The sequence below is a fragment of the Podarcis liolepis genome (assembly GCF_965112155.1).
Source record: "Podarcis liolepis genome assembly, chromosome: 17".
In the NCBI taxonomy this organism is placed as follows: domain Eukaryota; kingdom Metazoa; phylum Chordata; class Lepidosauria; order Squamata; family Lacertidae; genus Podarcis; species Podarcis liolepis.
Window position 1 is genome coordinate 1,752,717 of NC_139571.1, and position 62,131 is coordinate 1,814,847.

Below are 62,131 nucleotides of genomic sequence, written 5' to 3' on the forward strand. Positions count from 1 at the left end.
AGTGCCTGGAGGCGGTTGGAGGATGGATGGCGGCTAATGGATTGAAGTTGAATCCTGACAAGACAGAAGTACTGTTTTTGGGGGACAGGGGGCGGGCTGGTGTGGAGGACTCCCTGGTCCTGAATGGGGTAACTGTGCCCCTGAAGGACCAGGTGCGTAGCCTGGGAGTCATTTTGGACTCACAGCTGTCCATGGAGGCACAGGTCAATTCTGTATCCAGGGCAGCTGTCTACCAACTCCACCTGGTACGCAGGCTGAGACCCTACCTGCCCGCTGACTGTCTGGCCAGAGTGGTGCATGCTCTAGTTATCTCCCGCTTGGACTACTGCAATGCGCTCTACGTGGGGCTACCTTTGAAGGTGACTCGGAAACTACAACTAATCCAGAATGCGGCAGCTAGACTGGTGACTGGGGGCGGCCGCCGAGACCACATAACACCGGTCTTGAAAGACCTACATTGGCTCCCAGTACGTTTCCGAGCACAATTCAAAGTGTTGGTGTTGACCTTTAAAGCCCTAAACGGCTTCGGCCCAGTATACCTGAAGGAGCGTCTCCACCCCCATCGTTCTGCCCGGACACTGAGGTCCAGCGCCGAGGGCCTTCTGGCGGTTCCCTCATTGCGAGAAGCGAAGCTACAGGGAACCAGGCAGAGGGCCTTTTCGGTGGTGGCGCCCGCCCTGTGGAATGCCCTCCCATCGGATGTCAAGGTGATGGACAACTACCTGACATTCAGAAAACATCTTAAGGCGGCCCTATTCAGGGAAGCTTTTAATGTATGATATTTTAGTGTTTTTTGGTTTCTGTGGAAGCCGCCCAGAGTGGCTGGGGAAACCCAGCCAGATGGGCGGGGTACAAATAATAAATTATTATTATTATTATTATTATTATTATTATTATCTAGATTGTAAAGTAGATTTGCCTATCCAAGTGTATGAAGATAGCCAATCGTGCATTGCATTAGCAGGCTCAGAAATAATGAAATCTGCATCAAAACATATTGCTATCCGTCATGCGAATGTGAGAGATTGTGTACAGAATGGGGTAATCAAACTGGAGTATTGTCAGTCACAAGATAATATTGCTGATTTGTTTACCAAGCCTTTGCCAGCAACATGCCATAATGAATTGATGACAAAACTGGGTTTATGTATATAATGTATTGTTGTATTGTTGTAATGTATGGTTTCTGTTGGGGTTTTTCGCATTTAAGAAACAGAAGGGGTGTCACGGCTAAAATGGCCGCTGTTTCTTTAATGTGAAGAAAGCTGGGTCAGCATGACTCAGCGGCTTGCAGCAGGCTGTATATATATGTGAGAGATGTTGGTTTGGGCTGTGGCTGGTGTTTGGGTTGGTTGGTGCTGGTGTGTATTCAGTTGTGTTTTGCACAAAGACTTTTAATAAAACTCTGCAAGGATATTCCCGTGGACTCTTTTTGTGCCGACAAGGAGACTGAGAAGATAAAGGGAGGTCAGAACCCTTTCCTTCTTTTTTTTGCTTTTCTACAAACACTGACAAGCACTCCTGACATATGGTTGTCAAGCCTCTGCTTAAAGACCTCCAAAAAAGGAGACTCCACCACACTCCTTGGCAGCAAATTCCACTGTCAAACAGCTCTTACTGTCAGGAAGTTCTTCCTAATGTTTAGGTGGAATCTTCTTTCTTGTAGTTTGGCTCCATTGCTCCGTGTCCGCTTCTCTGGAGCAGCAGAAAACAACCTTTCTCCCTCCTCTATATGACATCCTTTTATATATTTGAACATGGCTATCATATCACCCCTTAACCTCCTCTTCTCCAGGCTAAACATGCCCAGCTCCCTTAGCCGTTCCTCATAAGTCATCGTTTCCAGGCCTTTGACCATTTTGGTTGCCCTCCTCTGGACACGTTCCAGTTTGTCAGTGTCCTTCTTCTTATTAATGACCTGTTTTGTTTGCATTGTTTTACAATTTTGTTTTATCGCTTCACACTGCAGTTTAGCGTGCATTCCCCACTTTGAGAATTTCATACCAAATATGTAAGAAAGGTATATCAAATAGATGGTGGCTCTTGCACTGTGTTTTGTGGCTTCTGTGGTCATCTGTGCACACAGAGTCAAGCAAATCCATTGCAGATGCTGGTCTGCAAAAGAAAAACATGCTTCCCTCACCCCCCCAGGCCGCCTGTGGCCTGTGCAGCCGCAGAGGAGACACTGACCCCTCCAGCTTCCCTGGGAATGTTTCTCTTTCGGGTCTAAGCTCTCAGTAGCTCTTGGCCTCACTATGCTGAAGACGGAGGACCTTGTGTCCCCAGTGGGATGAGCTCAGTAAGACAGAGGAGGTGGAGGGCTTGAAAGGAAGACTGGGAAATCTGGCCTGTATTAATAACTCCCCTAACTTCTTTTCAGATCCTGCACCTTTTGATCAAATGGTTGTGCATCTAATTATTCATTACAGCAGAGCTTTCCAGACTTTTCATGTTGGTGACACACTTTTTAGATACGGTTTTAGATATCTAAAAGTTGATGAACTTTTTGGGGCAAAGTTGTTGAGCTATTTTTAGACATGCAAAAGTTTGTGACACAGTAATTCAGTTTTACTAGCAAACCAGGGGCTAAACTTAACCCCTTGAGCCCTAGGAGGAGCACTTTCATGCAATACACCTACACACTGCAGCTGATACACTAATGTGTCACAAGACAGAGTTTGGAAACCTCTGCATTACAGTATTGCTGCGTGGTATACTTTACCCTGCCTTCTGTGGCCAGAAAGTAGTGGGAACAAAGCTGAGGTGACACTGGATTACAAAAGCTCAAGCTCTAATATATTCAAAAGGTTAGGTGAAATTTGTTAATTAAAAAAAAACCAACAACTCTGGGTGCATATTTTGGATTCTGGGGTTTTTAAACCAAAAAACGTTCAGGAAAAAATGTAATCATAGGGTGTAACAAAAAAATTCTGAACATCTCAGATTTTGGCCTTAGAACTTAAGTGCTGTCAACATGTTTCAAAATTAATATTGTGAAGAAATATTAGTACTTCTGAACCTGATCTTACTCCTGGTGGGTCAGGTTGCTGCTGTGGCTGAGGTGCTTCTGGACAGGGTAGGTTGTTGTGTCAAGTATAGTTGTTCCTGAAAAATGCAGATCTGGCCACTGTCACATGTGGCGCTGTGGTCTAAACCACTGAGCCTCTTGGGCTTGCTGATCAGAAGGTCGGAGGTTCGAATCCCCACGATGGGATGAGCTCCTGTTGCTCTGTCCCAGCTCCTGCCAACATAGCAGTTCAAAAGTACGCCAGTGCAAGTAGATAAATAGGTACTGCTGTGATGGGAAGGTAAACGGTGTCTCCATGCGCCAGAAGCAGTTTAGACATGCTGGCCACGAACCAGAAAACTGCCTGCGGACAAACGCTGGCGCCTGAAGTGAGTTGAGTGCAGCACCCTATAGTCAAGTTTGACTGGACTTAACTGTCCAGGAGTCCTTTACCTTTACATGAGCTTCCTCACAGTCCAGACCATCGAACTAATGTAAAGTGGTCTACATGAGGCTACCACTGAAGGGAGTGCAGAAACTGTGACTGACTCACAGTGCTGTTGCCCAGCTCTTATTGGCGGCCAGCTACTTGGAGCATGTGATGTTAATATCTGAACTGGTTGTCGAAATGCTTCCAAGCCCAATTAGACGTGCCGGTGATCACATCCTTTCTAAAGTCCTTCATTGTTTGTGGGCCCATGTTACTTGAAGGACCACTTGCTCCTACATTATCCCACCCACCAATTTAATTGTTGAGAGGCTCTGGCTGTGTACACACAGCAGTTGTTTAAAATGGATTTGATGCATCCCATGTGGGCATGTGATTCACACAATGTTGGCCTCACCCAGGTGGCAGCCTGCATTTTCTGACCACTTAATTCAATTTGCCCGCTTTGCGGATAATGCAATAAGAAGGAAAAAAAGTGTAAAGTAATATGTTACTCAGCCATGGATGTGCTAAAGCGTATTGTGTGGACATAATTTTTTTTTCACATGAAAGATGATGCTTTGCTGGGGACCATCCATCACTACACCCCCGACTTCCGCTTGGTGAGGCACTCCTCAGGGGGCTGCTGGTGACACTTTTAAAAAAATTGAAATGCAACTCACTGTTTTGTGCAAATCTGGTATGTCAAAAAAAGTATATTTTTTTTTAAAAAAGCACCATGTTAGTGCACATGTGCACAATGTTGCAAAGCAACACAATTCTCTGTGTTATTTTCACTAATATATATACATTTTCATTTACACTTTACCATGCTATGTGAATTTTCATCCACTACATGGCTGGCAAACTGCATTGCAAAATGAGGAGAAGTATGAATTTCAAAGGGTAGCTTTGCTTTTGCCTGTGTATTGTTTCAGAAAGTGCAAATTAGGCAAGAGGGGAGACAGTGGGATGGATATGGGTAATAAGGTTAGATTTGCAATGTTGGAAAAATTAAGCATGTTCACCTTTGTGAACATTTCATTTCTTCCACATCCCTACTTAGCAACAACAGATGTGAAGGTTCTATGTTCAAAAACTCAGTTGTGTAGGTAACATCTTCTGGCAGTGTACCAGGGCACTTGTTGGACCCCAACCCACCCACTTCTAGGTTGGCTGATTTATTTTATTTATTTATTTATAGAATTTATATACTGCCGTATCCCTGGAGGTCTCAGGGCGGTTCACAGAACAAAATAAAAATATAAAACCACAAAATATATAATCAAAATAAAAACAACAACCCAATAACCCCCCCCAAAAAAACCCCACATTTTAAAAGGGCATAGGATGTCAACCAAATCAATCAAAGGCCTGGTTAAAAAAGAACATTTTTGCTTGGCACCTAAAATATTGAATTCTCTCTTGCTCTCTTCTTTACAACACAAAACACATTTGCCTCTTTATCAGCACTTTGATTCAAATTTGGCTGGGTTGTTAAGGCTGGGTGGGGGAAACTGTGGCCCTCCAGATGTTGGTTAACAACTCCCATCACCCCCGATCATTGGCCCTGTTGGCTAGGGATGGTGGGAGTTGGAGCCTAACAACATCTGAAGAGCCACAGATCCCAAATACCTGTATTATGGGCTAAAAACAATAGCTTTAGGGTCCAGACTCAGCCCTTGGGTCACTAGTCACCATCCTTGATGGTGGGGTGGAAGAAAGAACAGCTCTGAAGGATTCTGTGGATGTGAGAGTCAGGAAAAGGGCTTGTTTACGTCAGTTGTGTTGTTACTTTACACCCAAAGGAGCATGGCTTTCCTTTCAACACTACTGCACCATCATCCCCAAGGTTAAATAGGAGTGGCTGGGCTAAGCCTTTGGGAGCAAAGAAAAGTGCTGTTCTCAGCAGGATTCTTGCCTGGATCCCTCTAGGAGATGGGGGTGGGCAGGAGGCCTTTTAACAGTAAAAAAATACCAATCTTGTACAATCATTCTGTCCCCCTCGATGTGAAAGGGCTTGGCTCCCATAGCCCATCAGACAGTGTGTGTGTGCGCACAGGGCCAAAGTGGTGTGTGTGTGTGTGTGTCTCCCAGCTATTGCTGTATTTCAGCTGCAAATTGATACATGAATATTTCCTTCCCTTCCCTACCCCACAGAAGGATTGGAGGAAATCCAGGAGGCCAGGGGCTGGAACAAAGAAATACACACTGCCCTTTCCTCTTTGCTAGAATGGATTGGAGGAAAAGCAGCAGTAAGATTTGCTCCAGCAAGGCTGGGGAAAGCCTCATAATTTGGACTATGGTCCCATTCCATCCACAACCTAGTGTTAGATGAAATGCTTGGAAATAAAGCCTGGAGTCCCAGAAAGTGGGACAACCGTGAGCTGGAGATTCAAAGAAAACAGCCTTTTCACCACCAGGTCAACCTTTCTCAACCTGGTGCTGTCCAGATGTTTTGTTGGACTACAACTGCCATCAGCCATAGTCAGCACACCCTTAAGATGAGAGAGCTGCAAATTCCCTTATCTGCCCACTTGGGTACTCTTTGCAATGTGGAAATAGAGGCATTCTTAGGAGTGGGAGGCCCAATGTTGGGGCCCTGCCAAATGCCTGGACTTACCCCTCTTAAGGAGCCGTCCATGGGACTATTCACTAATTGTGACAACTCCTATAAGAAAAAGCAGGTAAGATGTACATAAGGGAAGAGATCTCATGCATTATGGATTTGACGGATCCTAGTGAGTGAAGAGTCCAAAGGTTAGACTGAGCATGAGGGATATCAGTGGCTCTTCTGATCCTGCAGACCTCCAAATCCCATCAGCCCTAGCCATGCAAGGAAAACCATGGGGATTATGGGAAGAGTTACACGTTCTCCATCCTTGATTTATGCATACTCTTCCTTCAAAGTACACTCTTAGCTACTAAGCTGAACCACTTCTTTCATATACAAATGCAAAATTTACATTGAATAGCTTCTGTAATCTGTCTCACATTAACATTCCCATAGTGGAAATGCCAAAAAGATGCATTTTAAACATACTATGTGAAAAAATCATTGTGCCTTCTTGCATAAGCCTTGGGAGGTCTGGAGCAGGGAAGAGGTGGTCAGAACCTGGATGCTTTTAGGATGCTATTTAGAGCAGAGACTCCTAATGATTATTTTTTCCCCACGGTAAAAAACCAAAGAGGGTCAGCCCTTAAGTGTTTTTGCAAATGTGCACATCCTCAGATAACATGGGCAAGGGAAAAATGAACAAAGGGCAACTGTAGAAGCAAGTATTTTAATACATACAGATCTCCATTAAAAGGGAGAATTATGTTTAAAAAACACCCCACCCCACCCCGTTAGTGTTTCCACAGGCAAGATTCTATTAGGGAAAGGATAGTAGGATTGAATAGTCAAGACCGTACCCTTTGGTGTGTGCAAGAGAGAAAGAGAGAGAGAGAGAGAGAGAGTGCAACAGTCCGCTTCTGCCTCTAGAATTCTTCCAGTGACTGACCCAGTGCTTTCCAACACTAAATTCACTTTGTACTACAAAATGTATTGCCAGCTTCGTATATTTTTAAGGTCATTTATTCCTCCACAGAAACCTTGCAATTGCAATTTAGTGAGGGTGCTGAAAATTCTATTGAAAGATCTCCAAGGCCTCACCTAGTGCTAAAATTCCCAGCTACAGCCTGTCCTGAAATTGTCACTACTCACAGCAGTGTCATGAAGTGATGGACATGGGGGAACGGGGAGGGGGGGCCATCAAGCATGGGCTTGATGCATTTGGATGTGGGAGCAGAGAGTGGATTGGCTGTTTCCAGAAGTGAGGACAAACAATAGTTCTTGGGAGAAATGAAAGGGTTCAGGTAGAGCCATTTTGTGTGTGCGTGTTGTACACAAACAACATGCCGTTCTTTTGCCCCAGTGTTGTCTCCAATTAAACAAGGTTTTTGAAGTTGGTCTGCCGAAGTCGAAACAAAATAAAAAAATTCCTTCCAGTAGCGCCTTAGAGACCAACTAAGTTTGTCATTGGTATGTGTATCTGAAGAAGTGTGCATGCACACAAAAGCTCATACCAATGACAAACTTAGTTGGTCTCTAAGGCGCTACTGGAAGGTTTTTGAAGTTCTACAAAATCCTGCAAAACCTCTGAACAGTGGGAAGAAGCTCACAGTAGAGGCAATAATCCTACGAAACATTGCAAGCCAAAACTCTTGGGGGGGGGGAGAGATAAAAATGTTCTGCTCTCTTTTCCCTGGGTGCACATCCATCCCCTTCATTTGCTTGCAGTAGCTTGGAATAAGTGCTTAAAGCAGGGGTGGGATCACCCTCACTCTCCAGAGGCAGAAGAATGCACTTAAGCACCATGGAGCAGTCTCCTCTTGAAAGCAGCCAAGGGCTCAAGAGAAGCAAGAGATATAAGCAAGTACAAGAAAACCAGGCACAGGGAACAGGGAGCCAGTGAGGTTCTCATGGCATCACAGAACGTGCACACAAGTGTTACAGTGGTACCATGCTACTGCTGGAGGAGAGCAGCACTCCAGGTCCATTCACACAAAACGAAAATGTTCATATGCACAAACAAGCATAGGCACCAGCCTAAATGCACACGTCACTGGCTTGGATTGCGTGGACACAGGCCACAGACCTGTGCCAATGCAGATTACAAAATTATAACTCAAGAAATACCTTGCAGCCAGGCAACTTCACACATCCACATCTACTGGCACTTGCACACAGAGGTTGTGTGCGCACACACATGCAATACTTCATTGCTACAAGAAGAAGAGCAAGCACACATATGCTTCACAGGCTCTACAGCTTTAAACGTCAAACCTACATACACTTGTCTGGGAGTAAGTCCTATTCAGTTCAACTTGCTGTGCACTGGCTCACTATATACATGCACATATTTGCAATTTCACCCATCTTCTGCATACTTTGCCATGTGCCTGGTATCTGTACCTTTCAGTGCTTAAATTTATAGCTGCAGAAGGGCCAGGGTAAAAATATCCTAAGGGCTCTGTTTGAGGTGGATGACTTAGCTGGCTAGCTACTATCCAACTAAAGAAATCCCAATTCACATATTCTGATGAAATAGACCTGACTCAGATATGTCCTGATTTGTGCATCAAGGTCTTTATAGGCAACATTTGACAGGGTTCATAACTGCCCATTAACAGACCCTTACACTGCAGTTCCCCACTCATAAGCAAGTCTTACATTTCTATGGGTTCTTGTTTAGAACCAGCAGCCATGTTAAACCAAGAAGCAACACTCTTTAAAGTTTTGCTTGCTTTTTAGCCAGGAAAAAGATTTTTAAAAAGAGTACCACACAGGCTTATTTTATTCCTACAAAATGCTGTTCTGAGGAGGTGAAGGCAGCGAAGAGGAGGGTGCATTATTTAAAGCAATCTCCCACCCCCTCCAGCCTCTGGGCTGCATCACCCATCACCGTGGGGACATGGTTCCCACGCCTGCATCTCATTCCCATTCATAAAAACACCCTCCTCATTCTCAATGGCATGTCCCCGCACATCATACCGGGTGAATCATGTTTCCACCTGCAGCAGCTGTAGGCAGGAGACCCACCCACACCTGGCTCTTTCCTTGAAGGAATAGCCCTCTTCCTTAGCAATGCCCCCAGCCTCACAAACCCACCTCCCCCAAACCCACACGTTTGTTCCCACACTACAGAAGAACTTTTGCAGAGGGGCTGGAAGTCCAGGGCCTTCTGTTGTCGACTGGTATTACAGGTTGGGGATGCATCCTGAGGGTGGTTGCATGTGTGTGCAAATCTAGCCTTCCAACACACACACACACACACACACACACACACACACACACACACACACTGCTGGAGGAAAGAGGGCTCTTGATTCTGATGACTCAACAGGATGAAGCCAAGTCTGTCTAACCAGCCATCAATCCTACACACACTTCCCTGGGAGTAATTTAAACTGAACTCAGCAGGACTTACGTCTGAGTAGACATGCACCACACTGTTACTAATAATCATAGAAGCAACTTTCCCCTCGATGCTGCCTTGGCACACCCCGTACACCTGCCTCCCTAGGCTGCAGTGTGTTTTAAATTCTTCTGAGCCGTCCTCCAGGTAACCCAGGGTGTGCTGAGGATGGGGGCTGGGAGCTCAGCTGGTGATGGGCTTGTTCTAGCTCAGGGGTAGGCAACCTAAGGCCTGGGGGCCGGATGCAGCCCAATAGCCTTCTCAATCCAGCCCGTGGACGGTCCGGGAATCAGCGTTTTTTACATGAGTAGAATGTGTGCTTTTATTTAAAATGCATCTCTGGGTTATTTGTGGGGCATAGGAATTCATTCATTTTTCTTTTCAAAATGCAGTCCAGCCCCCCACATGGTCTGAGGGACGGCTGGAAAAGGTTGCTGACCCCTGTTCCAGCTCAACACAAGACATTTAAGGGCCTGGAGAGGGAAATCCAGGTGGCAGCCTCTCCTGCTAATTGTCATGGGATACAATCCAGTGGGAAACTGCTCTGCATTTTAAATACAGAACCTGAGCCATCAAAAGACTTATCCACATGTTGGCATGGGTTGCCCTTCAAACAAGGTACAAAATTTGAAACACCCTGTTCTCTAGCTTTTGCTCAGCCCCCTGTCCCGGCCCCCCTTCTCTGCCAACAACCAAGGGGACTGTTGATGCGCCTCCCATCCAGGCTGGACACAGGAAACTGCCTTATTTGGAACCAGGCCACTCCTGCTCCTGCTCCTGCTCCTGCCTGGAAGTGGCTCTCAGGGTCACGGTATTTATTTCCAGCACGATTCCTCCCTTATAACTAACTGCCCCTGTGACTCTCTCCTCAATCTTAAGTCAGCAAGGCAAGGCTGCAATGATTTCTTGCTACTTCTTTGCAAAAAAACACTTTAAGAATGGGAGAGACTGAATGCACTGTTTAATAAGCCATGCTAAAAATAATATATATTGGTGTGTGTGTGTGTGTACACACACACACACACACACACACGTTAAGTGTGAGCATAGGGCAGGACAGTTTCATACGACTCCCCCCACCCAAGAGCTCTATATTCATTTATGCACATCCTTCACCTCACCAAGGGGGGTGGCGGTGCGGTAACCAGATATCTTTAGAACAGTTGCCAAAGTGATAATCAGTGATGGAGAGAGCACATAGATTGGCTTTACTGAAAAAACAAACTCTAGCCAACATGCACTCATGCCAGCCACACATGCATCTCTGGATTTGCCTAAATGACCTTTGGGGTCCCTTTCAACGCTACAGTTCTATGATTCTGTGATTCCATGACGGGAAGAATTTGCCTTTTCCTGGCTCAACTTGAAATGCACAGAAAACCTGCAAAACCAGTTTGAGCAGAGCCCAGAGCAGGAGACACACACACACATTTGCACTGCAGGCAGCAACAGAACTATCAAAGTGCCCTTGTTGTTCCAAAAATGTTTTGCATCTGTTTTCACTTCCAGCCACTCAAGGAAGCTCCTTGGCTGCTCTATGGCCACATTAGGACCAAGGCAAAGAGAACCAAGCAGATTTGAGTGACTGGTTGCTACTTCCTTGGAAAGGAGTGAATGCTTTGGGAAGGAGGGAAGGCATGAAAGCATGCTCTGAGGTGCAGGACAGAAGGAACTCTGGGCGCACAAAACAGGCAGGGCACCTTTTAGAGTAAAGGAGCAGAACTGTACCAAAGCAAAGTGTCAGCATCTGAGCAGGCTGCTCACTCACTTCAAGTCATTCAGTCTCTCTCTCTCTCTCTCTCTCTCTCTCTCTCTCTCTCACACACACACACACACACACACACACACACACACACACTCACACTCTAACAGAACGTTCTAATACTGTGCAGGTCTAGTGAACAAACGGACACCTCCAGCTATGTCAAAGGCAGGTTGATTTGGCCACGAGGAGGTTAGCATCCCATGTACCACATCACCTTTGTACCGCTCACTTAGGTCCAACCCACTCCCCTTTCTTTCATCATCCACCCCATAGTTCCCTTCCTTGTGTTTTTTCACACAAAAGTGGAATGTTCCTTCTTCATGAAAGGCGCAGTAGGATTGTCCTGCTTTTGGGTGCAGCGTTCCAAGGAACTGGAACTGCGGAGGGGAATCATGCAACGCTCTGACGGCTTCCCCTGCCCCATCATACCCCAGCAGCAGAGGACTCGCAGGAACTCCTTCCTCATGTCCTTGCTGCGGAGGGTGTAGATGAGAGGGTTGATGGCTGAATTGAGGGTAGCAAAGGCAAAGAAATATTTCGACTGGAAAAGGATGGGGCAAGACTTCCTTGCACATGAAGCATCTATTGAGAGGATGATGAAGGCAGGGAGCCAGCAGATGATGAAGGCCCCCAGGACAAAAGTGACTGTCCTGAGCAAGGCTATAGTCTGGGAGCCAGCCATCTCAGCATGGCTGGAGCGGACGATGCGATAGATCCGGACATAGAGGACCACAATGGAGAAGAGAATGGCGGTGAAGATGGTGACCACAAAGACAACGTAGTGTTTGGAGTAAAACGGTAGGACAGTGGAGCACTTGTCAAGGTCATGTATGCAGTTCCAGCCAAGGATGGGCAGCCCCCCAATGGCTGCCGAAATCACCCAGCAAGCGCCAATCAGAAGCACCATACGGCAGTTCTTGTCGCTACTGTAGACCTTCACCTTTGTGATGGCCACATGCCGCTCTATGGCAATGGCCAGCAGGCTGAAGACGGAGGCTGCCAAAGTAGCAAAGGCTGTGCCCTCTCGCACGAACCACAGCAGCGGGGTGAGGTGGAAAGTGGCTGGGCCCGAGAGGACAACGTTGGCTATGAAGGCTGAGCCAGCCAGTAGGTCTGAAAAGGCTAGGTTGCCGATGAAGATGAACATGGCCGAGTGGAACTTCTTGTTCCTCCAGACGGACATGAGCACCAGCAGGTTCTCCAGGATTATAAAGCAGCAAAGCACAATGATAGCAACAGAGCCGCTTGAGAGTGAAGGGTCATCATCTTTCTCCAGCCTATCCTTGGTGTAGTTGTAGTGCTCCACAATCTTGTGCTTGTTGAAGTAGGAATCGAAGGTGTTCCCCATGGCTTTCCAACAACAGGTTACACTTGTGCCCACTCACGGACGTCTGTATTAGAAGGCATCAAGGCAAGACCACAGTGAGAATGTGGTCATTCAGAAGAGAGGGGTGAGGGGTCAACTTGCAGAAGCCTGGGGTTGATGAAAACACATAAAATTAACAGGGTTAGGAGCTTAGAACAAAGAACAAGGAGTGTGGTGTTGGGAATGCAAGGCAAAATATAGCCTTACCCTGTTAGAGAGGCATGTGCATCAGAAGTGCTAGTCTTCAAAGTCTTAGCCTTCCATTTACAGGGTCATGGCCTGCAGGGTGTGTGTGGGTGTGAGTTGACTGCAAGAGAGCAGCTTTCTTTTCTTTTTTCTTTTTCTTCCTCCCTTCTAAAATGAATGCACAAGTCTTTAGCCCAGAGACAAAAGCCCTCCAGGTATTGCTGGATTCTAACCCCCACCAGCCCAAGCCAGCATGGCCAATGGTCAGGGATGATAGGAGTTGTAGTCCAGCAACATCCAGAGGACTGCAGATGCCCCCCTCCTGCTTCAGATAGAAAAAAAGTGTCCTGGTTGCTAACATTCCTTTTGCCTGTTGCATTATGGAACTGTGGTGTTTTGTTTTTTTTATCAACATGCTGCCATGTTGCACTAAATTTCATTTGCACTAGTGGGCATGGTGCCACACAACAGGGGAGGCCATTGGACATGTCACCATCCTTTACGCATGGACATGCTTCTGTTTCCCCATTAAAGTGGCAGTAAAGAACTGTATGCCAGGATACCACTCCAAATTTAATCACATGGTATGACCTATGAAAACATTGGGAAAATTACAGCACAAAACCGTTGTGACAACCAAATACCAACCGGACATGTGTGCAATGCTGCAGTCAGGCAATTGCAAATTTGTTTGTGCTATTTTCTGATTTTGCACAAATTGGAAGTATGAAAAAGAAATGAAAGCTATTGTAAGTAGATATGGGAAGCCCTGGGAAAAACTGGAAAAATGTGGGGGGGGGGGAATCCAGGTTTCCCCCCCATTTTTTCCCAAAGCCATTTTTCCTTATTTGAAAAAAACAAAAACAAAAACGGGGGAGGGGGGAACTGTTGTTGTTTTTCAATTTTTTCAGTTTTTTCCCAGGCCTCCCCATTTCTGATTGTAAGTTCTCAGCACACACGGCTGTTCAATATATTCACCATGGAAATTTTATGTAAGTTTGGTTGTACAGTTTTGTGTTTGTGTTAATCTGGGGATTCAAAATAAAAGGAAACATTCCCATATTCAGGAGTGCCCCAAAAAGAGTTACGAGCCCAGATGGGGGGAAACGAAAGCACAGAAGAAACAGCAGTTATGGGAGCAGCAGAAAACGACAATCAATCCGCTCCTCCCTGAGCTGGCTCAGTCTGTAGAGCAGGACACTCTGAATCTCAGGGTTGTGGGTTATGAGCCTCATGTTGGGCACTGCATTGCAGGGCTTGGACTAGATCAGTGTTTCCCAACCTTGGGCCTCCAGCTGTTTTTGAACTACAATTCCCATCATCCCTGACCACTGGTCTTGCTAGCTAGGGATGATGGGAGTTGTAGTCCAAAAACAGCTGGAGGCCCAAGGTTGGGAAACACTGGACTAGATGACCCTCGTAGTCCTTTCTGACTCTACAATTCGATGATGCTAAAACAAATAATCTCTGGCAATGCGTAGAGCTGTTTGGAGCCCAATTTCCCCTAACTTATCAGATTAGCCCTGTGTCAAGTAAACCCAACTTTAGAAGTGGAAAGTATCAAGACCAGTGTTGTTTGAGAATAATGTCAGGTGAACTACGCAAATTAAATGGGAATGCAAACAGCTGCAGGCAGACGGTAAACTGATGTAGACTTGATCAGGCCTACATAGTGTAGCCCACTGGCCATGTATAGAGTTCCAATCAGGGTGTGGAGGAGCCTCTTATTCGGCTACCTGTCAGCAACTGCAAAAATAAAAACAAAGGATGGTCAAGCCCCTGACCTCCATGTGTGGTTGGGGGGCCACATTTGGCTGGTAGGTCAGGCCTTGGCCAGCTGTAAGGGAAGGAGGAGAAAGAAGGAGCAATTGGCAGGCCAGCCAAGGAACCGTGGCCAACACGGCTTCTGTTAAAGTCTCAGCTTTCATAACTCATTGCTTTGATCTTTTCAACTTGCTTTGGTAGAATACACAGTACAGTGGTAATGAGATCCTTACATTTAATGAAACATCCATATAACAATTAAGGTGTGCTTCCACTTACTTAACAATGTAGCATTACTGTCAGAGCAACAAGACAGGTATTCAAGTAACAGTGTTTTTCTTCTTAATTAAATAGATATCACACTTCAACTTTCACTTTAATACTAGCTTGAGTGCTCCACCTTCCCTCTCCAACACAAGTCTCTGGGAGTTGCGAGGTCTGGCCCGAGGGCAAGGCGGGAAGGGCAGGCGACGGTCGCGCCCACGGAAAGGCAGGAGGTGGGGGTGGGATGGAAATGGCTTCCCTCAGTCACGCTGCCTTGTCTCTATCCCAAATCATTAATGATTTACCTTCTTAAGAACCAGGCATGAGAGCAGGCACCAGCCCCAAAGAAAAGACTGCCTGTTAGAATGGGAGGGGATTATGCTGGGACATTGCAGCGCTGCTGTGTTGTCATGTACACATTAAGGCACAGGGAATTTAAAGGAGAAGTACAGGGGCTGGGGTGGGGGGTGGGGAGAGAAAGTTCATAGTTGACCAGGGATTGTTGAAGGATAGAAAACAACCTTACTGATGGCTTGCCAAGCATATTCCACCCTCCTCCAAGTGCCCCCACCTCCACTGGAGAGACACAGTGGGAAGCCACCAACTTTTAAAATGCAGGCAACAACCATTTTACGCCACACGTCTAAGTGAAATAGTGCATATTGAGAAGATTCTTGAAAGAGCCTGCAAACACCCTCCAAACCTCTGGGAACCCTTGGAAACCCCTTTTAAAAACCAGCAGCACTTGACAGACTCTCTCCAAACCTCCTTGCTCAAACTCCAACTCTCCACAGGCCTCAGTGGCTGATCATAGAATCATAGAGTTGGAAGAGACCACAAGAGCCATCGAGTCCAAGCCCCTGCCAAGCAGGAAACACCATCAGAGCACTCCTGACATATGGTTGTCAAGCCTCTGCTTAAAGACCTCCAAAGGAGGAGACTCCACCACACTCCTTGGCAGCAAATTCCGCTGTCGAACAGCTCTTACTGTCAGGATGTTCTTCCTAATGTTTAGGTGGAATCTTCTTTTTTGTAGTTGATTGCACTTGTAAGGCTCGTGGGACTTGTAAACATAGGTGCTGTTTTTGCGACATTTTTGCCCTTTCAGTGTTCTTTTTAGGGCTGTTTTTGACATTCTTCTAGTCACTTCTGGGTTCGGGGCAATGCACATGCGCACAGTTGCACACATATTCAACACATGTACAATGGTTGTTGCTTGTATTAAAATGGTGATGGCATTGGAGATGAAGGGACCGGGGATAAGAGAAAAAGTGTTGCACTTTGCCAGTGGTACTATGGGCAAGAGGAGCAATAAAACAGCACAAGCAACACTGCAAATTCTAGCACTTCTCCAGCAAGCAAATGCAGTTGGCGATCTGTTTAGGTGTATCCAGTTGATGCGTGACTCCCGACATGTGGGTCCTTTTGGACCCAGAAGTGGGATGAAGGGGGGAGTAACGGGGGCAGGGTGTAACAGGGCAAGCTTATGCAGACTCCATCCCCGTGCAAAATGGTCGTGCCTGTACTACAAAAATGTCATTCCATGCAAAGATGTGCGGTTGGGGTGAATGAAAAGAGTGCACTTTTGATCCTATGGAGCCAATAACTACATATTTATTATGCATTAGAAGAGAAAGCTCTCCAGACACACCTCATTTCTAGTATTGAAAATCAGGCAAGTCCTCTATGGTAACATCTCCAATAATTGTGGGAAATCCCCCCCCCCCCAAAACCCCCACACAGATAACGCAGCAGTTTAAGCACAAGGGAAATGCAAGTTACCTGAGGAAGCAGAGCCTTCGGTAAGGCACAGAAAAGGCCTGCTGGCCGATGCAGAATATCCCTGCTTCACTTACACTTCAGAATCCCAGCTTCCAGCAGCAGCCAGCACTGCAATCTTCTGAGGAAGAATACAAAACGCAGAGCCGTTAGTGGGTGGACCATCCACAGGTCCTTTTCTCCAGGCTTCTCATAGCTGCAAGTTATGCTGCGTTTCTGGTATGCATACTGTTAGCTGCCTTAGGTGCCCACCTGTGAAAAGGCAAGGTATAAATTAAAATAAGTTTAGGGAAACGCCATGCATAAAGTTGCAAAAGCCAGAGCTGTAGCTGGAGGGGGGCTAGCCAGGATTTTTGCTCTGGGTGAAGCCTCCAGGGTGGGGTGCCATTGAGCTCCCAGCCTGTGTGTGTGTGTGTGTGTGTGTGTGTGTGTGTGTGTGTGTGCACGCGCACACACACGCAAATGTGCATGGGAGGGTGTGCCAAACTGGGTCTTTGACCCGGGTGAAATAATGCCTAGTTTTGCCTTTGCATAATCTAAGCACCTTGGATTGCTGCTAACAGTGCAGGACTCTGTGGAGACAGAGCACTAGATCACCAAATGACTCAGTGACAAGGAAGGTGGTTTGGATGGCCAAAGGGGGCTGCAGGCGCAACCCTCTCACTCCCACCTTCTCTTTCCTGAGTAGTTTGCTCCCAGCTGGGGGAAAGTGCCTGGAGGCAGAGTCTGTGGGCAGGGATGTTGCCAAGAACTTCAGAGAACTTGGGAAGGGAGCTGCCAGCAGAGCCTCTCACACCTTTTCCTTGCTCAACTGCCGCACAACAACCCTGCAGTGCTGCCAGGGTTGCTCTCTGGCAACTGCTGCCACCACCACCCTTTTTGGTCACCTACAGCCCCAGAAGGAAGGAAGGAAATGGGGGGATATTTAAAGTGCAGTCAAACCAACAATTCATGTTTTGCTAGATAGGCACTGGATCAGAGCTGAAACTCAGTTTTCCTGTAAACTTGCCAGAGAGAACTCTGTGAGAGATGCTCCCACTGTGCCGACATGGGGAGGGCAGAGGTATAGATATTCTCCCACCTGCCTCTTTTCACCATGCCAGCAATGTGAGAACATCAATTTTAAGCTAGACTTAAGTATGTATTTGTAACTGAATTACCATGTTAAGCCTGCCTAAACACAGCTTCTGTATCTGTTACTCTTCAACAAGTATTCTGAGTGAGTAAATGTTATCTTTACCTTTTACAAGACTGTTTGTGTGATTATTGTTTTAAGGGAGAGAAAGGGGTGAAATACCAGGAGAATCTGGTCTGCCTTAAAGCTTCCTTAGACTAAAAGGCTAAAACTAGCCTATCTAGGGCACTCTGCTGATCTCACAAATGTGAGGAAGGAAGGATAATACGTAAAATATATATCATCTTCTAGCACCTTTTCACATCCCAATATAAACTGGGAATGTACGGTTAGTTCTTCAGATCCTGGGATCTTGGACCAGTGCCCTCATGCCTCCAGCCAATCCCTTGCCAAGTGGCAGAGCGAAAAGGCAGCTCCCCAGCCCTCGGCTTCTCTCCCAGAGCAGGGCAAAGGTCTGGCTTTACCCAGCCTGGCCTCAGGCTTCCAACAGTGCGGAGCCCAAAGGGATCTGGGCACATGGGGATTTCTGAAACAGAGGTTGCCAAATGCACACACCTCAGTGGTCACATGGTTAAACTTTATTAGAAATAAGGGGGGGGGGCAACAGGCCAAACAGAACACAGAATGCTGTGGCTCTGGAACTAGACTAACCTCTGCCTCTTTCCAGTCCCTAACACAAATCTGTATACAGTGGTACCTCTGGTTACATACTTAATTCGTTCCGGAGGTCTGTTCTTAACCTGAAACTGTTCTTAAGCTGAAGCACCACTTTAGCTAATGGGGCCTCCTGCTGCCGCTGCGCCGTTGCTGCACGATATCTGTTCTCATCCTGAAGCAAAGTTCTTAACCCGAGGTAAAGCAAAAGGTAAGCAAAGTTCTTAACCCGAGTCGATCAGGTATATGAAGATGAGCAGCAAAGTCAGTCCTCAGGGAATGTGCAGGCGACCTTGGAACGGACAGCTCACGGAAGAACCCCGACCAAACCTAAGAGGAGGCGTGTAGTGGTGATAGGGGATTCCCTAATGTGGGGAACAGAAGCAGTGATCTGTGGGCCTGACAAGATGTCTCGGGAAGTGTGCTGTCTCCCCGGGGCTAAGATCCAAGATGTAACTGAACGACTGCAAGGAATCATAAAACCCACTGACAAATACCCCTTCCTCTTGGTTCATGTGGGAACCAATGACACTGCAAGCAATAGCCTCCAGAAGATCAAAAGAGACTACGAGGCTCTGGGCAGGAAATTAAAGCAACTAAATGCACAAATTGTCATCTCATCTGTCCTCCCAGTTGAACGACGTGGTCCAGGGAGAGAGGGAAAAATAGTGGAATTGAACAGCTGGCTTCGCAAATGGTGTAAACAGGAACGGTTTGGATTCTGAGATCACGGACTGCAGTTTCTTGAAGATGGACTTCTGGCAAGTGATGGGCTGCACCTCACAACGGTTGGGAGAAATGTTTTTGCCAAAAATCTCAGAAACCTCATCAGGAGGGCTTTAAACTGACTAATGTGGGGGAGGGAGACAGTGCTCCTGAAGGTAGGAGTCTATCAATTGATGAAGATGATCATCCAAATGTCATAGACCAAATGGAGCAAACAGCACGCAGACCTAGTGGTGGGAGGAAAAAATCCTTAAATAAGAGACACGGGGGAATGATTAATGGACTTCAATGTCTGTACACTAATGCGCAAAGCATGGGAAATAAACAAGATGAGCTTGAGCTCTTGGTACAGCAAACTAAATATGACATAATAGGCATCACTGAAACCTGGTGGGATAAGTCCCACGATTGGAATGTAATAATGGGGGGATACAATCTATTTCAGAGAAACAGACCAGACAAGAAAGGAGGAGGAGTGGCGTTATATGTCAGGGATGTGTATACCTGTGAAGAGACCCAAGATTCAGAACCTCAAAGCCAAAGTGAGAGCATTTGGGTCAAAATTAAGGGAGAGAAGAATAACAGAGATCTCATTGTGGGAGTTTACTATAGATCCCCAAGCCAAACGGAGGACATAGATGATGCCTTCCTGGAACAGATGGCCAAGCATGCAAAAGGAAGGGAGATAGTAGTAATGGGGGACTTCAATTACCCGGATATTTGTTGGATGTCAAACTCAGCCAAGAGCATAAGGTCAAACAGATTCCTCACTGGCCTTGCAGACAACTTCATTGTCCAGAAAGTGGGAGAAGCAACAAGAGGAACAGCCATTTTAGATCTGGTCCTAACCAATGTTGATGATCTGGTTAGTGGGGTAGAAGTGGAAGGATCATTAGGCGCGAGTGATCATGCTCTTCTGAGGTTTACTATACAGCGGAAAGGAGCAGCCAGGCGTACTAGGACTCAATTTCTTGACTTTAAGAAAGCCGACTTCATAAAACTTAGGGAAGTGCTGGGTGAGATCCCATGGACAGTAATACTAAAAGGAAAGGGAGTTCATGATGGATGGGAGTTTGTTAAGAGGGAGATAGTAAAAGCACAACGTCAGGCAATACCAGTGAGACAGAAACATGGAAGGTGCCTAAAGAAGCCAGGGTGGCTATCTAAAGAACTTTCAACTGAGTTAAGATTAAAAAAGGATGTGTACAAAAAATGAAAAAGGGGGGAAACCACCAAAGAGGAATTCAAACAAATAGCCAGCACGTGTAGACACAAAGTCAGAAAAGCTAAAGCACAGCATGAACTCAGGCTTGCTAGAGAGGTTAAAAGCAACAAAAAAGGCTTTTATGGGTATGTTCGTAGCAAAAGGAAGAACAAAGAAACAGTGGGGTCACTCAGAGGAGAAGATGGTGAAATGCAAACAGGGGACACAGAAAGGGCTGAACTCCTCAATGCCTTCTTTGCCTCAGTCTTCTCCGATAAAGAAAACAATGCCCAACCTGAAGAATTTGGAGCAAATGATTCAGTAAAGGAAGCACAGCCCAGAATAACTAAGGAGATAGTACAAGAATACTTGGCTAGTTTAGATGTATTCAAGTCTCCAGGGCCAGATGAACTGCATCCAAGAGTATTAAAAGAACTGGCAGATGTGCTCTCAGAACCACTGGCAGTCATCTTTGAGAATTCCTGGAGAACAGGCGAAGTCCCGGCAGACTGGAGGAGGGCAAATGTTGTCCCTATTTTCAAAAAGGGGAAAAGAGAGGACCCAAATAATTACCGCCCAGTCAGTCTGACATCAATACCAGGGAAGATTCTGGAGCAGATCATTAAGCAAACAGTCTGTGAGCACCTAGAAAGGAATGCTGTGATCACCAATAGTCAGCATGGATTTCTGAAAAATAAGTCATGTCAGACTAACCTGATCTCGTTGTTTGACAGAATTACAAGCCTGGTAGATGAAGGGAACGCAGTGGATGTAGCCTACCTTGATTTCAGCAAGGCATTTGACAAGGTGCCCCATGATATTCTTGTAAAGAAGCTGGTAAAATGCGGTCTTGACTATGCTACCACTCAGTAGATTTGTAACTGGCTGACTGACCGAACCCAAAGGGTGCTCATCAATGGTTCCTCTTCATCCTGGAGAAGAGTGACTAGTGGGGTGCCACAGGGTTCTGTCTCGGGCCCGGTCTTATTCAACATCTTTATCAACGACTTGGATGATGGACTCAAGGGCATCCTGATCAAATTTGCAGATGACACCAAACTGGGAGGGGTGGCTAACACCCCAGAGGACAGGATCACACTTCAAAACGACCTTGACAGATTAGAGAACTGGGCCAAAACAAACAAGATGAATTTTAACAGGGAGAAATGTAATGTATTGCACTTGGGCAAAAAAATGAGAGGCACAAATACAAGATGGGTGACACCTGGCTTGAGAGCAGTACATGTGAAAAGGATCTAGGAGTCTTGGTTGACCACAAACTTGACATGAGCCAACAGTGTGACGCAGCAGCTAAAAAAGCCAATGCAATTCTGGGCTGCATTAATAGGAGTATAGCATCTAGATCAAGGGAAGTAATAGTGCCACTGTATTCTGCTCTGGTCAGACCTCACCTGGAGTACTGTGTCCAGTTCTGGGCACCACAGTTCAAGAAGGACACTGACAAACTGGAACGTGTCCAGAGGAGGGCAACCAAAATGGTCAAAGGCCTGGAAACGATGCCTTATGAGGAACGGCTAAGGGAGCTGGGCATGTTTAGCCTGGAGAAGAGGAGGTTAAGGGGTGATATGATAGCCATGTTTAAATATATAAAAGGATGTCACATAGAGGAGGGAGAAAGGTTGTTTTCTGCTGCTCCAGACAAGCGTACACGGAGCAATGGATCCAAACTACAAGAAAGAAGATTCCACCTAAACCTTAGGAAGAACTTCCTGACAGTAAGAGCTGTTCGACAGTGGAATTTGCTGCCAAGGAGTGTGGTGGAGTCTCCTACTTTGGAGGTCTTTAAGCAGAGGCTTGACAACCATATGTCAGGAGTGCTCTGATGGTGTTTCCTGCTTGGCAGGGGGTTGGACTCGATGGCCCTTGTGGTCTATTCCAATTCTATGATTCTATATTTTCCTCCTTCCTGCCCCAAGTTTAAGATAGCAAATTAGTTCAATTAATTTTCTATGGAGAGAGTACAGTATCATAGAAAGTCCAACTTAGCTCTTTTGGAAAAGAATGTCATTTGCTTCTTTTTTATTCTAGAAAGCTCCAAAATAAAGTGTGAAGACATAAAGAGAGAGGATATTATTATTATTATTATTATTATTATTATTATTTCCACAGTCTCTTAGCAAGAACATCAGCTGCTTTCTTGTCCTTTAAAAAATCTGGATGTGTTATATTTTTATATTTTTATTTTGTTTCTATGTTCTTTGTTGTAGTTTTTGTCTCCCCTCTTTTTTACCTTATTTGATTTTTTTTTCTTTTCTCACTTCTTTTTTTCCCTTTTTTCTTTTTAGTATGAACGTATTTGTTTTTTCTTGTTGTGTGTATAAAAGGAATTCAATAAAAAGAATTTAAAAAAATATATATTTTTAATTATTAACTGCTAACAGCCTTTAAGGAAAGTAGACTGAAATAAATAAAAATCAGTCAGGCAGGGAGAAATAGTAAGGTTTTTCCATGCTCTTCAATTAAACGACAAAAGAAAAACCATGGAGGCTTATGCTTGGCTATGCAGGAACTGGTCAAAATTAACAGGGCTTCTAAGAATTTGGTTATTATACATAAAGTTGCTTGGGGTTTGTTCACTCCGAGATATGAAACCTGGTTAAGGACTCTCTGTAGCAGAAATTCAGTACCCACATCCAATGCAACTCCATTGCTAAGGTTGTGTGTATGTGTGTGTTTGTGTGTGAGAGAGAGAGAAAGAGAGAGGGAGAGAGAAGCTTTCCTTAGGCCTTTTTTAAATAGCATAATTTAGGCTGAAGCAAACCAGGACAGTTGCAAGCAACAGAACTCATTATCACATGCTGATTTCAGCACAGCCAGAGCCTGGTATGGCTGCCTTTATCCAACAGCCCAGGTGGGGAGGGGAGGGTTAATAACCTAAGTGAGGACACCTGTATCTTCCAACCTTTAAAAATTACACATTCAGTTATTGTTAAATGTGTGGGACTAAAGGAGGGGAAGGGCCATTTTTAATTTGACTGACACTCCTTAGAAACATGGTTCCTGTGAAAACAACAAAAAATATTCCCACTTGCTCTTGGTTTTGGGAAGGGGCATTACCAGGGAGGCCCAATCCACTGGAAAGTTCTCCTGCAGAGAGCCATGTGGTGGAGTGGGTAGAGCGTTGGACGGGGACCGGAGAGGCCAGGACTCAAGTCATCGCTCATTCACAAAGCTCACTGGGGCAGTCACTCCCTCACAGGGTTGCTGTGAGGATAAAAGGAGAAGGGAGAGAACCTTGTGGTGAGCTGTAACTGTAACAATAAAAAATAAGAAGCCCACTGAAATGAGTGGAAGGCACAATGCCTTTCAGCCAATAGTCCAGAAAGAAGGAGGACCTTGCAGCAGAAATCCATCGAGTGCAACAACTTCCTAGTCCTCATGGACACACATAAAAGCCTGAAAATCGTTTCTTCAAAATTCTTAGGAAATTTAAAAAGGAATATTTGGCTGATGCTTTGAGTTAGCTATGGAATGCTGCCATATATACAAACATATATAGAATGTTTGAAACTCCCATTGTTCTGGGCGCATTTTGCGACAAGGAATTTCATAGCGTGAGCAGTTTCTGAGCTCTGGGTGCAGTACTGAGCCTAAGATTTCAGATTAAAACTGCAGAGTGGAAGGAAAGGAGGATCTTTTTCTGCCTCCCCACTTCCGGCCACTCTCTGAAGACTGGAGAAGAGACCCTCTTAAGAATATCAGGGGGGTGGGCAGGGGAAGGACCAGACCATGTGAAAAATGAACATAAGATTTTAGCTGCAGTTCATTCATTTTCAGCTTTGAATTCTTGCTATAAAAAGTGCCTAGACATTCCATTGTTGGGCCATAACCAAGGTTTAAGGGGCCATTTAGAGCCTAGCTTTCATACCTCAGTTTCTAGCGCTGAATGGTCCCGCTTTAAGATGAGCATGCCCATCCCCTTTTTCTTGCCTTAAAGATGGAGTAAGTATCATATGAATCCCCATACTTGCTTGCTTGCTTCCTAAAATAAGATTTTATTTAAGCTTTTTCATACTACAATAAGATAAAAGAAACTAATCTAAATAAAAACAAAAACAGAGAAAGAAAACTCCTCTCTCCAAGGTCGTTCTTAACCCTTGTCTTGCCTGGAAGCCTCCCTTTCTTCTCTCACTCTTGGATGTCTTTCCTTCCCGGATTCTCGTTCTGGCTCCTTCCACCAACCATCCACTACCTTCATGTGTGTATAATCCTTGGACCCCAAAAGTGGCCCAGAGCAGAGAAAGGAGAAAAGAAGTTACATAAATGTCAGTTACATAAAAGAAATTATTCAAAACATTCACTCCAGGATGTTAAGCAATATTTCCCCAATGGCAGCAATGGTTTTTCCTCTAATCAAACATATCAGCTTTGTCTCCAATAATTTCAACAACCATTTCTCTATAGTATTAAACAATAATAAGCCTTTCCATCTTTGTCCACATCAGAGTCTCTACACCATGATCATGTTTTTATTATGCTAGCATTTTTCTTGTATTGTGTTGATGCCTGCCCGCCCAGGGACCCTAATGGTGAAGGGTAAGAACTCAATCGTTTAGTGGGCGAGGGAGGTTATTGATGTTTTCTTTGTTCTTGTTTTTATTATGGTTTTTTAAAATCTTGTATTTTTGTGTTGTGAACCACCCTGAAATCTATGGATGGAGGGAGGTATACAGATTTATTTATTTAATTAATTATAGTGTTGCCTCTAGTTGTGGACTTAATCCATTTCGGGGTGCCGTTTGCACCCTGAAAAGTATGCAACTAGAATGCCTCTTTCGCGCATGTGCGCAGTGCGATTGAGTGCTTTTGCGCATGCACGAAGCGCACAGATCACTTCTGCGCATGTGCACGTGGCAAACCTGGAAGTAAACACTCCCGGGTTTGCCGAGTTCATAAGCTGAAAGTCCATAACAAGAGCGGAACGCAACTAGAAGTACCACTGTATATTAAAATAATATACCATAGTTCGTTTCTTGATATGTATTCTTTAATTTGCACCCAGTTTAACCCTCAGGGTCCATTCCAACTCTATAATTCTATGATCTGTTGTATTTGAGTGGTTTTCCATCCTATTTTTAAAAATTATCCCTTCCATTTATGCTTCTTCAATCTTTTTCCAATAAACGTGCCAGAGGTTTGATAGCTTTTTCTTAGCTCTATCGTTGCTAGCGCAGGATGTCTCTTAATCTCCTCTTAATCTCTCCATCCATGGCTTCATTCCACTCCTCCATCATCACAATTCCACCATTTGACTGTTTAATATAACATGTCATAAATTTTCAAATTGACATTCCATAACATCTCCCATGCAGCCAATTCACTGTTATAACCTATATCCCTCGCCCTGTGTATCATCACTGATCGTCTATTCTTTGCCATTCCAATAGTACGTAATTTGTACAGTTTAGAAATCACTTTATCTTTATTTTCTATTAGACCTCTTTCAAATTGCGAGGTTAGGTTAGAAAAACCATTCTTTTATCAAACTTAATGAAACATTAAGTTGATGATACTGTAGCCAATCAGTTACTTGCTGTCCTAACTCTTCAAACCTCTTTAATTTTATATCTTGATCTACTTCTGTTAATAGGTTCTGTTAATATGTCACCCAGTCATGTCTTTCAAGTGGCGAAAGCCACCACGGTGTCTTCATTTCCCACAGATATGTGACTTTTATATCTAAATTACTTCTTATTCTTCTTGCCAAGACCTCTAAAACCAATATAAAAAGTAACAGTGATAAAGGACAGCCCTGTCTTGTCCCTTTTGATATTATACATTTTTCTAAAGTTATATTATTTACAATCAGACTTGCATATTGGTTAGAATATATGGCTTTATTGCCTTTTATAAAAGTCTCCCCAATTTTTAGCGGCAGCTAAAAAAGCCAATGCAATTCTGGGCTGCATCAATAGGAGTATAGCATCTAGATCAAGGGAAGTAATAGTGCCACTGTATTCTGCTCTGGTCAGACCTCACCTGGAGTACTGTGTCCAGTTCTGGGCACCACAATTCAAGAAGGACACTGACAAACTGGAACGTGTCCAGAGGAGGGCAACCAAAATGGTCAAAGGCCTGGAAACGATGCCTTATGAGGAACGGCTAAGGGAGCTGGGCATGTTTAGCCTGGAGAAGAGGAGGTTAAGGGGTGATATGATAGCCATGTTCAAATATATAAAAGGATGTCACATAGAGGAGGGAGAAAGGTTGTTTGCTGCTGCTCCAGAGAAGCGGACACGGAGCAATGGATTCAAACTACAAGAAAGAAGATTCCACCTAAACATTAGGAAGAACTTCCTGACAGTAAGAGCTGTTCGGCAGTGGAATTTGCTGCCAAGGAGTGTGGTGGAGTCTCCTACTTTGGAGGTCTTTAAGCAGAGGCTTGACAACCATATGTCAGGAGTGCTCTGATGGTGTTTCCTGCTTGGCAGGGGGTTGGACTCGATGGCCCTTGTGGTCTCTTCCAACTCTATGATTCTATGATTCTAAGTGAATCCAGTTCTAAAGAAGCACCAGAAACACTCTAATAGAGGCTGGATCAAAGAAGCATTTCAGTTTAAAATGTTGTAAATTTAAACAGGGAAAACTGGTAGAGAAAAACGGGACTTCATGTCGCCATCTGGTGGCACAATGTTATAACGCACATACAACACATATAAATAGCTTTTTCTTTACCAGTCTAGCTGAGTCCTTAGAGCTGCCACTGCTTTAGAACCACCACATTCTCCTTCCTCTATGTTTCCTTTTGCTGCTGCTGCAGCAGTTGCAGTATGACAAGGCTCCTTGCTCCTGTCTCCTCCTTGGCTGCCATGCAGATCACACTGTTCTAAGTGCTGCTTCTTTGATGCAAGTCCCAAAAAACTAATTAAAAACGAAGGCTGAGCAATGGAGAACCAGTCACACTTCTCTGACAGCTGGAAGGTGGGCATGGCATGAATACTAACAGTATAAGCCATTAAGCTCCTCTAACAGACCATCCTTTTTGCTCCCTGAAAAATATGCGTGATGAAGAATGAACAATTCCCATGCCTGATCCAGATCACCCTTGAGAGATGACACGCTGCTAGCGCTGAAAGCTGCAGGAACGGCACACCTCCGGCCAGCAAATCCCCAGCGGTGACTTACAAGTCTCCATCCCATACAAATACTGTCCCGACTCCTCCTGCTTGCTCTGGATTGAGCTTTGCCAGAAGAATGAAGCTGCCTTTGCTCCTCCAGCTCTGCCACTGATAGCTGTTCTGGCGACAATAAGGCAGCTTGTTCGGTCCTCCCAAGACACAAGCTTTCTGCTGTCCAAGGGAGCTCATTACACACACAGAAGGCGGCCTTGTTCCCTGCTTGCCCCTCCCAAAAGCTCATTCATCTCAAGACCAGACAGCCCAGACACACCCACCCACTATACATCCCAAGGGCACTGGGGCAGATAAATGGGATCAATTCCTCCTCACTAAAGGAGATTAAAAACAGAAATAGAAAGCAAAGCAGGAAGAGATATATGCACAGACTGGGTAGGGACAGGATAGTAAAATGGGGAAGCTTGTGGTTAACACAGATAGCAGGGGCAGGAGGCAGGCTTTTGGTGCCAGCAGGAGCATCCGGGTGGGACACATACGAAGCTGCTTATTGAGAGTCAGGCCACTGGTCTACCCAGTCTCATATATAATCACCTCCATCTGGGCAGCTCTCCAAAGTCCAGCATGGGTCTTTCCCAATCCTTTCTACTGGAGAGTGAACCTGAAATTATATGTATGCAAAATGTGCTCTACCATCAAATTATGGGCCTGTCCTAGACAGACCTCTCTGATCCATGGGGCATAGCTGGCGGGAGAACTCTCTTTCACAGCAGACCCTCTGGAGTGAGCAGAAGCCCCCGAGAACAGGGGGAGGACATGAGAGAGAGGCCTCCTTCCTTGCAGCCCACACTCCTTGCGCAGTACCACACCTTAGGAGCGCAGAGGGAAAGTATTGCAGTGAAACAAGTGAACACGAGAAGAGACCAGCTGGAAAGTGCCAAAGGGCCTTCTAATCCACCCTCACAATGGCGAACTGGGTAGATAACAAAAAGGGGTGTAAATGTGGGGAACCTGACTGGGCCATTTCCCCACTTCATGCATTTGCTGCATTGAGACTCACATGTGCCCTGGTGCAACACTCATGTTTCCCAAAGCAATTCTAACATGTAGCGTTGCTGTTAGCCGCTTCGCTACACCCTTGTTGTGAAGAAGAAGTCAGCAAACCTTTCCAGAAGGGGGCCGGTCCGCTGTCCCTCAGACCTTGTGGGGGGGGGGCATGATTATGTATATTGCCATTATTATGACCTGCATTTTTGGCAAAAACCCTTATTGGGACCAACCCCAATGTTGCCCAAATGCGATTGGGGGGGGGGTTGTTCCCTCATACACCCACGCTGCTTCTTTTGTGTTTTACGCGTTGGCAGTTATTATTTCTCTCATAAGGTGGGGTGGGGGGCTGAGGTAAGAGCGCTATTCCTGTCAGCCCTGGAGAGCATGTGCACATGCGTGGGTGACGGTAAAAGCCGCTGGCCACGCTAAGTCAGGCGGGTGCTGCTCAAGCAAAAATGACCTTTTCCCCGCATGAGGGAAGACGAGGCGGCGGAAGCTATTTACCTTTCCATGGCTCACACCGTGCAGCTAACGAGCGGCCTCCCCAGCAGAGCGCAGCCGCCCAGGCGCTCCTGGCTTCCTCTGGCAGGGAGCAGCGCCGTCACAGACACCGACGGGCGTCGTTCCTGAGGCGCCTCTCAGCCCCTGCCGCCGCAACTGCCCTTCCTGAGGTCAGTCGCCAGCAGCTCCATGGTGGAAATCCAAACTGTGGCTCCTTTTCCCTCTTCCCCACCCCCCACCCCGGAAGAAAAGATTGCTGCACACGCGCGATGGAGGGACAGACGGAGAAGGGGCCTGTCTCAAGCAGCCGCCCGCCTCACTTTTGACCCCCAAGCCTGGCTGAGTCACAAAAACCATTGCGCACGTGGACTGTGGTGGCTGCCTGGATTCCCAGACCGCCCGCGGGCTGAATCTAGAAGGCAATTGGGCCTGATCCGGCCTGCGGGCCTTAGTTTGCCGACCTATGTTGTAATGCAATAGGCTTTTCATGTACCAAAGTCTCCACTTGGGTAGATGGGGTGACAAACATTTAATAAGTACTTAAAAATTAAGCAGCCTACAGAAGAAAGACATGATGCCTGTTGGGCAGCCTCATATTTGGAAAAAGCAAAGCAGAAAGCAGGGAAGGGCAGGACAGAAGGCTTTCAAAAGGCCAAATTTGTGGAGCCAGTGTGGAAAAACTGAGGAGGAAAGATGAATCTTGATTCAGGTTTTGGAAAACAAGGAGGAGGAAGGTGAATGTCAGAGGGGAGTGCATTCCTAAAACACGGAGCTGCAAGAGAGAAGTTATGAGGAAACAGAAGAGTGAATAAGAAGACGTTCTGAGAAAAAACACCAGCGCTTTGGCTGGAGGCAGACAGTTGGGAGACACCCTGTTTTTACCTCACCACCGCCTCTGACAAACACATTTTGCAGATTTTTGAAATACAAAAATTTACCAAAGGTATTTACCTAGAGCTGGCATGGAGGGTCAGCATGGCCAGGCATCTTCCAAGGAATCACACCAAAGGCAGGGCTCCCCTTAACCTCCTGCAGCAGCCTTTGCCAACCAGGTGCCCTCCAACTGCCATGGAGTTGGCTGGGGCTCATGGGAACTGTAGTCTCTTAACAACACCTGGAGGGCACCAGGCTGGCAAGGGCTTCCCTGCAGTGAGGGTGTAGGTTCATTATGGAAGGGAGTGTGGGGCACAAGGGCCCTTCAAAACATTTGCCTTCTGAACGGTCTTTAACTGCTTGTCTCTAGCCTTACAGTTGCAACACAAACATTACGATAACCCAGGAAAATAAATGATTTGCACCCACTCACTTGCATGTGGCAAAAGGTGTGTTTGTCTCTGGCTGCCTTCCAGTCACTTTCCTACAAACATTGGCTTGAAAAGGTTTGGAGAGGGGGCACCAGCAGTTTCCATAACACAAAAGGGAAAGAATCCCTGCACAAGCACCTCCTCTCCGGGGAAGAATGCTAAGATGCTAAAGATGGCATCTGAACTAATTCTCCAAATATTTCCAGTGTCCTTATCCAAGCCCTTGCATCTCTGCCGTAGCAAGCTGCTACTTTCACAGCGCTGTACTAGAGAGCAACTCAACACTCCCCACCCAAACTCTGGGGAATTGTGTCAAGACCCAAGAGTGATGGCCAAAGACCACATTAGTGGCAAGGCAAAGCTCCACGAGGCTGCCTGGCAGGCAGAGAGTCACACAAGCAGAAGGGTCACTTAGTTTGATGTGCAGGTACAAAGCTTCCTCTGGGCACAGCAGCTGATGGATTGGGGCACTTCGATTTCTGTGGAATCTTTCAAAGCAAACTAACAGGATGGATCCATCTCCCCAAAGCTTTAGCAAATTATTATATTTATATTATAGATATAGAGACCACACATGCATGGCCCTTTAACATATTTTTAAAAAACAGTTGCAAAACTGTTTTGTGGATTTGGGCTAGGGAGCTTTTTTTGGGGGGGGGGACATAACAGAGCCAACTTTTTCCCCATTCAAAAACCGAACCACTCTGAAAAGTTGCAAGACAGGTTCCTTGCCTTGATTGTTTGGGCTCTGCAATTGTTACATGGGTCTTTTACTCTTCAGCATCCTTTAAAAAAACAAGCGAGAATCTATTCTGAGAGATGCAGCCAAGGTTCAAATGAAGCCATTTTGCTACTAATTGCAACTGGCCCCCAAAGACCGTGGGCAGGTTAACCTAGTCAGCTTCAGGCCCAGAACTTCCTTGCTCTTTTGAAGGAAACCAGTTGTTTCTTTAAAGCACCAAGGAACTAAAGATGCTGTCTAGTGTCTGCATTTCAGCATCTTTATGTGGAAGTTAAGAAAATCCTCACCTACAATGCTAATATCGACAATGATATTACAGTTGATAAGATTAAGGCTGGGTACATACCATCTATTTTAAGAGCACCCCCCTCCACACACAACAAAAGAGATTATTGGGAACTGCAAGCTCCAATTCATAGAGCTCCAGTTCCCAGCACCCTTAAACTACACTTCCCATGATCCCCATGTTTCCTGACCCTGGGTATGTACACATTCACGTGCATAATAATCAGTGGCTTGCAATGCAGCGAAGTTGCCCCCCCCCCCCCAGGATTCCTAGTCATATTCATACATTGCTGTTCAGAGCAGAGGAAGAGTAGAGATGTCTTCGCCAAATGCCCATTAACCAATTTATTTCCCTGTGCTGATCTCCGATTCACTAGGGCTGCCACCTGTACCTGTTCCACTGCTGCCTGAAATGTACCCATCTCAGTTTAACTGTAGCTTCTGTTTTCAAATTGGATGGAAGTTGGTTGAGAGAAAGTGCATCAGACAGGAGTATTTCTCAATAAGCTACAGGACACCGAAGTGGGTAATGTCATGCAAAGAAAGAAAGAAAGAAAGAAAGAAAGAAAGAAAGAAAGAAAGAAAGAAAGCATTGCAAGCTGATCCACCTCAGCATTAAAATACCAAGCAGTCTGGAAAAAGATTGCAAGTGCTTGATAAACGTAATCTGAACTGCAGGTATGAAGACAAAGCAGCTCAGTTAAGAGTTCCAGTGGTAGATTTTTGTGGGCAATATGTATTGAGTCTGAGATCTTTGACTAATTTGGTACAAAGGACTGAATCGAGTAGAAAGAAATCAAAATGGGATGCTGACAAAGGCAATAAGGATGTGTTTCAAATTTCATGCAATGCCTTATTACCAGAGTGTAAGCTGTGGCCCTCCAAATGTTGTTGGACTCCAACTCCCATCCCTACCAGCCAGTGTGGCCAATGGTCAGATATGATGGGAGTTGTAGTCCAGCAGCATCAGGGAGGACACTGTCTCCCCATCACTCCACAGGGATCCACAAGCCCTACTTGTAATTCATGCAAGTCGTAAGGTTCCAATGGCATTAAGAAGACGTTAAAAGGAAGGGCTGAATTGTTCAGAAAAGCTGGAGATCATACTCAAAGCAGAAGGATTTACAGAAAAGCCTAATTCATCTGATGTGGACAGGCCTGGCAGAGTCAAAATAGGAATATGTTTGGACTCGCAAAATATGAATAAATCAGTGCTTAAGACAACATTTTCAGCCACCTGATTAGAGACAATGTGGCGTGTTGGACTCATGCCTTTATAACAGGGATGAGAAACCTCAGGCCTGAGGGCCAAATAAATCCTTCCAGGCCTCTCTATCCATCCCTTGGGACTCTTCTCCTGGCCACACTGCTTGCCTCCTTTCCCTCAAATGTTTTTCCTGGGCTGGAATGGATCCTAGTGATAATGCTTCTTTGTTTGCCTGGATGAAGGATGCAGAGATGGGGGGTGTGGGGATAGAAACCTCTTAATTTTGCATAGTTAGAATGTGTCCTACACATCCTTTGATTTGCCCACTTTTGCCATCAGCGCACCAGTGATGCCACCAGGTCAGGACTTTGGGACACAGGTAAGGGGTTCCTTTCAGCAGGAGGACTCACCAACTCAGCAGGGCTGGTTTACTGCAATTTGAAGTAAGTGAAATAACACACATGACCATTGAAAAAGTGGAAACTTCTGTAAGATGAGTAAGTCTAGAGTGAAATAACAGAAGTGCACCGCTATAGATTATGTTCTCATGTGGGGAAATACCATACCAGAACATAATTCCAGACAACTGCCCAGAGGAATCTGAAACTGAATAAAGGAAAATGCAAATTTGCCATTTCAAAAATAAAATACATCAGCTGTATCTTACTCAAAGAAGCCTTAAAACTTGATGCATCTAGAATAGAAACCATAGCTCAAACTTAGACAAAACAAGACGGCTGATTGCTATGAAAAGGGTTTCTAGAGGTTACCATTCATTTAGCAAGATTTGTTTGAAACATGACGACAACGAAAATACTGCTTAAGACAGTTATGGACTCGCATGCATGAAAGGAAGAGCAATATTTTTTCCTTGGTGGCTGCCCGGAGGACTCCCAGGGAGAGGAGGCTGAGGGAACACTCCACAAGGGAGGGTGTTTGAAAAAGGGTGAGGGTCTGCCAGTTCTGTGGACAAGGGGTGATATAACTGGGCTCCTGAGCCCCACAGGGGTGCTGCAGAAAGAATGTAGTTGGTCAAGGGAGCCATGGACTCAAAAAGGCTGAAAACTGATGTAGTAAGAGATTCTGGATGTCTTATTTACTTTGGATCAGAAAGAACAGTCTTATGATCAATCGGAATAGAATCTGTAAACCTGAAAAAGTGACTGAGTGGTATATGGCCCCAAACAGACTACAGGAGGAAGGGAAGAAAATTGCGGAGCAGCATGTCAGGGAACTGCCTTCGGAAGGACGGGAGGTGGAAGGGCTCACACAGGTTGGGAGAGACTCAGCAGCTGAAGAGGGAACCAGCAGGGGGAGAAGAGGTGATCCGAGGGAAAGTGAGCAGGAGGGATGGCTCAGAGACACTTCCAGCGAAAACAGTGGGGAGGTTTCAGGACCTCCTGTAGGGACACCCACTCCTCGCCAGAAACTGTCACGCAGAGAGTCCAGAAGACATGTTTCCGTTAAGGAGCTTTTATGTTGGAAGAGATTCCGAAAGCAACCACTGTTGGAATCTGCCAGCGACTGACGGAGCCATGCTTAAGGGGCTCCGTTACAGACAGAGGTTTGTGAACTTGACCAAACTCTGAGGGACTTGGATTTTACGCACAAGCAGCTCATCATCCCATCACAGCATTCCGACAGTCCCTGTAAGCAGCTTGTGCAGGAGAAGGCATCATGAGCAACCCAGCTGGAACCGGAGAAGCAGGAGCTGGAGCGGGTCCAAGCCTGGAGGAAAGGTACCTGGTGTTGGAGGGTCCAGCTAGTGCTGCAGACGGCGAGGCTCGAGGAGAGGAGGGCTCAAGATGCAGAGAAGGGGAAAACCACCCCGCTCGCCAGAAAGGTGCCAGGATTGGTGCAGAAGTTTGGGGGGGAGCCCAAGGACTATCATGCCTTTAGGACAGAGATGCAATATGCCCTTAATCTGCAGTTTGATGACTTTCCCGACGAGGAATCGCGGGTGGCATTTGTGATTGGGCATCTCGAAAAGGGGGCGAAAGACTGGGTGAGGCCCCTGATGGCAGCGAATAATGACATCCTAAAGGACACGATGAAGTTTTTTCGTGCCATGGACATCATGTTTTCCAGCGATATTGAGCAGGGAGTGGTACGCAGACAGTTAATGGCGTGTAAACAGGGGAGCCGATCTGTTCGTGAGTACTGGACTGAGTTTACCATGTTGATCCACAAATTGGGGTGGGACCTATCGGCGGAACCCATTCAAATGCTCTTTGAAGAAGGGCTTTCTTCGGCGGTGAAGGATGAACTTTCCCGGGCGCCCAGGGCGGAGTCTATGGACCAGCTGACCAAATCAGCGCTGACCATAGGAGCGCGCCAAGAGGCGAGAGCCTTGGAGAGGCGGGAAGGGAAGGGGGAACGTTGGAGGGAGTTTCGCATTCCAGAGATTCCAGAGCCCCCGTTCCCGCCAGGAGAGCCGATGGAAATTGGAACAGCACGCACGCGGGCAGTTTCAAAGCCCAGTGAAGAGCGGAAGAAGGAGGGGAAGGGCGCCAAGAAATGTTATCTCTGCAAACAGCCAGGTCACTTTGCCAGAGTCTGCCCCCAAAGAAAGGAATGGCAAGGAATGGCGGGAGCTGTTGGGGAGAGGGAGGAAAAGGTCCGGGAGCAAGTAAAAGCCAACGCCTGGCTGCCACCGTCGGGGCACAGCAGCCAGGCCAAAGAGCAGTGAAAGTGCCCACGCCGGAACCTCCCAAACCCGCCCTAGTGATAGAGGTGTTACTAGAGCTGCCAAACGGACACCCACTAAAGATAAAGGCGCTATTGGACTCAGGCAGCTCCTGTAATTTCATGAGTAAGGAGTTTGCTGCTGAGCACCAGATACAGACTATCCCTTTAAGTAACCCTTTGCAGGTGACCACGATCGATGGAAGGGAGCTGCTGGGAGGAGAAGTCAGCCAGCAGACCGTCCCAATGATAATGAGGGTAGCAAGACACACTGAGCTAATAGCGTTTAATGTGGCTACCTTGGGAGGGGCTCCCATTATTTTGGGAATGAGCTGGCTAGCATTACATGATCCGCTAGTGGGATGGCATCAGAGAGTGGTCTCCTTTGGGTCAGCACATTGCCTAGAACACTGCAAAGAGGGGGAGGCTCAAGGAGGGGCCAAAGCCACTCTAGCAGGGACGGAAGTAACGGAGAAGGGGAAGGTGCCCCGACAATACGCCGACCTGAGCAACGTCTTCAGCGAGAGGGAAGCAGACAAACTACCCCCGCATAGACCCTTTGACTGTCAAATCAATCTACTCCCTGGGGTGCAACTCCCTGTAGGCAAGCTGTACGCCATGTCAGACAGAGAGATGCAGGAGTTAAGGGAGTTCATTGACAAGAACCTGAAGAGAGGGTTCATCAGAGAGTCCAGAGCGGTGGGTGGCAGCCCAGTGTTTTTTGTGGATAAAAAAAACACGGACAAACCGAGGCTGGTCGTGGACTTCCGGGCCTTAAATGCAGTGTCAGAACCAGTGACTTTCCCTATGCCCAGAATTGATGATATTTTGACAAGGGTCAGGAAGGGAAAGATTTTTACCAAACTGGACCTGAGGGGGGCGTACAACCTGATACGAATAAGGAAGGGGGATGAATGGAAAACCACCATGTTCACCCCTCTAGGGGCATTTGAATACTTAGTTATGCCCTTCGGCCTACAAGCAGGCTCAGCGTGCTTTCAATAGTTTATGAACCACGTCCTGGGGCCTTTGCTTTACAAGAATTGTGTGGCCTTCTTAGATGACGTGTTAGTATATTCAGAGAATGAGGAGCAGCATGTGAAAGACGTCAGGGAAGTGTTGGGCAGACTGCAAGCCAATCAGCTGTGGGTGAAGCTAGAGAAGTGTCAGTTTCATACCAAGGAGGTGGAATTCCTGGGGTACCGCTTGTCGGACAAGGGATTGGCCATGGATCCTGGCAAGGTCCAAGCGGTACTGGAATGGAAAACACCGAAAACAAAGAAGGATGTGCAAAGATTTCTAGGATTTGGAAACTTCTATCGGAAGTTCATCAGAAATTTTGCCCACTTGACGGCTCCCATTACTGACTGTCTCAGCAGTAAGAAGAAATTCGTTTGGACGGCGGAAGCGGAGCGAGCTTTTGAGGAACTGAAAAAGGCGTTCGCTTCGGAAGAACAGCTCCTGCATGTGGATTTACAAAAACCGATGAGAGTAGAAACGGACGCATCAGACCGGGCGGTGGTGCTCCTGCAGCCTGGGAAGGAGAAGTCGGAATGGAGACCGTGCGCCTTTTTCTCGCGAAAGCTGAACAAATCTGAGAGGAACTACACGGTGTATGACCGAGAACTATTCGCCATTCACGAAGCGTTCCGAAGATGGAGGCATTTATTAATTGGAGCACAACATAAGGTGCAAGTGTGCACTGACCACAAGAACATAGAGTATTGGAGAACGGCACGAGTGCTCAACCAACGGCAAGTGAGATGGGCCCAGGAGTTCTCCAAATTCCACTTTGAAATTTGTTACGTGCCAGGTCCAGAAAACGTTAGGGCGGACGCTCTCTCACGCAAACCGGAGTCAGAAAACACTTGGGTAATGGCAGAGGATATCAATGACGAGGTCTTGGTAGAAACGTTCCATCAAAGGTTCCCAAGGAAACCTCAGCCTGTGGCTAGGTTCCGGAGGGAATACTTTGGCACCACCGACGAGGAGGAGGAGTTGGAAGGATTCCCGGACTCGGAAGGGGAAGGGGAGATGGACTCTGAGGAGAAGGAGTACTTAGAGACCAGAAACCGCAACAGGTGGAGAGAAATGTTCGAGGCGTCGGAACATGAAGGAAGTTCTTTCCGGGGTTTTGCCTCCTCACCGCCCGTAGAGGAGGAGGTGGGAGGGGGTGAAGGGGGCCCTGGAGGGGAGGTGGATGTCAGGGAACTGCCATCGGAAGGACGGGAGGTGGAAGGGCTCACACAGGTTGGGAGAGACTCAGCAGCGGAAGAGGGAACCAGCAGGGGGAGACGAGGTGATCCGAGGGAAAGTGAGCAGGAGGGATGGCTCAGAGACACTTCCAGCGAAAACAGTGGGGAGGTTTCAGGACCTCCTGTAGGGACACCCACTCCTCGCCGGAAACTGTCACGCAGAGAGTCCAGAAGACGTGTTTCCGTTAAGGAGCTTTTATGTTGGAAGAGATTCCGAAAGCAACCACTGTTGGAATCTGCCAGCGACTGACGGAGCCATGCTTAAGGGGCTCCGTTACAGACAGAGGTTTGTGAACTTGACCAAACTCTGAGGGACTTGGATTTTACGCACAAGCAGCTCATCATCCCATCACACAGCACTAAAGGTTCCTGAACCAGTGACTGATCAAACAACATGAGAATGCAGATACACCTACATCAGAAATAGACATGCTAACATCTCATAAAGCATCCTAAAGCGCCAGTGAGACTTCTGAGGAGGCTTTGATGCTGGGATGCCCATCATTACATCAAAAGCAATATTAACATACAGAGAGTAATATTTTCTTCTGATGGAGAAGTATAATAACAATAGACCCCAAACTAGTGTCTCATATGTGGCTGCATGGAGAGAAGCAATTATTGGGAACCTTTGCAGGTAACTGAAACGGGGGCACCAGCAATTTTGAGATCAACTGCTACATTCTTATGGACTTAAGTGAAGTTTGGAAGAAGCAAACTTCTCTTTTGCAGCAGCAAATATTACAGAGAGGAAAAAAGCCGAATGAATGGATTCATGCACTTTTGTCACAGAATCATAGAATCATAGAGTTGGAAGAGACCACAAGGGCCATCGAGTCCAACCCCCTGCCTCATCCTTTACAACAACAGAGAAGAGGTAAAAATACCTGCACCTCATTTTCAGACAACAGTGGGTAGCAATGCTCTTGAAGCATGTGGGGATGCTAGTCAGTTTCACTGTTCTTTCTGCAGGTCAACCTCATCACAGCGCTGGAGAGGCTAGTACGGTAAATGCCATGGACAAAGGAAGCAAATGGGAAAATGCTCCCAGAGCACGTGAAAGGAAGGCCGTAGGATCAGGCTTTGTGAGCCAACAATGCCATAGAGCATAACCAGATAGCTTTGAAGGGATATGAAGTGTATGTCCACATCTAAGGAGATGTAGACCATGGAGTCTGCAGGAACTGCATCAGACACACAGGGCTACTACCCACTGTGGCATCTCTAGTTAAAATGATATTGGAGAGCAGGACTACAAAATTCCCCAGAATGAAAGACTCTGGAGAGCTGCTGCTAGTCTGAGTTGGCAATACTGTACTAGATGGACCAATGGTTTGACTCAGTATAAGGCAACTTCATATTTTCACATTCAGATTCCTCTCTTGCCAGTGAAAGCCATCCTGTCAATAAATGTGTTAGCTGAAGATGCCACAGGGATAGCTTGCATATGCATGCAAAAACACACAGAACATTCTCAAACAATCCCCTCAGCTGGTTTCTACAACTTCTAACTGTACAGTGCCAGAACCAAATAAAGAGGATGCAGAAAGTGGCTGCTTGAGTAGGCTTTTAAAAGCTTTTTAAAAGCAGTATTGAACAGGCAGCTTCTCCCACATTCAAGATCTGACAGACCCCTCTCAGCCACAAGATTGTGTGGGGAGCACGAATGTGACATGGGCTTTATAGAGGTAGCATTTACAGCAACTGCTCTGACTGAAAGAGTTGCCTCAACCACAGAACATGCAGTCTGATATAATAAATAAATAAATAATAATAATAATAATTTATTATTTATACCCCGCCCATCTGGCTGGGCCTCCCCAGCCACTCTGGGCGGCTTCCAAAAGAACATTAAAATACTGTGATACATCAAACATTAAAAGCTTCCCTAAACAGGGCTGCCTTCAGATGTCTTCTAAAAGTCTGGTAGTTGTTGTTCTCTTTGACATCTGGTAGGAGGGCGTTCCACAGGGAGGGCGCCACTACCGAGAAGGCCCTCTGCCTGGTTCCCTGTAACTTGGCTTCTCGCAGTGAGGGAACCGCCAGAAGGCCCTCTGTGCTGGACCTCAGTGTCCGGGTAGAACGATGGGGATGGAGACGCTCCTTCAGGTATACTGGACTGAGGCCGTTTAGGGTTTTAAAGATCAGCACCAACACTCGGAAACGTACTGGGAGCCAATGCAGGTCTTTCAAGACCAGTGTTATGTGGTCTCGGCGGCTGCTCCCAGTCACCAGTCTGGCTGCTGCGTTCTGGATTAGTTGTAGTTTCCGGGTCACCTTCAAAGGTAGCCCCACGTAGAGCGCATTGCAGTAGTCCAAGCGGGAGATAACCAGAGCATGCACCACTCTGGTGAGGCAGTCCACAGGCAGATAGGGTCTCAGCCTGTGTACCAGATGGAGCTGGTAAACAGCTGCCCTGGATACAGATTTGACCTGTGCCTCCATGGACAGCTGTGAGTCCAAAATGACTCCCAGGTTGCACACCTGGTCCTTCAGGGGCACAGTTACCCCATTCAGGACCAGGGAATCCTCCACACCTGCCCACCTCCTGTCCCCCAGAAACAGTACTTCTGTCTTGTCAGGATTCAATCTCAATCTGTCAGGATTCAATCTCAATCTGTTAGCCGCCATCAATCTTCCAACCGCCTCCAGACACTCACACAGGACCTTCACCGCCTTCACTGGTTCTGATTTGAAAGAGAGGTAGAGCTGGGTATCATCCGCATACTGATGAACACCCAGCCCAAACCCCCTGATGATCTCTCCTAGCGGCTGCATGTAGATGTTGAAAAGCATGGGGGAGAGGACAGAACCCTGAGGCACCCCACAAGTGAGAGCCCAGGGGTCTGAACACTCATCCCCCACCACCACTTTCTGAACACGGCCCAGGAGGAAGGAGCGGAACCACTGTATGACAGTGCCCCCAGCTCCCAGCCCCTCAAGACAGTGCAGAAGGATGTTATGGTCGATGGTATCAAACGCCGCTGAGAGATCCAGCAGAACTAGAAAACAGCTCTCACCTTGGTCCCTAGCCCACCGGAGATCATCAACCAGTGCAACCAAGGCAGTTTCAGTCCCGTGATGAGGCCTGAATCCCGATTGGAAGGGATCCAAATGGTCCGCTTCTTCCAGGCGTGCCTGGAGTTGTTCAGCAACCACTCGCTCAATCACCTTGCCCAAGAATGGAAGATTTGAGACTGGGCGATAGTTGGCCATCGTGGCCGCATCTAAAGATGGTTTTTTTTAAGAAGCGGTTTAATAACCGCCTCTTTCAGCGGGTCTGGGAAGGCTCCCTCACGGAGGGAAGCATTCACCACCCCACGAAGCCCATCACCCAGCCCTTCCCGGCTAGCTTTTATAAGCCAGGATGGGCAAGGATCAAGGAGACAGGTGGTTGGTTTCACTCGTCCAAGCAGCCTGTCCACATCCTCGGAGGTAACAGATTGGAATTGATCCCATGCAATTTGACTAGTCAAAGCCAATGCAATTCTGGGCTGCATCAATAGGAGTATAGCATCTAGATCAAGGGAAGTAATAGTGCCACTGTATTCTGCTCTGGTCAGACCTCACCTGGAGTACTGTGTCCAGTTCTGGGCACCACAATTCAAGAAGGACACTGACAAACTGAGACGTGTCCAGAGGAGGGCAACCAAAATGGTCAAAGGCCTGGAAATGATGCCTTATGAGGAACGGCTAAGGGAGCTGGGCATGTTTAGCCTGGAGAAGAGGAGGTTAAGGGGTGATATGATAGCCATGTTCAAATATATAAAAGGATGTCACATAGAGGAGGGAGAAAGGTTGTTTTCTGCTGCTCCAGAGAAGCGGACACGGAGCAATGGATCCAAACTACAAGAAAGAAGATTCCACCTAAACCTTAGGAAGAACTTCCTGACAGTAAGAGCTGTTTGACAGTGGAATTTGCTGCCAAGGAGTGTGGTGGAGTCTCCTACTTTGGAGGTCTTTAAGCAGAGGCTTGACAACCATATGTCAGGAGTGCTCTGATGGTGTTTCCTGCTTGGCAGGGGGTTGGACTCGATGGCCCTTGTGGTCTCTTCCAACTCTATGATTCTATGACTAGACAGGACTCTAGCACTCTCCTGCCCCGGCCCTGCTCCCAAGGTGGCGTCTACCTCTTCCCGAATCTGAGCGACTTTATCTGCAAAAAACTTTGCAAAATCATTGCAGAAGATCATGTGGCCCGTACTGGGCCCTGATGTTGCAGGTGGTTCCGCTAAATTGCGGACCACCTGAAAAAGTCTCCTGCTGCTGTTTTCTGCAGATGCAATAGAGGCGGTGAAGAAAGTCTTCTTCGCCGTCGCTACCGCAACTTGGTAGACTCGACATTGAGCTCTAACCTGTGTCCGGTCAGCTTCAGAATGGGTCATCCGCCACCGGCACTCTAGCCGTCTCAATGATTGTTTCATTGCCCTCAGATCCGTGGAAAACCACGGGGCTGTCCGGGCTCCATGCAATCGGAGAGGGCGCTTCAGAGCCAAACAGTCAATAGCCCTGGTTATCTCCACATTCCAGCGGGCCACCAGGGAATCAGCTGAAAGGCCATCAACATGGGATAAAGCATCCCCTACCACTCTCTGGAAACCATTTGGATCCATTAAGTGGCGGGGGCGGACCATCCGAATCGGCCCCACCTCACTGCAGAGGGGAAGGGTCGCAGAGAAGTCAAGTTGCACCAGGAAGACCAGGAAGTGGTCTGACCATGGCACTTCTTTCGTTTCGCTTTTACAGTGGTGCCCCGCAAGACGAATGCCTCGCAAGACGAAAAACCCGCTAGACAAAAGGGTTTTCCGTTTTTCAATGCGCTTCGCAAGACGAATTTCCCTATGGGCTTGCTTCGCAAGATGAAAACGTCTTGCGAGTCTTGTGATTTTTTTTGCTCCCCCCCTTTTCTAAGCCGCTAAGCCGCTAATAGCCTTTTAGCCGCTAATCCACTAAGCCTTTAATAGCCGCTAAACCGCTAATAGCGCTAATCCGCTAATAGGGTTGCTTCGCAAGACAAAAAAACCGCTAGACGAAGAGAATCGAGGAACGGATTATTTTCGTCTTGTGAGGCACCACTGTACTTAGTGTCAGATCACCAACATCCATAGAGGTAAACACCAGGTCCAAGGCATGTCCGCGGCTATGGGTTGGGCCAAACTTATTCAGGGACAGCCCCATGGAGGCCATGCTTTCCACGAAGTCCCGAGCGGCCCCTTGTAAGGTCTTGTCGGCATGGATATTAAAATCCCCTAGGACAACCAAACTAGGTGTCTCCAGGAGAACATCCGCCACGACCTGAAGCAGCTCGGGCAGGGAATCCTTGGTGATTCACACTTAGGTTTCCTTATAGCAGGGGTGGGGAACAAGGACTCCCCTCAGAAGTTGCTGGACTACAACTCCCATCATCCTTGACCATTGGCTATGCTGGTTGAGACTGATTTCCCATGCCTGCCTTACATGGTTACAGCGCACATTTGTCCAGGTTGTGGGGAAAGGGAGAGAATGACTGTTTTAGTATTTTAACTTTTGTATATTTTAAAGTATGGCTGGGATTTTTTCTTGATTTTCTTGTTTTATCTTTTTGTAAACTGCTTTGAGGATTTTTACAATCAAGTTGTGTATATATTTTATAGAAATAAATATATAATAAATAATACAGTTGACCACAAACTTGACATGAGGCAACAGTGTGACGCGGCAGCTAAAAAAGCCAATGCAATTCTGGGCTGCATCAATAGGAGTATAGCATCTAGATCAAGGGAAGTAATAGTGCCACTGTATTCTGCTCTGGTCAGACCTCACCTGGAGTACTGTGTCCAGAGGAGGGAGAAAGGTTGTTTTCTGCTGCTCCAGAGAAGCGGACACGGAGCAATGGATCCAAACTACAAGAAAGAAGATTCCACTAAACATTAGGAAGAACTTCCTGACAGTAAGAGCTGTTTGACAGTGGAATTTGCTGCCAAGGAGTGTGGTGGAGTCTCCTACTTTGGAGGTCTTTAAGCAGAGGCTTGACAACCATATGTCAGGAGTGCTCTGATGGTGTTTCCTGCTTGGCAGGGGGTTGGACTCGATGGCCCTTGTGGTCTCTTCCAACTCTATGATTCTATGATTCTAGGAGCTGCTTTCTGTGAACCATGCCTTGTTCTATAAATGCAGGGGGCAGACAACTTCTGATCACACGATTGCAGCAGTTTTTAGCCCAGCCACATTCACTCTCCTACCAGACCCCTTCAAAGGCTACATTTCCAACCTTTGGTTGGTTGAGGGTTCCTCAAATGCGTCTCCCATGCTGTTCAAGTGATGCTTGTTCGCATCTCCGGTGTGAGGACGTTTACGAAGTGAATCCTGCACCATGACCTGGCAGGATTCCTGCACTAAACCGGGATGCTGAGATGCACCAGCACAGCCAGCCCCAAAATCATATCCAGGCATGTCCCAGCCTACAGCTTAGGGCTGTTGAGTCACTGGCAGAAGCAAGAGGGAATACTTGTTTGGGAGCAGGGAGGGAATTAACTACTGGGAAGCCAAGAAGAGAAAAGAGCTAGAAGCTAGAGAAAGAAACCATGCAAACAACAAAGTATTAAAATACTCTGAGTATTAAAAAAATTAAGCAAGAGAGCTGAGAAGCATGCTAAGCAGGAATATGTTAATACAGTGGTTTTCAACCAGTGTGCTGGGGCACCTTTGGGTCAGTGGTGCTGCGGGCCTCTTTCCTGACCTCCTTCTGATGCCCTCTCGTGTCTGCCTCCCAAAGGCTTGCACAGCTGTTTGTTGCAGCAGCCCTGGCTACCAGCTCCCCAGGTGAAGGGTGCCTTTGGGGCTGGTCAGGGGCGCTGGTTGCCAGGAGCTGAGGTGGCCTTGGAGTAAGCGAGCAAGGGGGTGAGGGAGCCCAGCCCACCAGCCCTTGCTGTTGGGCTTGGACAGACAAGTGGGAGGCCAGGCAGGCAGGCATGTGCTGAGCTGGCCTTTCTTGTGCTTGCTGTGTGCAAGGCCTGCCTGGGAGCTGCGTACCTGGTGCTGAAGGGGAGCCTTTCCACCACACAGGCCTGGCAGCACCCATTGCTGTCTCCCAAGGTAAACTCTTAGCCTCATGTTCACCTTTGGTCAATCTTTGTTGGGCCACTGAGGCTGGGGGCATCCTCTTGCCAGGCCCCTGTGGGGCAGTGTGAGGAGGCACCTCTCTTTGGGGTGGAGTGGGGGGTAGCTCAGAGACCAGGGGTGGCAGCAGTGGCTGCCCAGAGGACTCTCAAGGAGAGGAGGCTGAGGGAACACTCCACAAGGCAAGGTGTTCGGAAAAGGTTGAGAGGCTGCCAGCTCTGCAGGCCGGGGGGGGGGGGGACACATAACAGGGCTTGTGAGCCCCACAGGGGTGCCACATAAAGAGTGTAGTTGGTCAAGGGACTCAAAAAGGTTAAGAACCTCTGCGTTAATATGCTAAGAAGAATGGGAAATGAAGAATATCCCCAAACAACAGATGAATGGGGGACCAAGAGACAGCAGGCAGGCTGAGACGCATGAGTGCTTGAGCAGCACATCACAGAGGGAGGCAGCTGTAGCTGTAGCTGGAGTCAGAGTCAGAGCTGGAGTAGTTTTCAAGCAACTCAGAGACTATACAGTCCAGATGCAGCAACCGAGAAGTGCTATTGCTGCTCCAATGGCTCAGGCAGCCGTTAATGACGTGTACAACCCTGCACTCCAGAAGGAAAGTCTGATGGGAAGCGTGAATACATACAAGCTGAAGGCTTGTGCCGATGCATCACACACACCCCAGAACAGACGCAGAGGGTTGCTTGTGCTCTGTGTTGCAAATGCTAAAATTCTGCATCAAGAAAAGTTGAGTTCTGCAATCTGTACAAATTATGCAAACAGAATTATGCAAATCAATTATGAGTTTATACATCACAGGAAGGGGCAAAAAGTTGCAAAGAAGCCTCGTCCACAGTCACTAGAGATCATACTTGGCAGCTCCTCTTTCTTTTGAGATTGTGAAAGCATTTTTTAAAATTACACTTATCTTCCACCTTTTTCTCCAAGGAACTCAAGGTAGTGAAAATGGATCTCCTTTTCCTCATTTAATCTCCATAAAACCCAGAGGGGAAGGTTAGGCTGAGAGGAAGTGAGTTCTGTGGCCAAGTCTCCCAGCTCCTAGTCTGACACGCTACCACTGCACCACACTGGCTCACATTTGGCACAATCATATATTTGCAGCCAATAGGACCTGTTTCCCCTCCTCTTTCAGCTAAAGCTAAGATTCTTTTGGAAGCTGAATTCTGTGCTCGGTCCCTCATTCTGCATTTTCTTCTAAGATCCCACAGAATTATGATACTGTATAGGTATAGTTCTATGGATACTGCATAAAGCCACTACTGTATTCTGATAATCCCTCCTTAGTGGATTTTTAATTTTTTAATTTTATTAAATATAATTTCACAAGATTGCAAACAATATACTATATTCAGATGTGAGATTCAAAACACTAACAAAGAAAACAATATATAAGGGCAAGAAAAAGAGAGAAAGAAGCAGACCAAATTTCAATGGGGAAGTTCTCTTGCACAAGCCCCTTTGAAATGAATGGAAGCTGCCCAAGGGCACAGAAGTCCCCCCACCCCCCCCAATGGATAACTTTGATAAATGCTCAGACACAAAATACACAGCAGGGGCTTTTAGATCAGTCATTATCTCCTAGCTTCAACTTCTCTGGAATTCCCCTGGCAATCTCAAAGACTTTGGTAATCTCAAAGACTGGATTATTGCAATATGATGTATGTGGGCTGGTGCAAAAGCTGCAGCTTGCGCACCAGTTGGTGGTGAGGCTGCTGAGTGGAGGGAGCTACTGCAAGCATGTTGGTATACCTTTGCTAAAGGAGCTGCATTGGCTGGCAGTCTGCTGCCAAGTCAGGTTCAATGGGATGTTACTACAGTGTTACCTCAGGTTAAGAACTTAATTCATTCCAGGGGTCCATTCTTAACCTGAAATGGTTCTTAACCTGAAGCGTGCTTTTGCTAATGGGGCCTCCTGCTGCCGCTGGCGCGCAATTTCCGTTCTTATCCTGGGGCAAAGTTCTTAACCTGGAGCAACAACTTACTGGTCAGTGGAGTCTGTAGCCCGAAGCATCTGTAACCCAAAGTGCCAGTGTAATTTATAAGGCCCTATGTAGCTCTGAACCTGGTTTCTTGAGAGATGGCACTATCTCAGTAGAACCTTGCAACCCATAGAGAAGTATCTCCCAAAAGTTCCAAAGATTTAGATACCCACACTGGATTAACTCAGAGCAGGGCCTTTAGTGTGGTTGCCCCTGTTCTGTAGAATAGCCTTCCTGTCAAGATAAGACAGGAAGCACTATTTTCATGCTCCAGAAACCATTGAAGACAGATTTGTTCCAACAGGCTTTCCTACCTGGATAAATGTGTATTTTCCATGGAATATGTTTTGCTTTGTATTGCTTTTGTTTTGTTTTAAATGTCTTGGCTGTCTTTTTAACTGTCTTTTTGCTGTTTTTACTGTCCATTGCCTTGAGATGGTTGGTGCTTAACAAATTATTGATAATAATAACAACAAACAAGTTGGGATCTGGTTATCAAAAGGACCACCTTCTTCCGTATGGACTTGGCTGTTTACTAAGATCTACCAATCAGGCCTTCCTGCCAGTGTTAGAAATTCAGATATATAAGCGATGCATCAAATGCTCCTTAAACCAAGGTTACAGTCACCAAAACGGTATGTCTAGTTGCCACTTTTGGGTAAGACAGCTCTAACATCTTATTTTTCTCATGATGGACTGATTGCGAGTGATTCTCAGTTAAACATCCAGCTAGTTCAAATCATAGAATCATAGAGTTGGAAGAGACCACAAGGGCCATCGAGTCCAACCCCCTGCCAAGCAGGAAACACCATCACAGCACTCCTGACATATGGTTGTCAAGCCTCTGCTTAAAGACCTCCAAAGTAGGAGACTCCACCACACTCCTTGGCAGCTAATTCCACTGTCAAACAGCTCTTACTGTCAGGAAGTTCTTCCTAATGTTTAGGTGGAATCTTCTTTCTTGTAGTTTGGATCCATTGCTCCGTGTCCGCTTCTCTGGAGCAGCAGAAAACAACCTTTCTCCCTCCTCTGTTTGACATCCTTAAGAACTTTGAGAGCTTAAAGAAGAAAAGTCCCTTGATCCAGGGACAGGCCACATAGAAACTGGCCTGTTCCGACCTCTTTTTCTTAATGGTGACTGTGCCTATTCAGGCTGCACAGAAAAAGCATTTTGGTTACTGAAATTCATTACAATTGTGCAGATAAAATAGAACTGATAGAATTCTACAGGATGTGGTACTAGTGTGTGAAAACAGTCAAGATCCAATGATCCCCAGGCATGCACCTCCAGATGGTGGAGATGTGAGGCGTCATCCTGGCTCCCAGGCATCATCACTTGGTCGCACATGGTTGATAGACAGGTGCAAAATGTGCCTGGCTGATTTTGAACACTGCTTCCTGCTTCCTTTTTTACCTGCTCATGTACATCTTTTGGAGCATAGGAGCCAACTCCTAGGGGCCAAGGTCCCTTTGCCCCCCAATAAAATATTTGAGGGGGCTGCCCCCCAGTTGATGGGCATTGCCATTCAAATACTGTATGTTTGGCGTGTCATGTGATCAATTATGTGGGGTGGGGATTACCCCCCCAATATTTTATTCATGTTGGCACCCCTGTTTTGGAGGGTCTTTTCTGTTTTGGCACCCAGCTTCTGGAATTACCATCCTTAGTTGTGTTTTGACACTTGTTAAAGACCTGTTTATTTGTTTGTTTGTTTATTCAACCAAGCATTTGCTAATTTTTAGTCCCTAGCTTTAAGTAATATGTTTTCTACTGTAGATTGTTTCATTAATTATTTTACAGTAATTTACTGGTGTGCAATTGTATCCTGTACACCACTCTGGAATTTTATAATGAAGGGTGGTATATAATTATTATTATTTTTTTTAAAAAAACCAATATTGTTTTTAGAAATGAAGAAATAATCACAGTCCTGCTGTACACAGAAAAGAGTAGTGAAAGTCTGGTTCTTTCCCATCATCCAAGGCATACTGATGCAGGGAATGGAAATTCCAGTTCACATCATGAAAAAGAATCAAGGATGCAATCTTGTGTATAAGGAATGTGTGATCATTACACAACTTGGAGGGTGGTAGTTGCCCTGGGTTAATTCATGCAGACCACAAAGGTACAATCTTATGAATGCACTCGTTTGAAAATGCTAAGAGTGGCTCAAAAGTTGGTACACTCCCTCACTGGATGACAGCTGGCTCAACAGAAATAAATAAAAAACAAGTTAGAACCAAGTTGTCACTACATTCGCAAAACTAGAGAAAAATATGAGAAGCACAGAAGCTGGAATTGGCTGAGAACAGAACAGACATGACGTGTTGCCTCAGGAGGTCTGGTTTGGTTATGGATGGCTCAACTCCACAAGCAACTCACGTGATTACCTTGAGAGGCAATGTGTGATCAATGTTGCTGCACTGTCCTCATTTGCACATCACTATACAGTGGTACCTCGGGTTACATATGCTTCAGGTTACAGACTTTGCTAACCCAGAAATAGTACCTCAGGTTAAGAACTTTGCTTCAGGATGAGAACAGAAATTGCACAGCGGCAGCGGGAAGCCCTATTAGCTAAAGTGATGCTTCAGGTTAAGAACAGTTTCAGGTTAAGAACAGACATCCAGAACGAATTAAGTTCTTAACCCAAGGTACCACTGTGTTTAATTTAACTATAGTTTAAAGGTGAACAGAGAAAGAATTGCAGCCACTTCACTCCTTCCCTGCTCCGCCATGGTTTGCCTTAAATCGGTGGTTTGTTTTCCCCGAGTAAACAATAAGTAGTAAGTCAAAAACAAAATGTGCTTATACTGTAGCCTGTGCTTTGTTGTTTGCAGAAAGACAAACCATGATTCTTGTTTCTGAGAGCAGGGGGCCATACTAAAATGCCTGCGATTTCAGCAGTGTGTACCAGCATGCTGCGCTTTCACTTTGTACCACAGTGAAGGTTAACTGTGGTTTAAAGTGACATGCAAATAAAGCCACTGGATTACTCGTGGTGCTTCACTAGGGCAATGACCATTTTGAAGTTAGGCTGCTCATTTGTCTTGTCCTAGAGCAGGGGTTCCCAATTAGCTAAGTACCACAGACCCCGTTTTTCAAATGTCAAGCCATGGAGCTCCTATTTTGGAAAATGCTGGTATCTCTGTGGTAGTTTTTGTTATGTGAATGGTGCCCTGGACCCCCTGAGTGGGTTATGCAGATCCCCTGGGGTTCGCAGACCACCAGTTGGGAACCACTGCCCTAGGAGAGAAGATAAATGGAGCCATCTTGCCTCAAGGCAAGGCATGGGGAGTAGTGCACCAGTCGATGATATCCTCAGTCTTAAGGAAGTTGTAGGGCTCGGAAGAGAACACACAATTCTAAAGTCTGTTCTATCAAAAGCAGAAGAAAAAAGGGAAGAGTGTGTCAGACACAGAAATGCGGAAAGGGAGAGATGATGACATAAAGGTTTCCTAGGTCCGTATGAATCCCAGCCGCCCTTCAGAGGTGAGCCTGACTACAGAGCTATGTTCCGCCAAGCTGAACCCTCGAAAAAGCTCGTCTTTCCCACCCCTTAGACATCAAGTCAGATGTCCCCTTCACGTTTTAAAAACAGTGCATGCACGCTGCTTCCCTGATATGCCCCTCCTCTGAACCTGACCTCCAGCTCCATTTCTGCTCACTGGCACGAGTGTCTTGCCTCTTCCATAGGAACAGGGACGCTAGAAGGGAGATAGCATTTTGCAACCTTTGCATCCTTTAGAAAATATCCTAACTTCCATTTTCACATTCAACCAGGTTCCTTTTTAAAATCTGACTGTAGGTTTAAAAATAGCTCTCTTTCCATTTGCCCCTGATTACTTCTGGACTGACCTACTCACATTTAATCGGAAAGGATTCCTTGACCTTAAAAGCACCCCAAGATGCAGACATATATCTGTTCAACACATCCAGGACAGAAAGTTGGGAAAACTACTTTTCCAAAGTGTTTATAATCCTAGTAACCTTTAAAACCAATAAAAATTATTTGGATTTGAAAAAATAATCCTATTAACCTTATAGCATCTGTAGCTTTTGTCTAGTTTTTTTTACAGTTAAACCCCCACATTTCAGCAGACCTTTAGAGGTCTAAACTTTGGAAACAAAAAACACCATTGAAGTAGGGCAAGCATGTTCTTTCATTCCACCTGTGATTGTTTCCCAGTCCCTTTGGTCAAATCATTCATTCTACACACTGAGCACCTAACTGATATAAATCAGGGACAGAATTATCACCTCCCATCAGCCTCAACCAGCAGAGCCAGTGGTCAAGGATGATGGGAACTGCAATCCAAAACATTTGGAGGGCCACCGGTTCTCCAAACCTTATAAATCAATTAAACACACAAATCCCTTTTCTTTCCAAATGAGAAGGGAGGCTGAGGGAATTGACTTGTGTTGATTAGCATTGCTGTAGTCTCAGAAGAGGTATTTTAAGTCATTGCAACAAATTATTTCAAAAACACACTCTTTTTGAACAATATATTTTTAAATCCATCCAAGACTGGGACTTTGAACCTTGCCCTATACCCAGCTTAATTGAAAATGGCATCTATCAGAGTTAAAATATGTCTAATCATTTTCAGCCTTTCCTGATGTGTTGTCCAGCCTGCACCCTACAATGAGGAACTAAGCAATCCAGACAGCTCTCTCTCTCTCTCTTTCTCTCCCTGACACATACGCAAAAGCCAACTTGAGGAAGGGGTATCATCACAGTCCCTCCAAGTGTCCATATTTTCCAGGGACAGTCCCAGATTTACAGAAGCTGTCCCAGTTTCTGACCTGAACCTGGAATGTCCCACTTTTCCTTAAAAAAGGTAAAGGGGCCCCTGACCATTAGGTCCAGTCGTGACCGACTCTGGGGTTGTGCACTCATCTCGCTCTATAGCCTGAGGGAGCCGGCGTTTGTCCGCAGACAGCTTCCGGGTCATGTGGCCAGCATGACTAAGCTTCTGGCAAACCAGAGCAGCGCACGGAAACGCTGTTTACCTTCCTGCCAGAGTGGTACCTATTTATCTACTTGCACTTCGTGCTTTCAAACTGCTAGATTGGCAGGAGCAGGGACCGAGCAACGGGAGTTCACTCCGTCGTGGGGATTCGAACTACCGACCTTCTGATCGGCAAGCCCATGTCCCTCCAATACCATATTGGAGGGTATGGTAAGATGTTCTTAGGGCAGCCTTGTATTGGGAGCTTTTTTCAATGTTTAATATTTTATTATGTTTTTATATATGTTGGGAGGTGCCCAGAGTGGCTGGGGCAACCCAGTCAGATGGGCTGGGTATTATGATTATGATTGTGATTATGATTATTTAGAGCATCCCTATTTTCCCTGGAGAAATGTTGGAGGGTATGTCATCACTCCTTCAGTGGTGATTGGAACCAACACAATTTCTCTGCATAGGAGCATAATAAGCATCTCAAGAACAAGGGGGGGGGGGCGGAACTTGCATCCCCGCCTTGGGGGAAAAGGTGCTTTAAAGAGTGAAGTTACCATTGCTAGGAATGGCTAGCATTGTCTGAAAGACAATGACGTGGTGGTTGGCGCTGTGCACATTCAGTCATCAGCCCCTGCTCCAACTTAGACATGAGGGCATCCTTCTGCTTACAGCAGAGATTCAGCCAGTCTGTTGAACTCAAGAGCCAGAATCTGCCGCGTGTCTGGAACACCAGAGGCAAATGCCAGAGCCCTGCTAGATGTTGATTTCTGCATTAACCCACTTATGTCCCTGCAGGCCTGATCCTGATCTGAGCTTTGTACATACAGCATGGACACTCCTTCTCCACCCACCTCCCCTTGTGTCCCTGTCCACAAGCAGCCAAGGATGCCTTGCTTGGGAGCCAAATGTCATGAAGGCACTTCCTGCTCTGTGGAAGTTGAGAAAGACCGTAGGAGTATTAGGGTGGAGCAGATTCCTTGCAATGGATGAGGTCATCCCAGCAGGAGAGAGTTCCTCCAGGTTCCTAAATAGCACTCGTGGGTGGAGAACAGCTATTTCTTCCTGGTCTCATTTCCAGTGATAAATATCCTGCCACCCATCTCTTAATTTATCTGCCTTGGGGACATCTTGCAGCACATGGCAGGACAGCAATCCTGGCCTGATCTGAACAGCTGCAATTGCTTTATCAGAAACAGACCCCCACCCCAAGCCTCTCCAGCACATCCGAAGCCTGAGGAATGCGGTTGTGCTGGCCACAGATATCAACAGATGGTTTTTGTTGTTTGGCGGAGATTTGGCCAGAGGCTTTGGGAAAAGCAATGAGGCAGGAGGAAGGGATGGGGGGAGGGGGGGAGGATCTCTCCTAAGGATCTCTTCCCACAAGCTGGGGAGGGAGGGAAGAGAGAGAAAGAGCGTGCCGAACGAAAGCTTCGTTCTGCACTTTCCGATAGGCTGATTAGAAGATGGTGATGAAGTGAATGGAAAAGTCCTTGGTCTGTATATTCATTAGCTCTGGCAGGCAGGGAGTGCCACAGAATGAGAAAGGTGACAGCTGATTTGAAGGACAGTCTGAGGAGCGTCTAAAACAAACAGCTCTGGCTGGGATCAGATCCTCATGGCCATTCTCTGTCTCAGAACTTTCTGAGTGTGGAATATTTAAGGTTTGCTGCTGCTCCATTCTGAGTTCAGTAGCTGGCAATCAAGAACAAGCACCAGTTATATGCATGTTACAGATCTTGCTGGACTACAACTCCTATCATCCCTGACCATCAGTCTGAGGCTGATACGAGTTGCAATTAACATCTGGAGGACACCACTGTGCTATGAATAGAAACCAAAATGCATTTTAAAAATGGGTTTTCCTGCCTAACTCCTGATTTGGATAAATTTATCACTGGGCCTTTAAAATTGCCCAAGAAGCACCTGACAGTCCCCAAAGAGGAAACATATGTAATTAATATGTGCACTTCACTGAAAGAGTTTCCCTGGGTCAGTGCTGAGTAGAGTACTCAATGTTCTGTGGCAGTAAAAACTAGAAACTCAGTGTTGCTGTGAAGTACTGTGAGACAAAATGAAGACTTTTTTTTCTTATAACACTGTTATTTGCCACAGTGCCATTATATAAATCTGCAGTGTGACTGCCTTTGGAAAACTAGAGTTCTGACGGCTCCCCCTCCATGAGGATATTCAGGAGCTGGAAGGAGTGTTGTGGCTGGGGGGACCACAAGTCAGTGACAAGTGTGAGCATCCAAGCAGGTGGCTCCAGGTTCAACCCTCGGTGTCTTCAGCTAAAAGGGATCTGATAGCAGGTGATGCCAGTGTCCTCCGTGGGACACTCCCTGTCCGTCAGAACAGACAGTATGGGGCTACATGGACAAATAATCAGAGCTAGTATGTATGTACCAAAAGAGAAAGCAACTAACAGCACAATCCATGCATTGCTATTCAAAAGCAAATCTCAAGTAAGTGTGTTACAGCCAAAAATGACCAGAAGGCTGGCTTTTTAGTTTAGAAATAAAAGTTAACCAAGTTAGGAAAAAGACCAGTGCAGAGAATATGGACACAAACATATTTGCCCTCTCTTGAAAGGGCAGAGGATTGATGGAAAGAGGTCTTTGTACAATGCAATTCAGCATAACATTGATATTTACCACTGAGATGGTTGATGCCTCTAAAAGGGGATTAGAGAAATTTGTGGTCTATCTGTGACTATTAGCCACATTGGCTACATGGAAACACAGTGTTCAGAAGCATTGTACAGTGGTACCTCGGGTTAAGAACTTAATTCGTTCTGGAGGTCCATTCTTAACATGAAACTGTTCTTAACCTGAGGTACTACTTTAGCTAATGGGGCCTCCCTCTGCCGCCGCCGCTCCACGATTTCTGTTCTCATTCTGAAGCAAAGTTCTTAACCCGAGGTACTATTTCTGGGTTAGCGGAGTCTGTGACCTGAAGTGTCTGTAACCTGAAACGTCTGTAACCCACGGTACCACTGAATATCAGTACTGGGAGACATAAAATGAGACAAGTTTGTCACTTGAGGCTTCCTGGGACATCTGGCTGACTACTGTTGGATCTTGGATGCTGGACTCTGTCGATTCTTGTTCTAATTCAGCAGGGATTTTCCTATGCCACTTATTAATTAAATTTTCTATACCACTTGCTTGTGTAAAAACAAAAAAGTGGTGAACTGCAACATCTATATTGAAATTATCCAGCAAATACACTGGATACACACGTAAATACAGTTGAAGAACTGTAGTGATTCCTCTTTACACTTGAATGTATGCAGCCTCTTCATCAATCTATTGGTTCATCGACCCAATATCCCTTATCCTAATCCCACTACCAATTCCCTGCCCTCACTGTCATAAAACAGACAAGCAACTGTGCAGCTTCACAGTGCGTTATCATCATCACCATCATCATCCTCCAGCCCGAAAACCTCAGCTCAGTGCATTTCCACTCAAGAGACCAATCTGCATGAGGAGAAGCATGCTGTCTCCAAGACGCAGCAGCCTTTGGGGTTGGACAGGCACTAGTTCCCACACACAATGCCTCCACACAAATGCAGTACTGTGACTCAAAGCAAAAGAAGGGAATAATATGATCTATGGTTCTGCCAAGGCCAGTATGACTTACTTTGACAACCAACTGCTCTCCACAATGCCCTGGGCAGAGGTTCTTTCACAGCCATGCCAGAGATGCAAACACCTACAAAATTCTCCCAAGAAAAAGATGTGCCTTCCTCTCTCATTTTCCCCAGAGCCTCATCTTCTACCAACTTTAGGCGGTACTTCTCACTGCATTCTGGACCTGGGACCATCTGCCTGTGCTCGACCACTGAGCCTTGCCCCCTCTCAAGAGGACACAGAAAACTGTCAGTCCTAATAACAGACTGCAGAGGAACAACTGAGATCTGGGGACAGAGGCAACCACAGGAAACAGAGGAAAAGTGACTCCAGGGAAGACAACACAAACTCAAGATCGAGGAGTCAAATTGACAGATCATTCTGACAAGACATTTGGCACCCAGTTGTGTAGAGCAGGGGCGGCCAACTCCCAAGAGACTGCAATCTACTCACAGAGTTAAAAACTGGCAGTGTTCTACCCCCTGGGGGGGGGTGTTCAGGTCAAAGTTATTGAGCTTTTTTTTTACAGGAGCCAAAGTTTTTGAGCTTCTTTGGGGGGAGCCAGTGATCTACCAGTGATCTATCATGGATGTCCAGTGATCTACCTGTTGGGCATGCCTGGTGTAGAGCATCTGTCCCTCATATCTTTTTCTTTGTCAGAATAAAAGCAGGCTGGGAGGTGGCTGTTTTGAACATTAGCAATATGGCCAGAGGGGAAAGAGTTGGCAGCAAGCCCCTTCCATGCTGTTGATAGGAAGAACTTTCTGACAGCAAGAGCTGCTAAGACAGTGGAATGGGCTCCCTTGGGATGTGGTGGTTCATTGGAGGTTTTCAAGCAGAGGTTGGGTGGCCATCTGCCATAGATGCTTTAGTTGAGATTCCTGCCTTGCAGGGGGTTGGACTAGATGACCCTTGGGGTCATTTCCAACTCTACAATTCTACAATTCAGGCCGTCTCTGGAGCCGACAGCCTGAAAACTCTTGCGTCATTCAGATATCCAATTCCTGCCTTCCACCTATTCCCAGCCCCCACAGTGCCACTCAAAGCTGTGTGGCCCTTCCAGACTTTGCTCTGAGACAGCCTTGCAGTTTTAATAAGCCTGAGAGCAAATGATAGACTTAAGATCCAATGCTTGAAGGCATAAGGCCTCTTTGAAAACTATAGGCTGGCTTGTTGTGCCGGAAGAAATAATTATTATATTAAGAGAAGCTTTGTGACCTCTTTGTGGTGCCCAAACATTACATTTGTGGTTAGGTTTCCAGGTCAAATCCTATGCAATCCTGATAATTTCTGATTATAACCATGCAGCTGATTAAAACCTGTAAATCTGCAAATTCACCGCAAATCTGTGAATAGTGTGGGCTGAGAAGCTGAGTGTGCAAGGCAGGTCAGTCCTGTGGCTTGCGTGCTAGCTTTCCACCTGAAAGTTCACTCATCAGAGTCCATCACAAGCCCCTGAGTGTTTGGGGATTCACAACCCCTCTTTACATTTCATGCCATTACTATGCGTGTGAGAGAGAGAACACACCAGAAAGTACCTAGTCCAAATCTCACATCAACCATTAACCTTCTAGATTGCCTAGCTGGGGCAAGGCAGTCTCTTGGCTCTCTTCCCCACTTGCAACAGAGGGATATTAATACTGGCCTCTTTTACAAGGTTGTTAGAAAGATTACCAAGATAACAGGCAGCATAGTGAACACTCAAAATATACTTTGCATCCATACTGTGTAAACGCTGCTAGGAGGCCCCACAAGCACCATTTCAGTCTGGGCTTTCCAGGCAAAAATATGGAATACTGTATTGATGTGTGGATTGTAAAGCTCATCACAAGAACAGTCCATAACTGGGTTCAGTCTCCTTTCTTCTCATAGGTAAGGGAAGAAGATAACAATTCTCTCCCACCAACTCTCCAATTTGTCTGTGGAGAGGCTATATTAACCATTAATGTCTTAAGACAAAGTCCAGGTAAAGGTCTTTTGTGAAGATTGTATTGCATAACCAGACTTGTTCCAAGTTATTGTTGTAACAGTTTTATTATTTTCAAAAGCAATTTCTTTTGGGGGGGAGTAAGTAGCATAATTGCTTCCAACAGATCAGTGTGCTTTGAGCAACAAACACCCTTCATTAGGTGACCTGTGTGTGTTAAAGAAAATATAAGCTTTGACTGAACAGAAGAGTCTTGCTTCTTAAAATCAAAAGCTATTCTGAGCTGCCTTCAGAAAATACAGTCCCACAAAACTTCTCAACCCACATGCCCTGAATAAGTAAAGGTAAAGGTACCCCTGCCCGTACGGGCCAGTCGTGTCCGACTCTGGGGTTGTGCGCCCATCTCACTTAAGAGGCCGGGGGCCAGCGCTGTCCGGAGACACTTCCGGGTCATGCGCAGCACACGGAACGCCGTTTACCTTCCCGCTATAAAGCGGTCCCTATTTATCTACTTGCACTTGGGAGTGCTTTTGAACTGCTAGGTGGGCAGGCACTGGGACCGAACGACAGGAGCTCACCCCGCCGCAGGGATTCGAACCGCCGACCATACGATCGGCAAGTCCTAGGCGCTGAGGTTTTACCCACAGTGCCACCCGCGTCCCACGATGCCCTGAGTAGAGCTTGATTATTATTATTATTTTATTATTCAAAGCTTATGTTTTCTTAACACAGAGTTCCCCTCGTGAAGGGCCCAAAATGTGTCAAAGCTGTTAGAGCTTCTATGTTTGCTTTGAATAAACTCATTTTTTCTGCACCTGCTTTCAGACTTTCCTCTTTTTGTGCTCATTCTGGGATGTTCCCTCAAGCTGGACGGGACTGCAAGATACCTTCTGTATACAAGAGAAGGGGGGACCTTCATAACAAGTCCTTGGAGAAAAGCAGAGCAGGAGGGCAATAGCTGAAGATGCCCCCAGACTGGAAGTGGACTGGCCTGCGGGGGGGGGCAATGCGCCTCTGGATGCTGCGCATGCAGAGATGCTCTGCCCCTCCGCCCCCCCCCGCTCCCCCCCATGCCCACCGGCGGAGGGGCAGGCATTTTGCTTCCAATACACTGCGCCCAATGCCATGAAGCAGGAGCATAAACAGCAAGGATGGTATTCGGCCTTCGGTCCGGACTGGGGCCATTCCCGAGGGGGCCCAGGAGGACTCCCGGCTCCCGCCCCACCCCTTCCAAAGTAACCGAAGCGCGTCCTCCCGCCTCGCAGCCGAGCTGGGCGGGCCGGGCCGGGAGAGCCGCGTCGCTCGCCGGGGCCCGATCCGCCCTCCCCGGGAGCAGCCGCCGCCTCCCGCCCAGCTCCGCCGAGGAGCCCGTGGCGGCGCCGGGTCGGGGAGCGGGCGGCCTGGCCGGCGGCGAAGGAGCGGCGCCCAGCAGAGACGGCGCGGGCAGCGGGGCGCGGGCGGTCCCGGCGGGCACTCACCTCCAGGGGGGCTCCTGCGGGCCGGCGGGGCTGGCCAGCTGCTGCCTCCTCCATCGCAGCGTCCGCCCGCCCAGGCGTCGGGGCGAGCCAGCGGAGGAGGGAGGGAGGGAGGAGGAGGAGGAGGCGGCGCGCCGACGGCGGCGGGGCCGCGCTTTCCCCGGCAGAGGGAGCTCCGCGCGCCGCCCGACGGAGGGAGCTGCTGCTGCTGCTGCTGCTGCTGCTGGGCGTCCCGTCGCCTCTTCAGGGCGGGCTGCTCTGCCGCGGGGCCCCGATGCTTCCAGCCCGGGAGCGCCCTGGGCTCCGTGACGCGGCCGGGCTTCCCGTGGCCCCCTCTGCTGACGGGGGGGGGGGGGGGAGATGAAGCGGGCACAGGAAACTGCCCCACAGCCGCAGCTGAGTTATCTGAGACGCAACTGGTTGGTTGGTTAGTTAGTTAAGCATTTTTTCTTTGTTTCCTTGATGGGGGGCAGCCCCACCCCTCCTGGCTACCCGTGGCCGCAGCACAGGAGCAGAGGCGGGTTGATAAGCTGGCAACCTATTTGCAAGGCCAGTTTCTGCTTCAGGATTGCTGGAAGGGAGCACTGGAGCGCATTGTGTGCTGGCAGTGCCAGTTCTGCGGATGGAGGTGGCCCGGTGGGCATTTGGGGTTTTGGGGGTCAGGTGTTCTCACAAGTTTTGAATGAGCACAAGTTTTGAATTCCAGTTTTTCAGAAGTGATTGAGAAGGTGCTCCTTGTTGCAGCTACACGTGATATAAAAGAATTAAATTTGGGTGGTGCAGTGGAAAGGAGGACAGGGCTCGTGCCCCTTTCATAGCCGCGTAGCCTCCTCTTCACCCAGGTTAAAGGTCCAGGAGCCCTATCCTCTTTCCACCTGGCCAAAATTAAGTGGGTCTCACTATTAGGAATGCAAATCTATTATTAAGTTAATATGTGATAATAACATACACCATTGTGCAAATTAGTTGAAACAAAGCACGTTTTCTATCTTACTCTTAATCCTGTACTCAAAACAAACATGAAAAGCCAGTTGATCACTGGTGTCAGAAGCCTGCAGCCAATAGAAGGAATGATGCGCTCGCCACAATATATTGAGGTTCTACGGAAGAGAGTTATTCCAGAGCTGGAAAAGAGGTATCCTGATGGTACTGGGTTATTGCAGCAGGACCTAGGCCCCTGTCACACATCGAAAGCGGTGAAGAAATTCATGACAGAGCAGCAAATACAAGTACTTGATTGGCCAGGGAATTCCCCGGACGTAAATCCCATTGAGAATTTGTGGACTACACTATATGCAAAAGTCACATCCGTGCTGTAGACTGTACAACCATGGAGAAGCTCATTCAGGCGCTGATTCAAGTGTGTGTTATAACCTGAAAGAGATTTCATGAAAATGTTTTCCCGTTGGTACCTAACACCTTCTAAACTGGCTAAAATGTATAAAACCAGGTCGAGCAATTGTTGGAGATGCAGAGAGGTGGAAGGTACAATGATACACATGTGGTGGAACTGTAAAAAAAGAGAGAATTTTGGGAAATGATATACAATGAGCTTAAGAAAATGTTTAAATTTTCTTTTGCAAAAAAACCCTGAAGCCTTTCTGCTGGGTATAATGAGTAACGATATTCCAAAAAATATAAGGAGAATTTTCATGTATGCAATAGATGTACGCAGCAAGAATCTTAATAGCTAAAGGATGGAAAGGAGAATCCATTCCTACTAAGTAGGACTGGCAGGTGAAAATGCTAGAATACACTGTTAGCAAAAATGACAGGAAGACTTAGAGATGATACAGAACAGTGATTTAATAGAGAATGGGACACTTAGAGAGTATACATAAAAGAACATTGTAAACATCTAAATTCTTTGGCAGGTCTTGATTGACCCCTGAAAGACACTAGGAAACCTTACAAAACCAAGGCAATTGAGACAATTTATGAGAGACAATGGAAAGTGTGCAGTCAGAAATGTAACTTAGGAACCACGTTGGGGTGATCGGAAGTCATAATGGAATCTGTTATGTATGAATCTAATTTTTTTCTTTTTGTAATATGTATTGATCTTGGATTGTTTTTGTCGATTGATTTTTGCAAAATTAATAAAGCATTAAAATAAAAAATGAAGCACCACAAGTTCTCCTTCCCTGCTTTACACCTTCATATCTAGTATCTCTTCAGCAGCTGTGGCTGCTGGTTCCTCCCTCTCTGTTCTTTCCCAGGTATGGTAGCAAACCCATTTCCAGTGATGGCACCAGAAAAGAATTATGGGAGAGCACTAAATGGGCAAAGTGCATTTTTTGGAGAGATGAGGCTGCAGCAAGTGCCCTTCTTCCAAGGAACCACAGAGGTGCAGCGGGAGGGAACTCTTCGTCCAGGGAGGTGCTCTCTTGCCTCTCCCCTAGGATCTCTTCCCCCATCCATTGTAACAAACAGAATATTGATTTTGCCTGACAGCAGGTTGGGAATGTGAATGAGCCCAATAAATGAGAAACAGAGAAACTGTGATGGTGGCAACAACCTCCCTCAAAACAGAAGTTAGATTTTCTGGGTTTCAATCTTAAACTTTGCGCGCACATCTGATCCCATCTGCGCTTCCTCAGTGGCACTCCCAGTAAGTATGCATAAGATTGCAGCTAAGGCAGAATGCATAAGGAATCCAATCAACTCCTTGACTGGACAGGATTGCTTGGGCTTCCAGTCAAATAGTGTGCAAAGTGAAATTAGTTTCACCCTCAGCTATCATTGTGACATTTGAGGAAGGAGCATAGCTCAGTTGTAGAGCAACTGCTTTGCATGCAGAAGGTCCCAGGTTCTGTCCCCAACATCTCAAGTTGGCCGAGAATTTCCCCTGCCTGACACCCTGGGGACCCGCTGTGTGTCGGTGTTGGCAATGCTAAGCCAGACCATGAACCAATGACCTGACTTGGTACAAGGCAGTTTCATGTGTTTCCCTGACACTGACATTGCAAGGAGTCCTTGGTCACACTTCTCTTGTAGATCATGTAGCCCAGCTCCCAGGTAAACTGTGACACTGAGGTGTCGGGAGCTACACACATAACCCCAGGACTTGGTGAGTCCCATCACCTCTCATTTAGAGGTTAAACCACTCGTGCCATATTAATGCATGCATTATTTAGGAGAAAACATAATATACCCATGCTCAATAGCCAGTCTATAAAAGCCTTTAAAGGGTCAAGGAACAATTCTTGTTGCATGTGGGAGTCAGGTGTCCCCCCCCCCCCCCCGATACTCTTCTTTCCCTAACATTGAACAAACTAATAATTTCAGCCACTTGGACAACAATAATAGTTTAATTGGAGCCAGGGCACAGCATTGGGAGAGTTTTCAGTCCTGCAAATGTGAAGCAAGAAGCTATGAAGTGTGTGCAGACTACTTTTCACCTCTGACTAATCACAACCAGCCTCCACATGCCTGGGATTGGACAGAATACCTTGCCGATTTGGGGATGGGAGTGAACAGTCAGTGTGTCATCCACACCAGACTGAGACTTGTGATTCTACTTTCATTTCATGATTTCACTGACAGCTGGGCTACACCTTTAAAGCACATTTGCAGCACATTTCACCCCCTCAAAGAATTCTGGGTGCTGCAGTCTACCCCTCAAGGGGGTACAATTCTCACCAACCTTTAACAAACTACAGTGCCCAGAAGCCTTTGAGGGAAAG

The 62,131-nt window shown here is 46.7% G+C and overlaps 1 protein-coding gene across 2 annotated transcripts; it reads right to left on the bottom strand.

The window, feature by feature from the left end:
• Positions 1-6,699: 6,699 nt before the first annotated feature.
• S1PR2 (sphingosine-1-phosphate receptor 2) lies at positions 6,700-58,537 on the bottom strand. 2 transcript variants are annotated; one of them, XR_014520695.1, is made up of 3 exons: positions 16,522-16,839; positions 9,260-12,633; positions 6,700-9,229 (listed from the first exon to the last, which is right to left on the bottom strand). XR_014520695.1 is itself a non-coding variant. In XM_083482617.1 (3 exons), the coding sequence occupies exon 3, from the start codon at positions 12,505-12,507 to the stop codon at positions 11,452-11,454; it is 1,056 nt and encodes a 351-aa protein (XP_083338743.1). In that variant the 5' UTR covers positions 12,508-12,633; positions 16,522-16,770; positions 58,407-58,537; the 3' UTR covers positions 6,700-11,451. The 2 variants fall into 2 exon arrangements, 1 of the variants encoding a protein (XP_083338743.1); XM_083482617.1 differs by adding an exon at positions 58,407-58,537 and having other exon boundaries at positions 6,700-12,633; positions 16,522-16,770.
• Between the last annotated feature and the right edge of the window lie 3,594 nt (positions 58,538-62,131).

Coding starts and splice junctions, on each gene's coding strand:
- S1PR2 (XM_083482617.1), bottom strand. CDS start 12,507: ATGGGGAACACCTTCGATTCCTACTTCAACAAGCACAAGATTGTGGAG.